This window comes from Neoarius graeffei, chromosome 20 (genome assembly GCF_027579695.1).
Source record: "Neoarius graeffei isolate fNeoGra1 chromosome 20, fNeoGra1.pri, whole genome shotgun sequence".
Lineage (NCBI taxonomy): Eukaryota > Metazoa > Chordata > Actinopteri > Siluriformes > Ariidae > Neoarius > Neoarius graeffei.
The window spans coordinates 33,999,515-34,071,603 of NC_083588.1; the positions used below are offsets into that span (position 1 = coordinate 33,999,515).

Consider the following 72,089-nt stretch of genomic DNA (forward strand, 5'->3'; position numbering starts at 1 on the left):
AGACAAACAAATGAGAGCAAGCTGAATTTAGAATTTTCCACCGATCAAAGTCAGAACGATTTTCATCATATATTAATTTCAAATTTCTGAGTGAAAAAAAAAAAAACCGTGGGAAAAAAATGCCGAGGACATGACCTCGGTGTCCTCAATGGTAGTTACGGCCCTGGTAGTGTATAATTTGTGGTTTGTGGTGATATTTGTTTATATATTTATGAGGCATTACGTCTTAGATCCATTGTAGACCAACAGTCTAGTCTTACTGGGAGGAGGGATAATGAATGAGGCATAACGTACTTCTTAATTAAAGGCAGTGAGTAAAGGGCCTTTTGACACCAGACCACGTGATAAGAGAAGTGATGCACGCGCAAAAGTATAAGTGGGCGTGGCCTGTAAAAGCACCAGTCACTCCCCTTTAAACAGGACTCTGCCTTCTGGCCTCATTCAGGTGAAGTGTTTTTAAATTAATTTCAGTTCTCGACGCATTTGCTACTATCTTCGGTGTTTTATCTGCTGTGTCAATACCTGGAGTTATAAATCAGTTACAGCAGGTAAGATTAACGTGAACTGACTTCATGTTACTCCAACTGTTTGAGGCGTCTTCGCTTGTAATACTGAATTGTGCGGTAAAATGTCACAAACAAACAACCTGATGTCTCCTGTGAATTATGTTATGGGTTTTTCGAAGTTTTCTTGTGAAGTTCGTCCTTAATAGAGACTGTAAACATAAGTCTTAGGCTATGTGCCTTAACTATAAATTATTAATAGAAAAGTTCAAACACTTAAGCGTTGAAGTCGGAATAAATTAGACAATATACAGTATATTTGTATTGTAGCTTCATGTTTAGGGTTAGTCAGATTTCAAGTATTCATCTCTCAGAAAGCTGGAGGTATTTCTGTTGAGGGTTAGATATGATCTCTCTTCTCCCCCACCACACACACACACACACACAAGTTAAATATCTCAGTGCTAATGAATAATGGAGCTGGTGTTCCAGGCTTCAGTGGGAATGCACCTTCTATCACCCAGGGGTAACTTAATGCATTTTAGAAACATAAGACTCTGAATTACATCCATTTATGAACACAGCTGTGTCCCAAATTGATGTAATGTCACAAAAATCCAATTTAATCTGTTGTATTAAGTGCTGCCATTTTCCAGCAGTGGCCTATGAGCAACCCAGCAGGAATAGAAATGGACTGAAGGTACCGTATCCCTACAAAATGAGAAAATCGGTTAGTGTTTCAAGTTCTTATGCACTGCTGAATTTGCATACATGTATAATAAACCAATTAAAGGTGAACTTCATAGTGTTTAAAATGGTTTAGACCATGTAATGTGCATAACTATACACTCACCAAACACTTTTTTTTGTTAGGAATACTATACTAATACTGGGTAGGGCTTCTCTTTGCATTATCGTGCTGGACGTAACCATTAGACAATGGGTAAATTGTGGCCATGAAAGAATATAATACTCAAATAAGATGAGGCATTCAAGTGACATTTGATTGGTATTAATGGGCCCAAAATGTGCCAAGGAAACATTCCCCACACCACTACACCACCTCCACCAGCCTGGACTGTTGCAACAAAGCAGGTTGGATCCATGCTGTTGGTGCCAAATTCAGGCCCTACTGTCTGTGTGCCTCAGTAGAAATCAAGTTTCATCAGACCAGGCTACGTTTTCCCAGTCTTCAGCTGTCCAGTTTGGTTGAGCCTTTGCCCACTACAGTCTTGCATGTGTGAACCTGACATGCTCTGCTGTTGCCGATCCACCTCAAAGTTCGACTTGTGTATTTTGAGATGGTTTTCTGTGCGCCACAGTTGGACAGAATGGCCTTTGTCATTTTGAATCCGTTCGGCCATTCTCTGTTGACTTCTCTCATTGACAAGACGCGTCCATCTGCGGGACTGCTGCTGACTGGATGGTTTTCTTTTATTGCACCATTCTGAGTAAGCTCTAGAGACTGTTGTGCATGAAAATCCCAAGAGATCAGCAGTTATAGAAATGCTCAAACCAGCCTGTCTGGTACCAACAATCATACTATGGTCAGAATCACTAAGATCATGTTTTCCTCCCCATTCTGATGGTTGATGTGAACATTACCCAAAGCCGCTGGCCTGTATCTGCATGATTTGTATGCATTGCACTGCTGCCACATAAGGTTGATTTTAGATAATTGCATGAATCAGTCGGTGTACAGGTGTTCTTAACAAAATGCTTGGTGAATGTGTCTGTGGACTTCTGACTGTTCCACGTTTTAAATTGACATCTGTGGGTGGCAGATCATTTAGTGTTGCTGCTCCTAAACTGTGGAACGCGTTACCACAATCACTTCGTGACTGTTCCACTCTCTTCCTTCAAAGCCAACTTGAAAACTTTTCTCTTTACCTCACACTATTCTTCCTAGTTTTTTTTTTTTTGTGTGGTAATTCTTTTGTAAAGCGTCCTTGGGTTTGTGAAAGGCGCTATATAAATTGAACTTAATAATAATAATAATAATAATAATAATTTATTATTATTATTATTATTATAAGTAGTTCATAGGAAAAAAGGTTCCCACTAGTACTGTAACAGGTTTTTCAGCCCCCTCTGAGAGCAGGGATTCCTTTTCAGTAAAGGTTCCATGTAAAATCCCTTTAAAAACCAAGAATCATGCATAAGCTATCCAAAGAAATCATTGAGGAAATCCCCATTTTAAAAGACCATTTCACACCAGAACAATTATTGAAGCATTTTAGATGCATGCCATGTCAGATACTTATTTTAACTCCCCTTTCAAGCCACATCAACTCCATTAAATGTGTCTAATACACTTGTAAAATGCACCACTTTTGCTTGCCCTGAGGTGTTTTTTACACACAGCTCTATTTTTTTTTCTTCACTTGTACATGTAATCAAAGTGTAATGTCAAGTGGGTTTTTATTCACATTGTTCTGTATAGCTTGTATATATTGGAATGAAATGTTTCTCCAGGACCATAGTACAATACAAGAGCATAGTACACAAGCTTAAAACATGTATGCAGAGCCATGGCCTCACTTTCATTTATAAATGCCCTGAGACCTCAAGAATGGCATAGGAATAGTTTTAAGCGTTAACAATAAATCTAATAGGGGGCGTCGTGGCTCAGGTGCCATACCATGAATGCGGGCGACCCGGGTTCGATTCCGGCCCGAGGTCATTTCCCGATCCCTTCCCGTCTCTCTCTCCCGCTCATTTCCTGTCTCTACACTGTCCTATCCAATAAAAAGGTGCAAAAAGCCCCAAAAAATATCTTTAAAAAAAAAAAAACAATAAATCTAATAGTAACTTTTTTACGATTAAAGTGATTTATATAGGTAGCTATGACCTTGACATCTGTAACGTCACAACAGGAAGTGTCTCGGTCTCCTCGCACTTCCGCTATATTAAAACGGAGCTGACTGCAACTCTCTTCCTCCATTTTGAGCTAATTTATTGCCATGCCACGTAGATGTTTTTTTGGCCTGTAGAGTAAATTTTAGTGTCGTACTGTTTTGTAGTCTTCCTCTTTTGAGTGTTGCCTCTTCAAGGACTAACAACAGAACATTTTGCACTGAAACATGTTTATCTTATCATGCTCCTTACGTGTGTAGCAGACATGCGTAGCAGATGTGCGTGCAAGATGGCGATTAGATGAGATCCAATCAGCTTTAGAGCTGATCACACTCCTGGCGTGTGATCAGGGCATGTAATTGCAATGATGTAACGCAAAAGATGTAATGTCTCCTTTTTATCTCGTAAAGAGTATATATAGTTTTGAGAACAAAGGGACGGTGTGAGGGGTGTGCTGAACCCTCATCACTTGTCAGTTTCTGCAATAAACATGCATGTTCTTAAGCAATATATAAAGGGGTATAAATAAGTACCTTAGAGGGTACTGCCCCAGTAACAAGCCATTGTATCCCTAAAGTTACAATAATGTTTTATTTTCTGAGAGTATAGACCCCTTCGCAGTAAACGTCATTCATACGTAAGCGGAAATTGCGCGCACAGCCTGGACCCAAAAAAGACTCAGAAATGCCTAGTTGTTGTGTTGTTGGGTGTCAGAATCGTAGCAGTGATGGGGTTAAAATGTTCAGAATTCCAGCAGGATCTCACCCATTCCAAAAAAATCGCCGACGTCTATGGCTACAAGCCATCAAACGTGTAGACTGGGATGAAAGCACTATCAAAAATGCGCGGGTTTGCAGCGCCCACTTCATCACAGGTAAGATCAGGCTATTTATTAAGTCTTTCTTTTTTTATTCTTTCTAGTCTTCGTTTATTGATGTAGCAAAATACTTTGGTAACGTTTCTGATTAGCTGGGTCATAGTTACACAATGTAATGAATATTGTTAGCATGTTAACTTAGCTTTGCATGCAATTTTGTTTGTAGGAGAGCTCTCGCTTGGCTCAAGCAGTCCAGATTTTGTGCCATCATTATTTGTGTATGCCGAAAATCACAATTTTAAAGCAAGGATGGAAAGGTAAAATTGTGTGCCCTCACTCTAAATGCCAACTTATGTTGACTGCTCTAACCTAGCTCCCGCCCCGTTCAGTTTCATTTCTGCTCTGCCTCTCGCTTTTTACGCAGCTCTGATTTCTCTTAGCTGCACTCTTTACACTATCATTCCTTTCATGCCATTACCTCCTGCAAATTGCTGTTTAGTGTTGGTATTTGCTGTTGTAGCTAAAGCCACATTGCCATCACATCACTGGCATAATTTGATTAAAACAAAATGAATACCGTAAAATACCAAATAATAGCCCGGGCGATTATTTGTCTCAATCACGTAAGAGACCCGGCGCGTATTAGAGACTAGGCGGCTATTTGGAACAGGCGATTAATTCCTTCTTCACAAACACCTTCCCCAAAATCTACCTCAAAACGGGGAAAAAAATCATTCTCAGATAGGCCTACTTTTAACCAGTATAACTTACAGTTTGTTTAGAGTTAGATTACAGATAGCACGGTGCCGACTTCGGGGAATTTTGAAGACGCAGAATGCATCTTCGCATGGCACAGTCAGGGTGGATAAAGGATAAATCACACACCTTTTCCTGTTAATGACTAGTTAAGCGCATGCTTTACAAAATAATCAAGAAACCACACCATTGTCTGTGAGCAGCACTGTGATTTAATTACTCTGCAAAGTTATGGTCACTTGCTATCACCCTCACCCATGCAGCCTCCACCCTTTGCGCTTCGCGATGTCTGTCAATCTGAAATTGCATGGAGGGCGCGACGCTGAAGCAACATAATTAGGGTGCGAAGTGTCAAACCAAAGGGTTTTTTCTTATGCTGAAAAATAAGTGACCTGCAGTGGCTACATACTGTCATCTTGCATTCTCACATTTCTCTCCAAGACGTCTCCCTATTTGGCCGATATGAGCCTATTCCCCGAGTGAGTTGGTACGGTGGCTCGACCCCGTAGAAAACTTAAAGTTCGGATGAAAGTTAGTTGAACAGGTTACTGACTTGTAGGCCTACATGTTGCCTGCCTGACGCGTGCTTCTGCCCAACTTGCACGACAGATTACTTGTTGAAAAGGCCCCTTGGATTAGATTGGCCGCGAGCAGACTGAAATGCATGTTAGAACGCTCTCACCTTTTTTGTAAAGCGTCTTCCAGATCCGAATGGGTAAGGGCAAGTGAAATGGTATAAGGTCTTTAATAAAACTCAGTGTGTGCTTTGACGCATGCATTCGGCAATTTAGGTCGTTTAACAGAAGCAGCAGTCCAACCTTGGAAACCCGCAGTCCTCAATGTCACCACACACGCTGGCTTTCGTTGGGTATACCCAAAGGGGTGGCTAAGACATCTGTCAAAAGTTACGGAGTTGCATTCCTCAAGAAATATTACGGTAGACCAAGATTATAACATTGAAATGGCATGTTTATTATCACGTAACAAAATGTTGTAAACAGTATTATAGAAATAATTTCATTCATTCATTCATTCATTCATTCATATTGTTTCGGTAGAAAACTATGCAATGCAAAATCGTTTAAACACCAGAAAACCAGAAAAGTGCTGGGCCTCAAGATTCTAGATAGAACGTTCGGACGCTTTTTTTTTTTTTTAGACCCCGGCGAGTATTCGGAACCGGCCTTTATTTGTCACAACACACGCGTACACCCGGCCGTTAAAGGGAACTCGGCGGTTAATTGGAACTCGGCTATTATTTGGTATTTTACGGTATGAATGTCCCATTGTTAATCAAGTTGTACATGCCCACACAACATAATCATATGCGTCTAAAGACTTGTAGGCACGAAGTTTTTCGTGGGTGTACACTGAAGTCTTGTCAATAAGGTACGAGTATATATCTGGCCATTGTGTACTAGGTAACTTACTAACATCGTCCGTCCACTCTTTAATTAAATGCGGATCCGGTAGGTGATGTCCACTTGTTAGAGTTAACTTATTTATGTAGCATTCTCGATCTTGTAACGACAATTGTTTGGCATAATCTGACAGCTCATAATGCCGGTCTATGGGCAGCGCCATTGTTTCTGGGTCCAGGCTGCGCGTGCATCCTGGCAACGGTCGGTTTGTTTACAAACATGCGAAGGGGTGTATAGGTGGAAAAGGATTTGCAAATCATTGCATTTGGTTTTATTTGTGTTTTACACAGCATCCCAGCTTTTTTGCAGTCAAGGTTGTATTTAGCCTTATTTTACTCCCCAGTAAGAAATGAAACTCTGATCAGTTTGGAGCACAGAATCAGTTGCTGCTATCAGGGAGTGCAGTGAGTGGAATATTGTTTAGAGATGGGACATGAAACCAGCCCAAGCTGTTTTCACTTGTAAGCTAGCATAAAGGAAATTGCATTAACGAAATATAAATGGGTATGAATAACTTATTAGGGATAAAATTAGCTTATGTTTAAAGTCTTTTTTTTTTTTTTCTGTAAAGGTGGTTTGCAACAATGTCTATTAAAAGCGCTATACAAATAAGCTGACTTGACAATTTGTACAGCTGATTATGAAAACATTATTTACAGAAATATTCATTTACTTATTTGCCTTATTTATAAATATTTTGGTAAGGTTGTGAGTAAATGTTCAGTTTGGCTGACAAACAAAACTTTTCCACTTGATTTACAAAAGTTTCAGAAAGGCTGATTTTTCTTTGTACTTGTGTGCATATATTGATCACCCATAAAGTGCAGTGTGTTTTCCCAGTACAGCTAGTTCAGATGTAGTATCTGAAACAAAACGCTGTAAAAGCTCAAGTGCGCAGCAATGAATGAGGCGAGAACCTGAAAAACGGAAGTGGAAATGTTTTTTTTTTTTTAAATTCAGAGTGGAGTCTGAAAGGGAGAAATGGAAATTTTATTTTTGGTTCACTTAATTTTTATATATAATAATGATGGTAAGCAAGCTCCTTTATCATTTGAGGCATTTGTTTACAGCTTATGGCTACATGCAGACACACCAGCCCATCCTCAATTTATATGGAGGCATTTATTTTGTCATAATTAGTTTTATTTATCTTAATTTATGGGTTTGTATTGATTTATGTTCTTTAAATAATGCCAATAATATAAAACTGGTTTTCACAGCCTTCTTTATATTCTTAGTCCCTGTCCTCGTGAACTTGGACAAGGATGTGTTTGACACTCTTAAAACTGTCACTCTGGAAAATAGCGTTTGCTAACTGCTGTAAACATAATTAAAAGGAAGCAATTTACTCAACAGCTTATTCCAGATATAATCGGAGTAATTCATGCAGACTTATGTCAGTCAAGTTGAGGTTTACATTAGTTTGTCTTGTGTAAATTTACACATGCTAGGGAGCAGCAGTTGGATATGAACACTTTTTTTCAAAATTTGTGGTATTTTCATGAATGTCAAATTTCGGGGGGGGGGGACTAGACCTTGTTCCTATGAAAGATTAGCTGAAAGGGGTGTCAAAATCAATGTGCTGTCAATTATACTTTGAGTACTTTGTCCCACAAGGTGAACTGCGTCTATGTACATGCAACAGATTGCAATTTGATGAATGTAGAGTCAAGTACAAAAGGTTATATATCTTTGGGTCAAAATAAGATGACCCAAAATGAATACACATTTAGTGCACTTGGGTTCACATATATCCTCTCCAGTCTGCAGTAGTGCTTGAAAGCTTGTGATCCCTTTAGGATTTTCTATATTTCTGCATAAATATGACCTAAAACATCAGATTTTCACACAAGTCCTAAAAGTAGATAGAGAATCCAGTTAAACAAATGAGACAAATATTATACTTGGTCATTTTATTGAGATGATCCAATATTACATATCTGTGAGTAGCAAAAATATGTAAACCTCTAGGATTGGCAGCTAATTTGAAGGTGAAATTAGTCAGGTGTTTTCAATGGGATGACAATCAGGTGTGAGTGGGCACCCTGTTTTATTTAAAGAGCAGGGCTCTATCAAAGTCTGTTTTCCACATGTTTGTGGAAATGTATCGTGGCACAAACAAAGGAGATTTCTGAGTACCTCAGAAAAAGTGTTGATGCTCATCAGGCTGGAAAAGGTTACAAAACCATCCCTGAAGAGTTTGGACCCCACCAATCCACAGTCAGATTGTGTACAAATGGAGGAAATTCAAGACCATTGTTACCCTCCCCAGGAGTGGTCGACCAACAAAGATCACTCCAAGAGCAAGGTGTGTAATAGTCAGTGAGGTCACAAAGGACCCCAGGGTAACTTCTAAGCAACTGAAGGCCTCTCTCACATTGGCTAATGTTCATGAGTCCACCATCAGGAGAACACTGAACAACAATGGTGTGCATGGCAGGGTTGCAAGGAAAAAGCCACTGCTCTCCAAAAAGAACATCACTGCTTATCTGCAGTTTGCTAAAGATCATGTGGACAAGCCAGAAGGCTATTGGAAAAATGTTTTGTAGATGGATGAGACCAAAATAGAACTTTTTGGTTTAAATGAGAAGTGTTATGTTTGGAGAAAGGAAAATACTGCATTCCAGCATAAGAACCTTATCCCATCTGTGAGTCTTTGTGGTGGTAGTATCATGGTTTTGGCCAGTTTTGCTGCATCTGGGCCAGGACGCCTTGCCATCACTGATGGAACAGTGAATTCTAAAGGAAAATGTCAGGACATCTGTCCATGAACTGAATCTCAAGAGAAGGTGGGTCATGCAGCAAGACAACGACCCTAAGCACACAAGTCGTTCTACCAAAGAATGGTTAAAGAAGAATAAAGTTAATGTTTTGGAATGGCCAAGTCAAAGTCCTGACCTTAATCCAATCGAAATGTTGTGGAAGGACCTGAAGCGAGCAGTTCATGTGAGGAAACCCACCAACATCCCCAAGTTGAAGCTGTTCTGTATGGAGGAATGGGCTAAAATTCCTCCAAGCCTGTGTGCAGTACTGATCAACAGTTACCGGAAATGTTTAGTTGCAGTTATTGCTGCACAAGGGGGTCACGCCAGATACTGAAAGCAAAGGTTCACATACATATCTGCGAGTGGCAAAAGTAATATTGGATTATTTTCCTCAAAAAAAATAAATGGCCAAGTGCAATATTTTTGTCTCTTTTTTGTTTAACTGGGTTCTCTTTATCTACTTTTAGGACTTGTGTGAAAGTCTTATGTTTTTTGGGTCATATTTATGCAGAAACATAGAAATTTCTAAAGGGTTCACAAACTTTCAAGCACCACTGTATATGAGCTTGGTACCAGCACCAAGTATGCACTGGCTTGTGCAACCCCAGTGGCTGGGTATTTTTACCTAACTTGCATGTCTTTTGAACTGGTAGGAGGAAACCAGAGCACCTGGTGGAAACCCCACACCATAATGTATTGCATCTGAATACTTTCCAAGCCCTCTGTATGAGAATAGTATTGACATCCCATTAAATAATGGTGTATGTGATGTCTGTTTTAATTGGGCCAAAACACACAAATGTAATGGAAAAGCCAGGTTATGGCTCTGCTCTGGAAACTTTGACCCTCTTTAGAGCAAGGGCACAGTGAAAATGGAGCATGTTCACTGTAAACACACTTGTACAACAAAAACATGACAGAAGACTTCAATATATTTGAACTGAATACAACTTAAGGAGAACAGTAATGAGAGAGCCTGGGGAAGGGGAACAGCTAGGGATAACATTATCTGAAGGACCAGTATTAAAATCACTTGCAAGGTAAGACTGGCACTGCACATTAATACTAAAACATGGATTTAATATGAATTTAATGTTGTAAAATTGCTTTTTTTTTTAAGAGTTCTGTTTTCATTTGTATGGCAGTGTTGTACAGAATGGGCTTGTACTGAAACTATAGTGTGGTCTTTTTGGTTGGCATTTTGTGTTGTCAAGCTGAACTGTGTACACAGCAGAAAAGGTGGCAACAAGGCAAATTAATTCCTGATACAGCCAAATTACTTGATCTAAAAATACATAAGGACTGGTTCACAGACGAGTAATCCAGTAGCAAGTCTCACTGAAGGTGAAGTCTGAGGTCAAATTATCTAATGTGTTTTTAGGAACAACGTAAAGATAAAATATTGTACGTTTTGTTCAGTTTATTATAATTTTAAGATAGCCGTTGTCAACAAATGAGGCATGTGTTCCATAGTGTATGGCTTTCCCTCCAGCTTTTTGTATTCTTTTTGTATAACGTTTTTAAATAACTACTTGTTTCTCTATAACTTTGCCCAGTTCTCTGTCTGTTACTGCAAGGCAATGGAAAACATGGTCAATGTTTAAACAGTACAACAAGGTCAAACGTCATCCTATGTCTGTTAACAAATATGAACGCCGCGTCCCTCCTGAAGGTCATGTCGCTGTCCTTAGGGATTGTAGAGAGTGGAGGCGCCTTGGTCCCTTTAGAAAGGCAACATTTGTTCTGTGGGACCTTAGATATACCATGTACAGTACTGTGGTGTGCTGCAATGGCTACCACATACACCTTTAGGGTATATGGGGAATTACCACTTTAGTAGTGCCTAGAGAAGTTCAAAATCCTAGGAATTGTGCAATTTACTGGATCCAGTTGATGTGATCACCAGTGGCAGAACTTCCCCCTTAAGGGCATACAAGGCTCATGACTTAGAAGGTCCTTGTGTTTAGAAGGGTTTCTTTGACTGCTAAAGTCAGTCTGGGTAACCAGATCTGCAAATGCAGGTGACCTGGCTTAGAGTGACTGTATTTGGGACAGCAGATATGTCTGGAGAGGATAAAGCCACAAGTGTTCCAATAATTAGTGGAAACAGCAGTGGGAATTACAGTTTTGCTACTTGTCATGGGGTCACAAACCTGGTCTAGTTGTGGAATTGAGTAGTGGAGTAACGACCTATACAAGTGGTGTGGTCTGTTGTGGGCCAGAGCATCTTTTCCCAGTGGGCTGTCAGGCAAGGTGGTCCACCTGTGCCTCACCAAACTTCTCCCTGATATTGGAACACAGACCTGGGTGTCCTAAAGTGCTGGCTATGTGCTTCTGAAACCTGCACCTTCCTATTAGGGGGTCTATGGAAGCGGTTCCAAAGAGTAATTCCAGCACACATTGGTAGGTTCTTCAGGTTTGGTTTGAATCCATTAGGCAGAGTGGATTGTGCCAACCACACTGGTGATGCACCCAATAAGCAGGGAGTTGCCCCATATCCTGGCCTAGGTTTGGGTACCGGTGAGCTGGGTCCCTGAAAACTCTCAAAGTACTGGCACTGTAACATAGTAAGCCCTGGTTTAACAAGTGTCATGCAAAAGAGTGCATTCAAAGTTGGTGATTGCATTGTCCATCTTTCATAGCCATTCTCAGAGTTGCTTGCATAGAGCCTCTCTTAAGTGTACAAAAACTAACCCTAATATTTCTCCAGATGTGGCTGAGATCAGAGGTTATCACCTTTGCCAAACCTTTCAGATGCAGCTGTGGATATAGCATTCTCAAGAGCCTCTAATTTGAGCCAAAAATTAAGATTAGTGGTCAGTGAGGGGGAGGCTGTCTTGAAGTGAGTTGCCAAAATCAACAGTTTATATATAGCATTTACAATGTTTGACTCCTGGCTATGATGGGAGTGCTTTTAAACTACACTTTTTTTCTACTTTCTCAACTAAAGCAAGTCAGACAGATTTAAAATGGTGTGCCTGACAGAAAATCCAATTCATTAATGGGGGGGAAAGACAGATTCACTTGCTTCTGAGAGTGGTTTCATTTGCTTCACACATGAATTTATCTAGGCAAATCATGACTTGATATGAACTGGCTTCATGTTTTACAATACATCCAAATCAGGTGAAAAATGTAGGAATTACAGCACTTTTTATATGTGGTCTCCTCCTCAGTTGGCTTGAGGTAAGGTGATTGATTTGGCCATTACGGAACCTTCCACTACTTTTGCCTTTTTAAAAAGTATTGGGTTGCTTTCAAAGTATAGTATGCTTTGGGTCATTGTCCATCTACGCTGTGAAGCACCATCTAATGAGTTTTGGAGCAGATAATGTAGCCCAATACGCTTCAGAAATTATCCTGCTGTTTTTGTCTGCAGTCACATTAATAAATACAAGGGAACAAGTTCCATTGGCAGCCATACATGCCCATGCCATAAGATGAAGTAATGTGCTTCAGATCATGAGTAGTTCCTTCCCTTCATACTCATCCCATCATTCTGGTACAAGTTGATCTTTGTCTTATCCGTCCATAGGATGATGTTCCAAAGCTATACAGGCTTTATGAATTAGTTTTGGCAAAATCTAATCTTGGCTTTATCTCCTAGAGGATGTTTGGGATCTGACCACTGGTGTGTGCCCCCCTGATGTGATTGCTTGCTTCAGTGGCAGTTCTTTTGAGCGTGTATTGAGAGTTAACAGAAACGTATTCCAAATGCCAAACTTGAAATCAACTCTAGACCTTTCATCTGTTTACTTGTAAGTACAATAATTGGGGAATAACACCTGGCCATGGAATAGCTGAGCAGCCAATTGTCCAATTACTTTTGGCCCATTTAAAAGAGGATTCAATAGTTAAGCAAATTATGTTCTACCATTTATACATTGAGCTGTTATGCTAGGGTTTTTGTCATCCTTTTTTTAGGGTTTTCTTGTTGGCAAAGTTGGCACCTATCTGAGCGAAATGGGCCTTCAGGTTGTAAATTTTCAGCTGAGTTTTGTCTGTCACCAAGTCAATGATTCATCTGGAGAGTAATTCAGACTGTTTTCTGGGCTTCCTTGCCTCGTGTTCAGTGCAGGGGATTTTGGGATCAGACGTTATACCTCTGAGATGGTCAATTTCAATGCAGTAAGCACCTACCCATATGGCTACCCATGACATTTATTTACCATTTATTTTAACTGGTTGCTTTTATGGGTGGTGCAGTGGTTGGTACGGTCACTTCACTGCCAGAAGGTTCTGGGTTCAAATTTCATGGCCAACTGAACCCCTTCTGTGTAAAGTTTACATGTTCTGTCCATGCCTGGGTGGGTTTCCTCTACCGGTAGGTGCTGTAGTTTCTTCCTCCAGTCCAAAGACATGCAGGTTCGGTCAACTGGCAACTCTGAATTGCCCATGTGTGTGAATTTTGTAGTTGCTCATGTGTTAGCCCTGCAATAGTTTGGCGACCTGTCCCAGGTATACCTGGCCTCTTGCCTAAAGTCAGCTGGGTTCCAGCTTCTAGCACTGTAGATAATGGATAGATGGATGTGTGGGTGTTGCTAGGCATATTTTCTCTAGTGACACCCATGCATCTATCCATGGGTGCCTAAAGCCCCCAAAACATGCTCTAATTCCCCCAACAAAGGTGCCTTGCCAGTGTAAATTTTGAAATATTTGGTGTAATGTTATTCAAAAATGAAACTAATTGTTCCAGTGACCTACGGAAGTTTGATTTCAGTAAATTGCTGTTTTTGAACAGTAAAAACAAACACACAAACCTCATTGTCTTTACTGTTCAAACACAATTACCGTCGATACCGGTACATCTTCACAAATGAGCATCTGTTGCAGCCAGAAGTGTTAACACATGGACTTGGCATTTTAATTTGTGCTACACATTCTATAAAGTAGCGGGGCTTTTTTTTTTTTTTTTTCTCCATAGTTCATATGGGATATGGATGAACTGCAATAGTAAGTACTTAAGTTAAAATGCCTACCTGACGTTAATTTGTGGCAAGATGTAGTCAAATATTGAAACTCAACTCTCATTTGTACTTGTTTATTAGCCTACTGCTAAAGAAAAGTTACCTTGCTAGATAACGAAGTTTTTAACATAACTGTTACCATACAAGACTCATTTGTGTTCACAAGTAACCTCTCTTTTGAAGCTGCAAATCCTTTTCTTGATTATTGATGGATATCTGAAAATTCTTCAGCACCAACAGCTCTATGAAAGGAAAGTCTGGTGAGAAAATGTTGCTGGTTTAATCAGATATTTAGAATGTAATGATTTATTACTTATGTATGGACTTTTGGATTATTTTAATTTAATTTTTTTTAATACCAGCAAGCGATTAGAGGGAAAGGGAAAGCAGGCCAAAAGGAGCAAGTCTGATGGGGGGGTGGTTTTGAGCTTCCAACTGAGACTCATCATTTGAATATTTTATGAGCAACTTAAATGATCTTGCAGATTTGTGTTGTGTTAGCTTGAAAATGACAGTTTTGTTGCACCTTAAAAGTTATGCTCTTTCTGATTGAACCAACCGAAGCTGTGTAAATTAACATTCCTAGGACCAGCAATTTGCATAAGAAAAGATCTTTGGTTACGAAACCTTTGCTCTGTGATAGTTGTAAGCTGATGGATAGCATTTATATCAGTAGATCCATGCTCAGTAGAAGTTATGAGCTCTACTGTATGGCCTGATGCACTTTAAAAGTAATGACGCTATGGCCTAAAGATTAGAGGGCTTTGGGATCAAAAGGTCACCGGTTTGATTCCCTGGACTAGCAGTAATGGCTGAAGTGCCCTTGAGCAAGGCACCAAACCCTCAACTGCTCCTTGGGCTGCCCACTGCTATGGGTATGTCAGGATTCTGTTGAGTGTCACTCTGGATAAGGGCGTCTGATAAATGCCTGTGATGTAATGACAGACATTCTGAGGTTAATTTTTATCTATAAGGGGGAAGTATGCCCTTGCATGTATTATTTCTTAGTCTGGCCAAGATTAATTTTTTAAACTGTTTCTTAGGAAGGCCATTTCTCAGTAGGGCAAAGATTCCTTCAGTTCTTCCTCTAGTAGATCCTGCCCTCATTCAGATAGATACTAGATGATAATGAGGGTGGAAAAAGGGAGGACATGTTTGGAACAGTGCTAGAGTGAGGGGTAGAATTACAATAATGTGTGTTCCCATAAAAGCTTTCTGTTAAGGTAATTACATGGAGTTGGTTATACAGAATGACCCCACCACCCCACACACGGAGTTCACAGCCTCAGGGTCTTTTAATGCTAAACTCACCCAATGGTGAGCTGATGAACTCTGACAATCACTGAAGACAGAAAGAAAAAAATGATCTATACCCTTTTTGGGTCTATTCTAAGGGAAATGGTTTTCTCTATGATGCGAGTTATGGGATAACAAAAAATTAATCCAGTGTGGCCTGCATATTTGTGCAGCTTGGCAGTATCTGCACAGCTGACATGATGGAGTGAAGGAAGTGAAGAGATGTTTGCTCAGTGATTTGCATGTCCTCATGGGCATCTTGTTCACTTTCTGTATCATTACACACACACATGGCTTAAGGGTATGAGGGCCTGAGTCAGAGCTGATGTCTGCTATATTTCGTGCGTGTGTTAGAGAGATGCCAGCTGAGGGCCTGCATATCGCCTACACCAAGTTAAACTGCTCAAGCAACTGTTCCATTACCATCTAAGAAACTCCTGTTTACACATGCACACCTTTTCTATTTGTTCAGGAAGTGTTTCCTTATTTACATTACATGCATCACATTATTCAACAGTTTTCAAGTTCATGTTTATGACTCTCTGTACCTTCATGAACAGTTCACTGTTAAGGGATGAATCTGTAATGTCATAAGTGACAGGCAACTATGATTCTCTAGAGTCTTTTCTATTCTGCCTGCTTCCATAATTTGACCCTACATGTCAGATATACACTGTACATAAATGACTAGTTTTGGATATGCCAAGACATTAACGCTGTAAAAATTTAATGCAATGTATAACCCCACACTCGTGCACACCATATGTATCCTAGTGGTATGTTTTTTTAAATGCTCTAAAATAAACTCTGCTGTGTTTCGGGATAAGTGCAAACCTGGGGGGAGAGGAGAATGTTTAAAACAGAATGGCCTGAAGTCAAAGTGGAGTGCCCGAAACGCCCCATAGCTGAATTATGTATTATACTGTGCATGTTGTGGCCTGGAAAAAGCTTTCACGTAGTCAAATTTTAAAAGGTTCTACTGTATAGTAGATCTGAAAACTACAGGCTTTCCTTGACAATATATTTCTCTCAACCAGATGTAATGCACATTAACCTTTTGTTGCCTCCAAAATGAAAGGAAAAATTTGGTTCAAGATTCTGCTCCAATTCTACTGAGACACTGACCTTTTTAAATGTATCGACGTCAACCATATCACCTGAGGTGAAGGGTCACTCCCAGCATTTAAACACGAGCCTCATTGTCGTCTCTTCACTGGACTGAACTCTGCTCACTATTAAATAATAATCACTGATTAACTCCATCAGTTCAGTACAGTTGACTAAATTTCTCATTTTTGTCATGAGATCATTTTTAAAAACCTTATCTGGTTTGTTCTGGAATGGAGGAACATCTCATCTCATCTCATCTCATTATCTCTAGCCGCTTTATCCTTCTACAGGGTCACAGGCAAGCTGGAGCCTATCCCAGCTGACTACGGGCGAAAGGCGGGGTACACCCTGGACAAGTCGCCAGGTCATCACAGGGCTGACACATAGACACAGACAACCATTCACACTCACATTCACACCTACGGTCAATTTAGAGTCACCAGTTAACCTAACCTGCATGTCTTTGGACTGTGGGGGAAACCGGAGCACCCGGAGGAAACCCACGCGGACACGGGGAGAACATGCAAACTCCGCACAGAAAGGCCCTTGCCAGCCCCGGGGCTTGAACCCAGGACCTTCTTGCTGTGAGGTGACAGCGCTAACCACTACACCACCGTGCCGCCCCATGGAGGAACATCAAATACATTTTCACAGCTAGTATCTGATCAAGCCTAATCAATTCAGCTTGTACAGTACCAGTCAAGTTTGGACACTTTCTGATTCCATTTATTTTATTTATTTTCATTAAGACACTTCCTATCTTAAAGTAATGATGGATATTGTTTCTCTTAGTTGAGTGGTTCTTGACATAATATGGATTACTATAGTTATGGAATAGGGCTATTTTGCTGTTTTTATCGGAGTCAGAAAAACTGTCATGACAGGAAATCATCTTAAGCGTGGATCAACAACATACAAAAACAACCAGACAATTGGCATACAAAAGATATGTTCCTAAAAACAAAATAAAAGTAACTAGAACAATTATCGACAGTCCATAATTATCGACACCTTTTCAGATTTACCAGTTAAAAAAAAAAAAGGCTATTTTCCAAAGGTGAATCAAGTGGAAGACCCCCTTGCCAAGTGAGGGTTCAATAATATTGATCACTTTCACCAGTGTCCACCATTATTGACACCCTGTGGAGTTAAGTGACATTTACAACTGCTATGTATTGACCTTTTGTAAATGCTATTGAAGTAGAAGTACTTTTCAAATTTTTTTTTTATTATAATTTTTCTGATTCATAACAGAATGGAATGTTTTTATAGAGGATTTGGAATCCTACTGCAATAAATAGAATTAGATCAGAATTAAATTCCTCACATATAAAAAAAAAAAAAATTACATGCTTGAAATATTCAGATCTTTCTATTCTATTCAGAAAACCTTTTTGCAGTTTGTTGTAAATATCTACCATATATTACAATATCGGTAGACATTCTATTTTGGTTTGAGGAATGACGTGACTTTTGACCTGGATTTTCATGTGGTTTACAATGTCAACTGCTTGACATTTATCGGTAAATTATAGAATGAGAAATTAATACAAACCACAAATGATTTTAAGAAAATGTGATCTACAAAAAGTGGAACAAAAAGATTTTCTGACTGGTTAAACATGCAGTTAATTTGTTTACAAACAGAATTGCTTCACTTACATAAACGCAGGCATCGATATTTTATATAAAAATATTGTACTAAATGTGTATGTGAAACAAATTTTAAATAAACTGTTTTGTTAATACCACATACAGGTTATTTATTTATTTATTTTTAAAGATCATCTGTATGTCTAATGCTGGGCATACACTGTGCGATTTTTGGCCCGATTTTGACACTATTTTCACTCGTGCGACTATTTTGGAGATCGGGCCGAGTTTTGGCTCAATCGTGCGTCTCGGGTCGTGTAGTATACATGGGGTAACAACAAGCGATTAACACCTCACGACCTCCTCCCGATCGATCGGATGAAAATCAAACCTGTTTGAAATCCTGAGCATCAGATCTGAGCATCGGATCGTATAGTGTGAGAACAGGAATCGTAAGCTGTGTGCTGTTTACCCCTGCAATTCACTCGTACAGTGTGAGCAGCAGCTGAATACCGCGATTGAAAAAATCGCAGTGTATGCCCAGCTTAACTGTGGACAAAAGGGGTCAATTGTGGAACAATGTCATGTGATATGGTAAGTAATCGGGAATCAACTCCCTCCCCCCTCCAGTGGAATTTTGAGTGAGTATTTATGCACAATTTACATATTGAAAGTCTCATACTTTTGCAGTGGCCAAAAGATCGTTAAGGTGTTGATAATTGTAGCCGCCACTCTAGTAAAACAAATAGATAAGGGGAACAGGAGAATTTTTTACTGTTTAATCTCAAATGCATTAAGAAGGCAAGAAATTACACTGAGTGCGTTTACATGCACATGGAGAAAATTGAATTTCTGCTGTTGCTCGACTGAAATCGAAGTTCTAAATATCATGGAAACACCTTAGCTAGGCTGAAATTGAACCGAACTTGATTTCTCGTAATCGAGCTACGCGACCTAGATTATGCGATTGTAGCCGAGCTACTTAGTGCATGTATACCCTGTCGAGCTACTTACTTCAGCACTGCCCCTTCTGGAAGTGACGAGTGACGAGACCACAAGCGGGAAACACAACAGCCTCGGTCGAGGGGGGGGAAAAAAAACGGCCTCAGTCGGCATGACACTTCACCTTAGCCGCCACTTTATTAGGAACACTTGTCTGGGCATGTACGCACCCATTTCCAACAGTGCCATATTAAGCCAATGCGGTGCCCCTGGGCACTATACCTCAAGTGCCCCCCACCACCACCCTGCGCGCACGCGTTCAGCAACCTCCCGCACACCCTCACAAACCTTGCCCTTTGCTGTCAAAAATGGTAGCATATACACAAACAATAGTACACACACAAACAAGGTCATTCTTCCTCATTGAAAATTTATTAAGTAGGCTACGTACATCAGCCCATCAAATTCACTGAAAACAACCAATGATATGCATGTAGGCATATTGAAATGTCTTATTCAAAAATGAGCAGCATATATTTGTATGTCTCCAATAAAAACCTTCAAAGCATCCATACTCTATTCTATCCATATTAAAATGTCTCAATTCAAAATGTATCAATTCAAACAGCATCAGCAATTTAAACAGATCCATCTATATACAATACAGCATATTCAAATGTGTATCAATTAAAATAGCATCGATCTAGGCAACATATTCAAATGTCTCAATTCGAAATATAAATTCAAATAACATCCAGTATGGCATATTCAGATGTACAATGTACAGTGGGGCAAAAAAGTATTGTCAGTCACCAATTGTGCAAGTTCTCCCACTTAAAAAGATGAGAGGCCTGTAATTTTCATCATAGGTACACTTCAACTATGAGAGACAAAATGAGAAAAAATCCAGAAAATCATATTGTCTGATTTTTAAAGAATTTATTTGCAAATTATGGTGGAAAATAAGTATTTGGTCAATAACAAAAGTTCATCTCAATACTTTGTTATATACCCTTTGTTGGCAATGACAGAGGTCAAACGTTTTCTGTAAGTCTTCACAAGGTTTTCACACACTGTTGCTGGTATTTTGGCCCATTCCTCCATGCAGATCTCCTCTAGAGCAGTGATGTTTTGGGGCTGTCGCTGGGCAACACGGACTTTCAACTCCCTCCAAAGATTTTCTATGGGGTTGAGATCTGGAGACTGGCTAGGCCACTCCAGGACATTGAAATGCTTCTTACGAAGCCACTCCTTCGTTGCCCGGGCGGTGTGTTTGGGATCATTGTCATGCTGAAAGACCCAGCCACGTTTCATCTTCAATGCCCTTGCTGATGGAAGGAGGTTTTCACTCAAAATCTCCCGATACATGGCCCCATTCATTCTTTCCTTTACATGGATCAGTCGTCCTGGTCCCTTTGCAGAAAAACAGCCCCAAAGCATGATGTTTCCACCCCCATGCTTCACAGTAGGTATGGTGTTCTTTGGATGCAACTCAGCATTCTTTCTCCTTCAAACACGACAAGTTGAGTTTTTACCAAAAAGTTCTATTTTGGTTTCATCTGACCATATGACATTCTCCCAATCCTCTTCTGGATCATCCAAATGCTCTCTAGCAAACTTCAGACGGGCCTGGACATGTACTGGCTTAAGCAGGGGGACACGTCTGGCACTGCAGGATTTGAGTCCCTGGCGGCGTAGTGTGTTACTGATGGTAGCCTTTGTTACTTTGGTCCCAGCTCTCTACAGGTCATTCACTAGGTCCCCCTGTGTGGTTCTGGGATTTTTGCTCACCGTTCTTGTGATCATTTTGACCCCACGGGGTGAGATCTTGCGTGGAGCCCCAGATCGAGGGAGATTATCAGTGGTCTTGTATGTCTTCCATTTTTTAATAATTGCTCTCACAGTTGATTTCTTCACACCAAGCTGCTTACCTATTGCAGATTCAGTCTTCCCAGCCTGGTGCAGGTCTATAATTTTGTTTCTGGTGTCCTTTGACAGCTCTTTGGTCTTGGCCATAGTGGAGTTTGGAGTGTGACTGTTTGAGGTTGTGGACAGGTGTCTTTTATACTGATAACGAGTTCAAACAGGTGCCATTAATACAGGTAACGAGTGGAGGACAGAGGAGCCTCTTAAAGAAGTTGTTGCAGGTCTGTGAGAGCCAGAAATCTTGCTTGTTTGTAGGTGACCAAATACTTATTTTACCGAGGAATTTACCAATTAATTCATTAAAAATCCTACAATGTGATTTCCTGGATTCTTCCCCCCCATTCTGTCTCTCATAGTTGAAGTGTACCTATGATGAAAATTACAGGCCTCTCTCATCTTTTTAAGTGGGAGAACTTGCACAATTGGTGGCTGACTAAATACTTTTTTGCCCCACTGTACATATGTGTATCAATTCAAAGAGTATCTGTTCTGTATGAACCTAGACATGTTCTCCCCATAGCGCAGGATCAGTTGAAATGGAGAAGTGTTCTACTGGCATCGGCTGCGCTGGGTTGACATCCAGAACACCCTCGTCTTCCTTCTCGTCACCATGGTGTGAACTGATCTCTACCTGGCTTAAAGTGGCTTCGCACATATCCTCCTCCCCGGCTTCAGCGCTGGTAGTGACAGCAATTGTCGACGTTTTTATAAAAAAAAAACAATCTAACACTGGAATATTTTTAATTGCAGCTACACGCCTGGAGTCTTATATTTTTTATTTTTTTATTTTTTTTTTAATTTTCTCTTCACACAACCACTCAATTGATGTCTGTCCATTTTTCATTTCTACCGCGGTTTTTAAAAAATTGATACATTTCACTGTAGGTGGACTGGCTCAACTGACAGGTTGAGGAAAGGGGGGTTAATGGTCACACAGGCCACTCTTGCTCAGAATTATGATTGTTGTTCTTATGAAATTAGTGTTCATAATGAATTATATATCACTATTTAACAATGTCAAGTGTATAACCATTTTCAGTGTACAAACATTCACAAAAAATATTTTTAAAGTTTGTCATGTGGTGCCCCCCCACTGGCTGTGAGTGGTTAGTGCCCCTGGGCACTGTGCCGCAGGCCCATATAGTTAATCCGGCTTTGATTTCCAATTAGTTATTAGCATGTTAGCAGGCTAACAGTTAATATGTTCACCATTACAGATCAACTTCAACTTGGTGGCCATTTTATTAGGAACACTTCTGTTCGTACATACAAACTACAAACACTCTTCTTGTGAACACGGAACTGATAACTTTGTTTATACTCTTGAATAGCTCCTCTTCATGACGACAACCGGAAGTGTACCAACACGATGGGGCGTGTAGTGCCACCTGTGGCTCGGGTGCACAATGTACCTCACACAATAGCTCGATTTCCTTGTGTGCATGTAGGATTGGATTTCTCTGGCACCTCTGCTGGGACCCTTAGCTCAATTACCGACAGCAGCTCGATTTGGATGTGCATGTAAACGCACTGACGACTAACTTGATAAGGTACACCTGTTTAATTAAAAAGCATTCCGGGTGACTATCTCATGAAGCTGGTGAAGGTAATGCCAATAGTATGCAAAGTGTCAAGGCTGGCTACTCTGAAGAATCTAAAATATGAAACTTTTTTTTTTAACCCTTGTTTGTTTACAACATAATTCTGTATATGTTATCTCATTGTTTGCTGTCTTCAGTATTGTTCTACAATGTAAAAAATGGTCAAATTACAGAAAAACCTATGAGTAGGGGTGTCCAAACTTTTAACTGGCCATTTTGTACTAGCATGTGACTATAAAACCTTAATCAAATTGTGAGGAAAATCACACTGAGCTAACAAGATTTTAGACATTTTTAAGCATACTGACTGCATTTACTGCAATGTTTGTTAAACTGATTCCTTACCTGATCTTTACAGGAAGATAGCCAGAACAAGCTTTTACCCCAAGTAAAAACATTTCCCCATTGTCTTGGCAAATATATTGTTTTCTTAGATTTGTTTTAAAATCATCTGAGATGTCGAAGTATATTATTGACTACAAAACTCAATTATAGTCACAATCTTTTTCTTCTCTCCCCTTCCCCAGAATTCAGTCACGGCAACATCTGACAGGTTTTCGCCGACTCCCACACAACACCCAGTTATAACTTTCTTTTTCCAAAACAAGCATATTCCAAAATTCTGTTCATTATTCTTACATTACTGTTGTACAGTGCTTCTGCGTGCTCACGTAAGCATGCTCCTGATAGCCACTTTCTTACAAGTGTCAGGACTGTGTAGAGAAGTTTTTACATCATTTAATCACATCAATCTTAGTCTACTAACATTTCTTGAGAGTAATGTAATTTTACACAGCAGTTATGCAATCTTTAAGTTTTGGCAGTTGCTGTACATGGCTGTATTGTAATCAAAGCTGGAGACCCATCAAGTCTGCATGACTAAGAACTCTGTTCTGCGAGTTTTGGGAGCACTCATTGTGTATGTGTGAAAAGGAAAACTTGGTCCGTGATGCCCGGAGAGAAAGCGAGAGCGACTAGCCTGAAAACCACGATGTGAAAAAAGCCCCTTAGTCCATCGTTTTTGGTGTTGACTGAGAGATTTTGTCGTGTTTAGAGTGCTATGACTGGCTTGTTTAAGCATCGGCTCCCCCTCCAGATTGTGTATGAATTTCTCAATCGCCTTTTAACAGAGACGCAGCCTACCTGCAGCAAACTCCTGGTCCATCTACATAACGAAAGCTGAAGCAGTATTCTCATTCTCTCGACCACTCCCTTTTTAATTTTTAAACATTATGGTCAAAGGAAGATCTAGGATTCACTATAGGATAAACTGATTTAAAAAATTTAATACGAGACTGAAATTTAGGCCATAAACTTCAAAGATTTTATATAGGACACTTTTCATATTGGCCAAAAGAGTGAAAAATATTTTAAAGGCTGGCTAAAAGTATTTGGTTTTCCTTTTTTGTCAGGAAACTATCAATCAATGTGTGTATTTTTATTATTTAAATAAATGGTACCCAATTGGAGTTAAATTGGGTAATGGTGGTTTAAAATGTGCTGTGGCCTTTTGGAGCCTGATGTTTAAACTTTGGATGCACTCAAAATTCCCATAAGTGCTATTCCTGATGTACACATCAGTGTTGTACGAACTATAAAAATGAGTGTATTACTGTTGTAAAATAACTGACAATAGAGGTGTTAGCACTTCTTTTAGTGACCATTGCCCATGACTGGCAATGTGAGCATTATCACTTTTGCCTGACTGTGATGGCTGGCTTCTGATTCCCAGTGGCTGTACTACTTTTTAAGAGAACCAGCATTGGGACTGCAGAAAAATCAAACTCCATATCTTTTTAGTTACTGAAAATATTAACTTGAGTATTGAGTGCTTTTTAGCAGCAACTAGCAAACCTGGCATCTGTCACCCTGAACTTTGGCATGCTATTTGGGACCGCATGATTACCATGTTCCCCAGATGTTTTGGCACTGTTGGCTTAGTGGTTAAGCTTTTGAGTGATATGAAAGGTTTGAGTTCAAGTCCCAGGATAGCCATGAAGACTTTGAGCAAGACCCTTAACCCTCAAGTACTCAGTTCAGTTGTAAGCTGGTTTGAAATGTCTTATTTTCCAAACATAATTCACACCTTTGACTGGTCTAGTGTTGCAAAAAAAAAAGTTAGCAGAAGGCATTACCACTCATCCAATGTGCAGTGACTTTGCAATGGATCATTTGACTCTGACTAACACAGTTGTGAGATGACTCTGCCTGAGTCACCATGCCTTCATTTAACATGGTAGGAGCTGCCTCCAGACATTGGGAACCACTACATATTCTTCCCTGGTCAAATCAAGCACTGCACTTCAGGAAGGTTGTTGGTGATGTAGTATTAAGATCAATACCCTTCTACAGGAAGTGTGGGGGATTTTTTTTTTTTTATTATTATTATTTTAAATAACACTATCCAAAGAGCCTCTGAGCAACCTTTTTTCTGTGACTGTTGTGCCATATTAAGTGCCTGTATTATGCCGTACAGAGCTCCATTGCCCTGAAGACTGGGTACATGTTCTCAACCTTGATTGCACTGATGACCCAAACCCTCCCACTGATATCAGAGATGCAGCAGTGGTTTAGATATGTTCATACATGGGCAAATGATTGATTTTTGAAAGAGTTCTTTCAGCAAGTATGTAATGTTTTTTTGTAGTGGGGGGGGTTAATTTATTTTTAAAAAGTGTGTTCGCAGCACACTTGTCAATCAATTCTTTTTGAGCAATAGAGTTCAGTTTGTAAAAATAAACTATCTCATCTGTTATTACAACCAATTTGGGAGCCCCCAAGGGTGTGTTAGCTCTGCTGTACTTTTCACTTTATATACAGATGACTGTCATATAGATACATCAAACCAGTTTATTTTAAAGTACTCTGATGATACAGTCCTACTGTCCCTCCTAAATAACTCAACTGCTCCTGAGCTACACCAACATGGTGTGACTAAAGTTGTTGAGTGGAGTGATGACAATGCTCTTGAGATAAATATAAAAAAAAAAAAAACTGAAGAAATTGTCTTTGGGGCCCCACCTGACTCTAAGTCCTATTGTTATTCATACTGAAGAAATTAAACGGGTAATGTCTTATAAATATTTAGGAGTATGGGTAGATCACTTAGAATACGCTTGCAAAAGAACAAAGCAAAGAATTTTTCTTCATCTTCGATCATTTGGAGCGAGCAGACTTTTTTTCTTCTGTGATCATTTTGCAGTACTGTAATATTGTTTGGTATGGCAGTCTATCCATGAGCTTAAAAACTAAATTGTCCCATCAAACTAAAATCTGCTCAAAGATTATTGGTCAACATCTTCATAACATCTATGAATCAGCTTATCATAAAAGCATGATAAGAATGGCTAACGGCATTGTTTCTAACCATAATCATGTCTTAAATAATGAATTTCAACTTTTACCCTCTAACTACAGATTCAGTGTGCCATAATTTAATAGGATAAGGTTAAAGCATTCTTTTGTACACCAGGCTATCCTGAAGTTAAACACTGAAATTAAAGCAAGGTCAAGCAGACGGTGATTGGACATTTTGTTATATGTGCTGGTATTTATTTCATGTGTTTTATATGTATTGTACCTGCCTGTTGTGAAACTGTGTGGGTATGTAGTTTGTGTATACATGTAATGTAGTTTTGTATGTATGTATTATCCTTCACAAATGGAGCTGCATTTGCAATACTTTGCTAGGACATAAGACAAATTAGAGTTATCTGTAATTAAAGTGTAATCAATCAATACACGTCTCCCTATCCTTTCATAAGTGTTTTCAGAACACTAGCTGTTCAATAGTGCCTTATTACCATTCATTTGGACTTGAGGCTGGATTCCCAGACAGTCTAGTAAAATGAATGAATTAATTTTGCACCTGCTTACTATAAAAGGTTGCATTTTGGATGAGATTAGTTTAGCTAAACTAAGGGCTATTTGAAAGTACATTTGCATGTCCACTGTTGCTGTCTGTAACCTTGATCAGGTTTGAATCCCATTTGGACTTTGCACAGGCCCTTAAAACTGAGGTAATGCTGCAATTAAAGGAAATGCAGTTTGCTCTTACCAGTGGTCTCTACACTTTGTGTCCAGCACAAGCATTAAATCAGACCACCATTCTTCATTTGTCACTGTATATGTCTGTTTTCAGCAGTTGGTGTTGCCATTTATTAATCTTTGTGTCACAATGTTATTGAGAACTGCATAGTGGTTCTCAAATTGCGCACCAGTAGGGCTGCATTAAAATGTTGGAAGCTGTATCTCCAATTTGTAATTTTTAATTTTGTGAGCTTATTAAATATGATTTGGCCAGTGTGATTTGGTGTAAAATGTGATTTAGTGGAAAAAAAGCCTTTAGCAAGTGCTTTTATAATTAAATGCGTACCAAATAATCATGGCTGTACTAGGCCATTGTAACAAGTTGGGGCCAGTGTGATCAGAACGGCTCCATGTCTCTAAAGTGCTTTGCTTATTTTTTCCTTCATGGGGTTATTTCCACAGAGGAGGGTTCTAAAATGTGATGTCGACTGGAAAGTGCCCATGTTTTTTGCAAAACTGGCGATCGGTGTGTGTCCTTTTGTTTGACTCGCACCATGTCCAAGAGTGCATTGAGGAAGAGTGTGTAGGGGAAGAGGGGGTTCCTACATTTGAAATTGATTCGCTGCTGCTGGATCAATCATGTTGATGGGCAGTACCACTAGCATTCACTGTGCCCTTGTGCCAACAGCACCTTGTGCATCTCTCCAGCATTCAATCACCTATAATGACTGACTGGAATCCTCCTGTCCCCCTTCAACTCGCTACACACAATGAATTTTTGGTGGCTGCTGTGCCGTGACAACTGGCTATAGAATGCAAATAGAAACATTTCTGTTGATAATTCTTTGACACCCCCCCCCCCCCCCCCCATATCACTATTGAGTGGAACGTGCATCACCAGGCATTTTTACGTTTTACGAGACTAAAACCGTAGTTTGTACTTCATGTTTTATGCAGCATGACACGTAATATTTTAGCCGGTTCCAATAGAAAAAAGAAACTTGAAGGCATTTTTGCTGTGAAAAATACATTATGCATGAAAGTGTGTTCCCATTCTGGCTGCTTCCATAGAGGTGGTTTTCTCCCTGTGCTTTATTCTCTTGTGCTTTTTTTTTTTTTCCTTTCTCCATGTTCTCTCCTAGTCATACTCTCTGCTTTTATGTCCAAGTGTTCTTAAATAGCCTTCCTGCTGTGTATCTTGTCAGACTGTGTTAGAAGGGGTCTCCCCCCCCGAAATCTGAACTAAAAATGCTCTTATTTCAGAGTGTTGGTGAAAATGTGAATCACCATGGCAACAGCGGTGTCAGTAAACCTAGAGTATAAAGCAAGTGCTCTTATTTCAACGTGTGTGTGAGAGAGACATCTCTGTAGCTATCAGTAAAGCATCAAAGTCTTCATTTATCAATGCTATTTCTACACCATGTAACAGCTCTTTACATCAAAGTGAATGAACTGCCCTGGTTTTTCATTGCAGGCTCAGAATGGACGAGGCAGAAAAGTATCAGCAGCGGCTGCAGGCCATCACAGTGAGTAACAAAACCGAACCCTTCAGTGTCTTCATAAGCACTCATAAAGCAGGTGCCAGGTGGGTTTTTTTTTTTTTTTTTTTAAAAGCGCTGAGAAATTATCCTGAGGCATTCATAATACAGAATATCTGGAGTGTAAAGCAAAACAAGCTAGAATTTAAAATACAATTTGTAAGATGGACATGATCAGTCATGGCATTTCGGTTGATAACAGTACCTGTAAAGTGGAGAACCTTAAAGCGTCTGTTCAACTCTACAACACAAGCTTTGCCTTTCACAAATGGAGGTTTTTAATAATCATCCAGGAGTCAGTAACCATCCAAAGATACCCAGCATTAATCTGAGGTAGCATCTGGAAATTGCAAGCTTTAATTCTTGACAATGTAGCAGTTTTCCAAGGGCAAAAGAGTAAAATTAGCCATGCTGTCTGAGTGGTAGGAACCTTGGTCACCACTTGGGGAAGTTATAGTTACATCTCAGATGATGAATGGAAATGGGATGTACCTGAGAGCAATTTAGTGTTGTATCAAAGATTGTATATGTAATTAAACTTGATTTCAGGTTTTTTGTTTTGAATAAACCTAGAAAAACCTGTGTAAAACAGTTACTTTTTTCAGATGAGAGGGAATTTAAAAAAAAATCCTTTTAAAATAATGTAACAAAATGAGGGAAATGCAAAGAGGCCTAAATGCACTTTGTACTGACTATGGATAAAGGAAAGTTACAGATGATGATGGTCTTTTCCCTTTTTACTGGGAAAACACCCATATTAAGATGTTAACATCTTTTTGTAAATGCAACCCACCCTTTATCCACTTTTAGGAGAAGAGGCGAATACAGGAAGAGGAGGAGAAAGTTAGGAGGGAGATGGAGGAAGAGTGGCTGAAAGTTGCTCAACACAAGGTCTGATCAAGTCTCCTACTGCATACATGACTAACACTCAAGATCTGCTGGGGTGTGTGTGTGTTCCAGTGTAATTCTTACATTTTTAAAGGACCGGATCCTAGTGCTAGTGAAGTAATTGTGAAATTGAAACAAAAGCAACAGTTTCTGAAGCCCCCAACATTCTGTACTTGGATTTAATTCAAAGTTAAAATGAGAACTTTTTAGAGCCACTGTTTTAATAATGTACTGTCTGTATTTATAGCATCAGTGTACCGAGTATGTTATGCTGAAGAAATGAAAAAAATCAGATAAACTGATGAGGAAGCGATCAGAATTATGGTGTTCTCACAGTGACTAAATGGTGGCTTCCTGCACTGTGCCTTCTGTTGAGCATGTGTAGATACTTCTGCTCCTCTCTTGTCTGACTGCTCCTGCTATTTATTTATTTGAGGGGGAGCAAGTCCACAGAAACAAATCAGTTAAGCTTCTTGTATGGCCTGCTTTTTGTGTCCCCTTGATAGTATGACAGCAGTCTAGAATTAGTGTCTTGTTTTCCATATTTCATAATGTTAAAACCTCGGAGTGAAATGGATTTAATTCAGATTGTAGGAGTCATAATATTGAAATGCAAGACATTGGTTGAACACTAGTTTGGGAAATTATTTACAAATGAATGCAAGTTATTTCATAAGCATTCACTTGGAAGCTGGTTGCACCAGAACTATCAGTCACATAAATGGATGAATGAAACTAGGCAATCATGGGCGTCTGTAAGTTGCATACAGAGATGGGTAGTTAATGCTTTCCTTCAAGTGTTACATCGCAACTAATGTTGCATGAGCAGCAGTTAGGAAAAAATGCAATCAGCTGGAGTCATGTGCCTTGGGGGAAGCCTTTGACCTCCTTGGCTGGTAGCTGTCTTGTGATGGGGTACAGCTGTCTAGTAGGCCATGACTAAATTATTGGGGCAGGGGGGCAAAATTCTGGATCAGTCGTGTATCAAACAGGATTTGAATATTTAAAACATTCCCACACTTTGAACTTCCCACAAAACACCAAAAACTCCATTTATTTAATGAAGGTCGTTAGTTATTTGGAGTATACCAAAAGGCGAGTTGGAGACACTCTGAAAACATGGATAAGTTTCTGATAAATGTTCGGGAGGGCGGTTCAGAAGATATGGGGGAGGTTATGGTGAATACTTTGCTATAACCCATAGCAGACACACATTACAAATGTGCAGTATAACATTCCAGTGGGGGGGCAAGAATTGCATTAAAGATATGTACGGTATGGCCATTACATTTTTTTTTTCTCAACACAACAGAAAATGTTAATTAAAAAAACTGAAGACTTACAAAGCCCTTCATTTATCTAAAATGTGTATATTGGCTCTTCAACACAGTCCACAAAAAAAGGACAACAAATTTGACTTAAAACAAAGAGAACTAATACATTATAGACTTAAGGTTACATTACTGATTAAACTGATTTGGAACATTGGAACTAGAGCAAAAGTTCCTGAGCAGTTTACTGATAAACCACAAGTCTAAGAACAGACTATTTTTGCTTTGTGCCCATTCTTTTTGCACAATTTCAGCCAGATGGTGTTTGACTAGAGACTCCCAGACACCAGAATGTCCCATAAACAGTGTTTATGTGCAGAGTTTGTAGACTGATTAATGAAATCAGCATTATGGTGTGCAGTGGACATGTGTTCTGTCTCTTTGACAGAGGAAGTCTCTGCGAGAGCAGTGGCTGAAGGAAGAGATCCCTAGCAGTGCTGAGGACCCAAAACTCCTGTCTGTGATTCCCATTCCTCAGGCAGCAGAGAAGAGTGCAGAAGAGTAAGACGGTCAAAGCCTACAGTTAACTCCAGAATTATTGGCACCCTTCATGAAAATGAGCAAAACAAAATCAATGCAATAATTTGAACATGTGCAACCACTGAATAGGTTCATTTTAACACAGTATTTTTCATATCAAATGTTTTCATGCATACTGTTGTGCTGAACACTAATTTCACATATAATATTTAGTAAAGCTTCCCCGAGAAAGAATAGCATTTCACCTCTTACTGTAATGTCCAACACTGACTCAGTAGACCTGTCAAAGGATCTTGGACCTTCCTCAGTACTGAACACTGTGATATTCCTTGGAAAGGACGCATAATCTCCCCACTTTAGGCCAAGGATTTTTAATAGGGTTCAAAACTGGGAATTTTTCTGTTCCTGCATACATTTGTGTTGACTTGTATGTATGGGGTTATCATGCTGAAAGCTCTAAGGCCAAGTCTTGATCATCTGGCAGAGGCAGTTGAGTTTTGGGTTAAAGTTCATACACTGGAACATTCCACATCCTATTGCATATCCATGTACATGTTTTGCATAATAAGGGATCTGCATAAAAGGAAAGGCAGCTGATGCCCATTGTAAAATATCCCAGGATATGTATCACATGCTTTACTTTAGAGGGTATCCGGTATGTTTCCTTGTGTGCAGACCCCTTTACTATCAAACTGTTCATGGTATTTTATTTAGGTCTTATCTGACTACAAAACAGGATTCTACTTGTAGTTTGAGGTATAGTTTTTAGACTCTGCTTCCCAAAATTCTCAGCAGAATGGTGAACTGCAAACCACATCACATGACCCATTCTGTGATCCATATCCCCATTCACAATCATTGGACATCCAAGAGGCCTTCGATCTTGCTGGTAGTGTATTCTAGTGGTGTCTGTTCGCTCTGTATTTTGTTATTCTAGCTTTGAGTCCATTTGGTTATTGATTCTGGCCTTGTCCCATCTACTTTATTTGACTGCTTGACTTGCACCTGTCTGTTTACTGATGCGTAGAGTTGTAAAAGGCAAACCCTGGACTTGCTTGTATGTACGGTATCTGACAGACTGACAACTGATGTCAGTTTCAGGTGGTACGTTTTGTTGACCCTTCTCAGGAAGGGTTTTAGTACAACTGCTTGATTATTAATAGTGGATGTTAAAATTTAACAGCCACAGGTATCAACTAAAGTGCCATCATATTCCTCAGTGAAATGTTCATATGCTCATTTGAATTAATCTCTTTTATATTTAAAAAAAAAAATATATCTATTACCTGGCAATTCAATAGTCATGTCACTTTAGTGTTGAAAGCACTTCGGCTTTTTTTTGGAGGTTGATGGACTTTTATTTTTTCCCCCCAGTATTTGTAGGTATCGTTAAGGGGTGTCAATTTTGCCACATTTTAAGAGAAAAGGCAGTAAATTAAAAATGTGAGATGGCTGTAAGTATATTGTAAATATAATATACAATTGCCCAACGTAAGGATAAACGCATTGCTGTAAAATTGTCAGAACACAAAGCTCAGAGAGACCGATGAAGAAAGAAGTGGAAAAAACTGAAAACAGGAATGAAGAATCTTCACTGATTGGGAAGAATGAGCCTTCAGTCCATTCTGCAGACAACACTGAGAAGCCTGTGCAGGTAGGTGGAAAATCTCAAAGTATCTGTTTAAACAATTACTTTCAGTCCTGTGCAACCAAATGAGCCTTGCAATGTTACACTGTTTTGCAATGTCATCTTGGTATTAAATATCTGGTATGAATTTGTGCAATAGTTCACTAGCACATCAGTACATGAAGGGAACTGCAACCTGCTAAGTGTATTATGATGCTGTAATAGTGCAAAGAAAAATGTATTTCAGCATCATATATTAATTCATGAAGGTGCATACTATATCAGCATCCACTCAAGCACATGCTTGTAATGAATATTACATGTGTGTTTAAAAAAAAAAAAAATTAATGCTTGGTGCTCAATTATTTCATAGGTGTAAGACAGGATATATAAATTAAAAATTAATCAATGTGCTGTCTCTCTGTAGGCATACCAGGGAGAGGACGACAGAAATGGTTAGTAACCTTTTATGATTCTGATGAAGCCTTTCCCCCGCAATCGGCAGAAGGGCTCCAGTTCATTGGGGGGGGTGTCTCAGCTGCTGCTGCTACTACTAATCTTTAAGGACAGGATTACAATAACGAATGAGACCCTTATTCTGACTTCAAGTATACGGTTTTTATGCAAAACTGTAAAATATAGCACAGATGGTGTGCAGTTAAATTTTTATGCTTAAGAGGCAAATTTTGAATAGAGAAGAATTAAAAATGCTTAGACCATTTGTGTTGTGTATTGGCGAGTCTGCTTGCTGACTGATGCTTGCCTGGACCACTAAGTTCATTGTTTATTTGGTTGCAGTGGAATTGTTACAGTGGGTTTTGTCATTGTTTTTCATTCAAGTGTCATACATTTTGGGAAAATATTAAAATAGACTTGTGACAATAGCTAGAAAACTAATGAAACTTCAGAAGACATTGCCTGTAATATAATTTAGCCACGAACAACATGCATACACACAGCAGCCTGGGGAGCAGTTGGGGGTTAGGTGCCTTACTCAAGGGCACTTCAACCATTCCTGCTGGTCCAGGGAGTTGAACCAGTGACGTTTTGGTCCTCAAGCCACTTCTCTAACCTTTAGGCCATGGGTTTCCCATTAAAGCAATATATCAGAGAGAGCACTGTTGTACTGAGTATCAACACGGCTGTGATTTGTAGTGGAAGTCTGAATCTCAAAAGTAGCCAAAAAATACACTTCCACGAATGGAGTTGCCTTTAAAGAACTTTTATTGCACAAAGCAATACCAGAACTGAGTGGTTCTGGAAGCACACTGAATTTTTCAGAGACATTGTCCATCCATCCATTATCCATAACTGCTTATCCTGTACAGGGTTGCGGGCAAGCTGGAGCCTATCCCAGCTGACGATGGGCAAGAGGCAGGGTACACCCTGGACAAGTCGCCAGGTCATCTCAGGGCTGACACAGACAACCAACCATTCACACTCATACCTACAGTCAGTTTAGAGCCACCAGTTAGCCTAACCTGCATGTCTTTTTGGACTGTGAGGGGAAACCAGAGCACCCAGAGGAAACCCATGGGGAGAACATGCAAACTCCACACAGAAAGGCCCCCAATGGCCACTGGGCTCGAACCAAGAACCTTCTTGCTATAAGACGACAGTGCACACCACCATGCCACCCCTGACAACATTGTCGTTATGAGCAATTTGTCCCAGTACAAGGTGCCTGCCCAGAACCACCCCAAAACAATATGGCAGCTCCTGTTAAAATCATTGTAAAAGGACCTTTCTTTGTTTGAACACAGACTTCTGATTGGCTGCCCACTACAGGCTTCCCATTGACTAAGGCACACACTGCCAAGTTTGAAATAGAACAGGCCTACTCATAATTTCTGCGAAATGACACCTCAAGCTTTTAGCGAAAGAATTAGTCCATGTTCAGTGCTTTTGCAATGATTACAAGCCGTACAGCATACTAAACGGTAATCTTGAGGTATAAAATAATCCTTCATGATTTGGTCACTGTAGCTAATCACAGCCGTGCTGATATTCAATACTTCAACCTTGAGGTTGACCGTGCAACAGTTCTGTAAACAATTTAATATAAAGTGACATTTTGGACACAATTTGGCCAAATGTTCTGTTTTTATTTATGCTCTGCTGGAGGAAATGAAGCCCAAAGAAGCCACACTCTATAACACAACGGCTAGCTGGCTAGATAGCACTCACCGACATGTACATCCCCATTAAAGGTGCTTCCTCTAAAATTTGCATCCATTCTTTTTCATCTTCATCTGACAAGTTAATTGTATTCTTGAAGTACAATTTACCATGTCCTCTGATTAATTTTGCTAACATTACTATAGTAATGGTTTCAAACTAGGAAGTGGAATTTTATGTTCAGGAAACAGACATGCGCGCAGTGAAACATCCGAGTGTCGTCATGCAAAATATCAGCATTCTTGGAACACCACTTAAGTTAGTGGACCGGAACGAACTGTTGTAGAATGACAATTTTGTAAATATATTATGGTATCTTGTGTAATACAATTTTATTAAAACAATCACTATCATCTTATCAAAATTTGGCCATACCAGATTGAAAGTGATTTATTTATTTTTTTTTTAAACTGAGTTCAAATTTTGATCTGAACAACAGCCCTCCTTTACACCCTAAGCAAATAGCTTCCCTTAGTCAAGAAGTCTTCAGCATGTGAGTAAACTACCTACAAGAATGCCATGAGTGTTGAAAGTTAATAAAGCTATTTTGAAGGATCCAAATTAACTTTGATTCAGCATTTATCACTGCAAAACTACAACCCCGATTCCAAAAAAGTTGGGACAAAGTACAAATTGTAAATAAAAACGGAATGCAATGATGTGGAAGTTTCAAAATTCCATATTTTATTCAGAATAGAACATGGATGACGTATCAAATGTTTAAACTGAGAAAATGTATCATTTAAAGAGAAAAATTAGGTGATTAATTTCATAACACCACATCTCAAAAAAGTTGGGACAAGGCCATGTTTACCACTGAGAGACATCCCCTTTTCTCTTTACAACAGTCTGTAAACGTCTGGGGACTGAGGAGACAAGTTGCTCAAGTTTAGGGATAGGAAAGTTAACCCATTCTTGTCTAATGTAGGATTCTAGTTGCTCAACTGTCTTGGGTCTTTTTTGTTGTATCTTCCATTTTATGATGCGCCAAATGTTTTCTATGGGTGAAAGATCTGGACTGCAGGCTGGCCAGTTCAGTACCCGGACCCTTCTTCTACGCAGCCATGATGCTGTAATTGATGCAGTATGTGGTTTGGCATTGTCATGGTGGAAAATGCAAGGTCTTCCCTGAAAGAGCCATTGTCTGGATGGGAGCATATGTTGCTCTAGAACCTGGATATACCTTTCAGCATTGATAGTGTCTTTCCAGATGTGTAAGCTGCCCATGCCACACGTACTAATGCAACCCCATACCATCAGAGATGCAGGCTTCTGAACTGAGCGCTGATAACTTGGGTCGTCCTTCTCCTCTTTAGTCCGAATGACACGGCGTCCCTGATTTCCATAAAGAATTTCAAATTTTGATTCGTCTGACCACGGAACAATTTTCCACTTTGCCACAGTCCATTTTAAATGAGCCTTGGCCCAGAGAAGATGTCTGCGCTTCTGGATCATGTTTAGATATGGCTTCTTCTTTGAAATAGAGTTTTAGCTGGCAACGGCGGATGGCACGGTGAATTGTGTTCACAGATAATGTTCTCTGGAAATATTCCTGAGCCCATTTTGTGATTTCCAATAGAGAAGCATGCCTGTATGTGATGCAGTGCCATCTAAGGGCCCAAAGATCACAGGCACCCAGTATGGTTTTCCGGCCTTGACCCTTATGCACAGAGATTCTTCCAGATTCTCTGAATCTTTTGATGATATGCACTGTAGATGATATGTTCAAACTCTTTGCAATTTTACACTGTCGAACTCTTTTCTGATATTGCTGCACTATTTGTCGGTGCAGAATTAGGGATTGGTGATCCTCTTCCCATCTTTACTTCTGAGAGCTGCTGCCACTCCAAGATGCTCTTTTTATACCCAGTCATGTTAATGACCTATTGCCAATTGACCTAATGAGTTGCAATTTGCCCCTCCAGCTGTTCCTTTTTTGTACCTTTTAACTTTTCCAGCCTCTTATTGCCCCGTCCCAACTTTTTTGAGATGTGTTGCTGTCATGAAATTTCAAAATGTCTCACTTTTGACATTTGATATGTTGTCTATGTTCTATTGTGAATACAATATCGGTTTGAGATTTGTAATTTATCGCATTCCGTTTTTATTTATAATTTGTACTTTGTCCCAACTTTTTTGGAATCGGGGTTGTAATATACAGTTTTGTATTCTGGAGAAATGGTTCAAATAAATCCACCTGCACCCAAATATACAGTGGTACTATGGATTTTTTTCGTTGTCACTATACTTCCTCAATAAGGATTTAATTCTCTCGTTGCAGTGCTTGGCGTGTTAGAGGTTGAAGTGGAGGGAAACCTGCTTTCCAAGGCAGCAGAGGAGAATACAGAGGAAAAGAGGGGGGTGAAAACAGAAGAGAAAGATCAGTTAGCCCTGGATGCAGTAGAACCTGTTGATCTACCCCACCATTCATTACAGCATAAGACGACACCAGATGAAGCCCATGGTTCTTTAGCTGATAGAAAAACAGAGTTAATTATGGCAGAAGATAACACTGAGGTAGAGGAGGAAGAATGGGAAATCGTGACATGTAGTCCAGAAGAAAGCCTGGACCTGGTGCTGACATCTGACTTGACACAAGCTCAAACAGGTTCACACTTGGGTCATAAAGATGATGGAGCAATTCTGAAGGTGGAGCAGGTCTTCATCGTGGATGAAGATGACGATGTGGAGATTGGTGCATCTGAGGTGCTGAACCTTGTTGTGGCTGAAAAGAAATCTGATCTTGAAGAGACATCCTGTGAATCTTGGGCAGAAAGAAGCAGAGAGGAAAGACCTCCTGAGGGTGCATTACTACAGACCCTTTGTTTTGAAAAGCTGGCACATGCAGGCACATCTGCCCCTTTGCAGGAGCTGAGCAGTGTGTCTGGTATTATTTCTGAAGAGCCTCCAGTTTGTTCAGTAGAATGTAAACAGAGTCTGCCACACCTTCCAGCACATACAACACGCATTCTTAAAGAGGTTCTGGGAGGTGATACAGAATACAAAGGGGACCAAAACATATCTGGAAGCATGATTGTAAACATGGAATGTAAGGAGGCATCAGGTGCTGAAGATGAAGTGTTTCAATATATTTCACTGGATAGAAAAAGAGAGAAATCTCCATCCTCGTTGCAGAGGGAACCGGTTGCACAAAGCCCTGAGCAAGAGTCAGAAATACAAATACTGATGCCTCCCAGTGCAATTCCAGAGTCGGTCACTTCGACAAAAAGAGAGCCTTGCCACTGTTGCACAGTCTTGTAAGCAAGCAAGCACTCACAGCTCATTTTTTTTCTTTAATTTTAATATTCACTCTGAATTATAGTATAGGAGTACAGTTTTCTTCCATGTGCACTAATTGGTTTAAAGTATTGGGAGGTGAATACTGTATCACAGGAAATATTTACATAGCCCAGATGTGTGTGCCTTAAGTTATCGTTGTTGCCCCCTATCGGACAGACTTTTGTATTGAAAAATGATAAAGGAAACAAAGGGCTGTAATCCTGCCTCGTGCCCATTGTTCTTGGAATAGGCTCCAGATCCACCATGAGCCTGACCAGGATAAAGCAGTTACTGAAGATGAATGACAAATAGGTTTGTATTGCCTCATTGTTTTTATGCCATATCCTGTCATTTTAAATGAAGTTATTAGTATAAACATGTATAAATATCGTGTTGTATAAAAATTTGTTCAGCTGAAGTGGAGTACACCAAAGCACATCTATGCCTTGTCCTAAAACACTGTTGGCAAACAAATTAGTATTATGCAACAAACATATGTGACCTGAGAATGTGCAGAGGTGTCTTGATTTATATTATTGCTTGAATGTCAAATTCTGAAAATAATAAATTATAGCACTTAATATGGTTGTCATATTTATAGTTCTTAATCTTTAATCATCTTGATTGTAGCAATGTGTAATTTTCTTTGTACTGTATAATAAAACTTTGAGCTCTACATGAAGGACTAATACAAGTCCTGTTTTTATTGCCTCACCAATGGAAAATTTATTGGATGTCATTTTTATTGATCACTGAAAGCAGAAGCCATATTAACACACAGCACATAGTGGGCTAAAAATTTAATTGTGGTAGTAGCTTAGTAGTTAAGGCCTTGGACTACTGATCGGCATATTGTCAGTTCAAACCCCAGCATTTGCCAAACTGCCACTGCTGGGCAACTGCTCAATTGTATATGTGAGAGAAAAGTAATTCTGGATAAGGGTGTCTGCCAAATGCTGTAAATGCACATGTAGGCTAAAGATGTCTAGACTAAAGTTTGCAGGTGATCACCAGCACCACCCCCAATAAGTGTGTGTGTGTAAGTAAATTAACTGAAACTTTTTGAATGAGTTTGAATGTCTTTAGCCTAGGTATATGTAAACTCAACTGTAGGTGTTTGATGTATGTGAACACCCATATTTAGATAACTTTAACAGCTTTTTATGCTGGCAAAACCCAGCACATACAATTCCAATTCCAAAAATTTGGGACATTTTTGTAAAATGTAAATTAAGTTATTTGCAAATCACAAACCCTATATTTCATTGAAAATAGTACAAAGACATCAAATGTTGAAACTGAGGGTTTTTTTTTTTTTTTTGGAAAAAGGATGCTCATTTTGAATTTGATGCCTGCAGCACTTTTCAAAAATGTTGGGACAGGGGCCATGTTTACCACGGTGTTGCAGCACCTCTATGTTTAACAAACTCTGTAAACATTTGGGAACTGAGGAGACCAACTGCTGTAGTTTTGAAAGAGAAATGTTGTCCCATTCTTGCCTGATGTATAATTTCAGTTGCTCAACAGTTTGGGGTCTCCTTTGTTGTATTTTGTGCTTCACAATATACCAAGTGTTTTAAATGGGAGACAGGTCTGGACTGCAGGCAGGCCAGTTTAGCACCTGGATACTTACAATGGAACCATGCAGTTTTAATATGTGCAGAAAACAGTTTGGCAGTGCCTTGCTGAAAGAAGGAAGGCCTTCCCTGAAAAAGGGTGGGGTTCCCCCCTTCTCTGGATGGCAGCATATCACTCTGAAATGTGTACAGTTGTGTTCAAAATAATAGCAGTGTGTTTAAAAATGTGAGTAAAGCTCAAAATCCTTATAGTTTTTATTTCCATGCATTGGGAAGACTGCACATTATATTCTACATCAAAACATGAAGAAAAATGTATCAATATTTTAATTACTTTACAGAAAATGAAGAAAAATGAACATTGGGCTGTTCAAAAAAATAGCAGTGTCTGCATTTTTCATTATAAAATCCAAATATTTACTGTATAAACTGAAAATCTTAAGGATTTAGTATTCCTGTGAATCACTAAACTAATATTTAGTTGTATAACCACGGTTTCTGAGAACTTCTGGCACCTGTGAACAGGTATTCCAGCCCAGGATGATTTGACAACATTCCACAATTCCAATGCATTTTCTTGGTTTTGCCTCAGAAACGGCATTTTTGATGTCACCCCGCAAGTTTTCTATCGGATTAAGGTCCGGGGATTGGGCTGGCCACTCCATAACTTTCATTTTGTTGGTCTTGAACCCTGATGCTGCTCGCTTACTGGTGTGTTTGGGGTCGTTGTCTTGTTGAAACACACCCATTTCAAGGGCATTTCCTCTTCAGCATAAGGCAACATGACCTCTTCAAGTATTTTGATATATGCAAACTGATCCATGATCCCTGGTATGCGATAAATGGGCCCAACACCACAGTAAGAGAAACATTCCCATATCATGATGCTTGCACCACCATGCTTCACTGTCTTCAGAGTGTACTGTGGCTTGAATTCAGTGTTTGGGAGTCGTCTGAAAAACTGTCTGTGGCTCTTGGACCCAAAAAGAACAATTTTACTTTCATCAGTCCACAAGATGTTTTTCCATTTCTCTTTAGGCCAGGCGATGTGTTCTTTGGCAAATTGTATCCTCTTCAGCACGTCTTTTTTTTTTTTAACAGTGGAACTTTGCGGGGGCTTCTTGCCGATAGATTAGCTTCACACAGGCATCTTCTAATTGTCACAGTACTCACAGGTAACTTCAGACCGTCTTTGATCACCCTGGAGCTGATCATTGGCTGAGTCTTTGCCATTCTGGCTATTCTTCGATCCATTCGAATGGTAGTCTTCTGTTTTCTTCCACATCTCTCTGGCTTTGCTGTCCATTTTAAAGCACTGGAGATCATTTTAGCTGAGCAGCCCATCATTTTCTGCACTTCTTTACAGTATATGTTTTACCTCTCCAGTCAACGTTTTAATCAAAGCACGCTGTTCTTCTGAACAATGTCTGGAGCGACCCATGTTTCTTATGTTTTCAGAGAGAAATGGATGTACAACATGTGCTGGCTTCATCCTTAAATTAGGGCCACCTGACTGACATCTGTTTTTTCACAGAATGAATGATCTCACTATTTAAACTCCACACTGCTATTATTTTGAACATGTCCCTTTCACTTAATTATTCGATTACACAGACTCAGGAGCATGCATATCATGAATGTTGGGTCTGTTGGTTTTCTATGACTCTACTACACCTACTGGTAAATTATTTGCCATGTAGTAATATAATTTCCACCAAAAACAGTGATTGATCTGGTTAGTCGTGTTGGACTGCTATTATTTTGAACACAAGTGTATATATCATTCAGCATTAATGATGCCTTCCCAGATGTACAAGCTACCTATGTCCTGTGCACTAATGCACCCTCATACTGTCACAGATGCTGGCTTTTGAACTATGTACTGATAAGCCAGATGGTCCCTCTCCTCTTTAGCCTGGAGGACATGGTATCCATGATTTCAAAAAAAGAATTTCTGCTTTTGATTTGTCAGACCTTGGGACAATTTCCCACTTCACTCCATCATAAACGAGCTCGGGCCCAGAGAAGGTGGCAGTGTTTCTGAATATTGTTTATATCTGGTTTTAACTTGCATTTGTGGATGCAGTAATGAACTGTTTTCACAGACGATGGTTTTCTGAAGTGTTCCTGAGCCCATACAGTGATTTCCACTACAGACACGTGCCTGCTTTTAATGCAGTGTCGCCTGAGGGCCTGAAAATCACAGGCATCCAATTTCAGTTTTTAGCCTTGTCTCTTGCATACAGAGATTTCTCCAGATTCTCTGAGTAGTTTAATGATGTGTACCATAGATGAGGTGATCCTCAAATTCTTTGCAATTTTACATTGAGGAATGTTATTCTTAAATTGTTGCACTGTTTGCCCATGCAGTCCTCCATAGAGCAGTGAGCCCCTCCCTATCTTTTTCTGAGAGACACCACCTCTCTGGGATGCTCTTTTTATACCCAATCATCTTACTGTCTTGTTGCTAGTTAACCAAATTAGGGTTTTGTTTTTTTTTAATAAAAGGATTCACAACTTTTTTTCAGTCTTTTGTTGTCCCTGTCCTAACTTTTTTGAAATGTGTTGCTGACATCAAATTCAAAATGAGTGCATATTTTTCAAAAAACAATTTCAGTTTCAACATTTGATATGTTGTCTCTGTACTCTTTTCAATGAAATATATAGGGTTTCCATGATTTTGCAAATCTTCACATTGTTTATAGTGTCCCAACTTTTTTTTTTTTTGGGGGGGGGGGACTGGGGTTGTAATCGGGGGTTTGAACTTCGGTGTTATTTTATTCCCCTTACAAATTTGTTGGTGAGACAATGTCAAATAACCATTAAATGGAAATGCAGTGGTGGTGTAAGGGTGAAGGCACAGGCTTAGCAAGTGGGAGATATGGGTTCAAGTCCCTGTTTAATACTTATTTAGGGAAATGTTGCTGCAGGTAAAGCATTTAAAATTAACCAACCTGTATTTTGCCATAGACCAAAGCCTCCTGTTTTTGTAAGAAACCAGTTGAGATCCTAACTTTTATGGGTAGAAATGCTCCGAGTAATGCCAGGCCATGATGTTTGATCTATTACAAAACCACACAGAAGCAGTGTCCACTTTATCAATATCTTCCAAAAAAAATTGGGGTTTGGTCAGTTGAGGTTTGAAGAGGGGCATTTCCTCGGGTTTTTTTTTTTTTTTAATTACGTAAAAGACAACCTAAGCTTCTTAAAGTATATTTTGTTGTTATATCTAACATGTACAACCCCGATTCCAAAAAAGTTGGGATAAAGTACAAATTGTAAATAAAAATGGAATGCAATGATGTGGAAGTTTCAAAATTCCATATTTTATTCAGAATAGAACATAGATGACATATCAAATGTTTAAACTGAGAAAATGTATCATTTAAAGAGAAAAATTAGGTGATTTTAAATTTCATGACAAATCTCAAAAAAGTTGGGACAAGGCCATGTTTACCACTGTGAGACATCCCCTTTTCTCTTTACAACAGTCTGTAAACGTCTGGGGACTGAGGAGACAAGTTGCTCAAGTTTAGGGATAGGAATGTTAACCCATTCTTGTCTAATGTAGGATTCTAGTTGCTCAACTGTCTTAGGTCTTTTTTGTCGTATCTTCCGTTTTATGATGCGCCAAATGTTTTCTATGGGTGAAAGATCTGGACTGCAGGCTGTCCAGTTCAGTACCCGGACCCTTCTTCTACGCAGCCATGATGCTGTAATTGATGCAGTATGTGGTTTGGCATTGTCATGTTGGAAAATGCAAGGTCTTCCCTGAAAGAGACGTCGTCTGGATGGGAGCATATGTTGCTCTAGAACCTGGATATACCTTTCAGCATTGATGGTGTCTTCCCAGATGTGTAAGCTGCCCATGCCACATGCACTAATGCAACCCCATACCATCAGAGATGCAGGCTTCTGAACTGAGCGCTGATAACAACTTGGGTCGTCCTTCTCCTCTTTAGTCCGAATGACACGGCATCCCTGATTTCCATAAAGAACTTCAAATTTTGATTTGTCTGACCACAGAACAGTTTTCCACTTTGCCACAGTCCATTTTAAATGAGCCTTGGCCCAGAGAAGACGTCTGCGCTTCTGGATCATGTTTAGATATGGCTTCTTCTTTGAACTATAGAGTTTTAGCTGGCAACGGCGGATGGCACGGTGAATTGTGTTCACAGATAATGTTCTCTGGAAATATTCCTGAGCCCATTTTGTGATTTCCAATACAGAAGCATGCCTGTATGTGATGCAGTGCCGTCTAAGGGCCCGAAGGTCACGGGCACCCAGTATGGTTTTCCGGCCTTGACCCTTACGCACAGAGATTCTTCCAGATTCTCTGAATCTTTTGATGATATTATGCACTGTAGGTGATATGTTCAAACTCTTTGCAATTTTACACTGTCGAACTCCTTTCTGATATTGCTCCACTATTTGTCGGTGCAGAATTAGGGGGATTGGTGATCCTCTTCCCATCTTTACTTCTGAGAGCCGCTGCCACTCCAAGATGCTCTTTTTATACCCAGTCATGTTAATGACCTATTGCCAATTGACCTAATGAGTTGCAATTTGGTCCTCTAGCTGTTCCTTTTTTGTACCTTTTAACTTTTCCAGCCTCTTATTGCTCCTGTCCCAACTTTTTTGAAATGTGTTGCTGTCATTTCAAATGAGCCAATATTTGGCATGAAATTTCAATGTCTCGCGTTCAACATTTGATATGTTTTCTATGTTCTGTTGTGAATACAATATCAGTTTTTGATATTTGTAAATTATTGCATTCCATTTTTATTTGCAATTTGTACTTTGTTCCAACTTTTGTGGAATCGGGGTTGTACTTTAAAAATCTTATGTTGTCTCTTACAGTTTTAAAATTAAAATGAAAAAATATTGTGCCATAATTATGGCATTAAGATTTATTGTAAAACATGACAGAACATGAAATTTTCAAAACTGTCCCGCTTTACCAGTCTTCACACAGTTTTCTGGTACATTTACACCAAGCTGTCTCATTTAGTGTAATTATATATGCATATCATGCACTGTCCAGTACTTCCAAAAGTTTATAACTGTTTTTATCCTTATTCTTTAATCAGTCTTGAATCATTTTTAAGGCCAATTTATTTCTCCCCCTCTCCTGTGGAGAAAACACACTGAACATAAGTTATGCATAGCATGTCTTTTTTGGATGATTTTTTTTTCATGTACATTGGATTATTTTTGTTCATGCTGTTTGGATTAAACATTTTATCTGCAGTACTAAAGAGGATATTCTTAAAATGTATCTTAGAAATTGTACAAATACCAAAGGAACATCAATAAATGACTTGAAATGATGCAATATTGTAAGTGTTGCTGCCAGTAATTACTCAGTATGAGAGATAATGTACAGTGAGCTGGTTATTATGTAAGTGATGTGCAGTGAGCTGGTCATTAATGTAAGGGATAATGTGCAGTGCACACAAATTTGTGAGATTTCTGGTTATGCTAGACCTGATGTCCATAGAGTTGGGCAAGAAACTTGATTTAAAAAAAAGATAACAAACCATTGCTCAACAAATGTTGAATATAAAATAATTGGAATAGCCCTATCAGTTTATAATGTTGGGACTACTTTCATTCATTTCAAAATCTGAGGTCTGCAAAGGTCAAAATTTATAACACAGTTTCTTCCTCATATGAAATGTGTGAATATCAATTTGAAAACAAGTCTGTTCTAATGATTCAATGATGAATGCTTCTATGGTATATTAAAAACTGTAAGGCTGCTTGGGAATTGAGTATTTACTGTTTAGTATTACTGAAATTTCGGTGCCCTCGAAACACAGTGCCCATATTGGAAATATATTGCCCATATCCATCAATGAATACCAAGTGTTTATTTACAGTGGATATGAAAACAGCGCAATTAATGTTATTCATTATAGTTAAATATCTCGAGCTAGACAAAGTATTTTGTAAATGTAATTATCTTTACTGAACGATCATTTAAATAGGGTTCGATTCAGTAGGATAGTTGACATTTGGGCGCCCCCTAGAGTCCGCGTTTACTTCAAGACTACAGATGTGAAAACAGAGCAATTATGGGTTAACTGAGGTGTCGTAATAAATGAAACGTTATGGCGTGCCCTTACTCGGACCGCAGCAAGATTCCATGCATCTTACTAAAAGATAGGGTCACCATTGATTTCTTATGAAGGCCTTCGGTCTGTGGTTTACTTTATATGCTTGCTGACTACAGCGCTCAAAGGCAGCATGCATGTACGTTCATCGGTTTTACCAGCAGAGTTATGCAAAACGTGAGTCCAGGTTGACTAATTTTTAATGAGTTGCCTGCAGCAAAACTTTCCCCAAATAACAAGTACCAAATGAGGAATCAACCCACATCCCTGGTTTGCTGAACCTGCATCGTTACCACCGTCTTGGGCTCAACAAAGGGCGAAATTTCTTTGTTGTTGTCTTACCCCTGCTTATACCAATTAATCAATACCAGGGTGCTTATTTACGTATTTTTCCATGATATTGTCTAAAATTTGTAAACGGAATAAAATCATACAAGTTCATACTTGGGCTTTTCTTTAGGTTACCCAAATACAGGTAGTCGTCGACTTACGACCGATCGACTTTACGACCGTCTGGTTATGACTGGCAAGTGTTTCCCAGCTGAGCTAGTTGAGCGTACAACAGTTTCTGCCCCAGCTCCAGGCACATGTGCAGTCTCTCTCGCGCGCACTCCGTCATACAGTTTCTGCCCCAGCTCCAGGCACATGCACAGTCTCTCTCGCGCGCACTCCGTCATACAGTTTCCGCCCCAGCTCCTGGTTTATGAAACGATCAAATGCTCCCGCCAGCCCGAGCGCTGCAACAGCTGATGATGACGTAGACGACCCACAGCCAAGCACCAGTGATGCCAGCGGTCCCTAAATTTTGTATTTTGCTATGTTTTACATTTGTATTTTGGTATGTTTCAAACTAAAATGTTTTCTATTTTTCACACCTGTATTTCATATTTTGTTTTGCACATATTAAACGAATTGTACTGTACGCAGTGTAGTATGCAGTGTTTGACTTAAACCAAATAATGAGCCAAGGTAATGAAATAAGAAAATGTTGATAAAATACCGTAAGACTTTAAGATGATTACAATATCATTACACATCACAATATACTTGCGTTCATAGGCCGACTTATGACCAGATCGGTTTACGACCAGTCAGTCGTAACCAAACGCAGTCGTAAGTCGAGGACTACCTGTAAATAGTGTTAGAAACATCACTACAGACTAGATGACTTAGACCAGTGGGTGTGAAATCCACAGAGTGGAGATCATCATCCTTTACGACAACGCCACGTTTTACACCATCCTTGGTGACCCTGGATGGCGTTATAAGCAGCATTCTATAAGCATATGAGAGTTTCAAACACTGCTTTTTACGCCATTTTGACAGTTCGAATGCCACATTTTACGCCTTTTTCTTAACCAACTACGTTAGAAGCGTGATGAATTGTGGCAGCTTTGACTTGCCATACTCTAGAAACCGACGCTCTGTTGTGGCACTTCATGCCTCGCAATCACTGAGCTCTATATACAATGTGGAGGGCTCATAGGCTTGTCAGAGTGAAGCCATCTGGCCGCCATATTACCACTCGCATCGCGTGTATTTGGCTTATGTGTTTAAACCAGGGGTTTTCAAAGTGTGGGAGAGTCAGCCCCCCCCCCCCCCCCCCCCCGAGAGAGCAAATAAACAACAGCGCCCCCCTACAATTTTTGTTGTTGCTATACTTAATGTTCCATTCATATTTTTTAAAAATGGTTGTTGTACACGTTTTTATTTTTTTCTTTTTCACATTTTAAACATCTGTGCTTTTTAAAACATCTTGTTTTACACATTTTAAACATCTCATAGCATCGTTAGCTAGCACCTCTTGGCAGACAACACACTGTGGCAGTGGAGCATCTTCAGATCCAGTCCATGAAAATCCAAACTTTAAATAATCGTGGTCATACTTCCTTCTTTTTCCAGCATGGGCGGAGCGGGGGGGGGTGGCTTTGGGGGCTTAAGCCCCGAATGTTTCTTCCAAAGCCCCGGATCCTTTAAGTTCTTAAAAAATAACTGGGCTGCCAACTCTCACGCAATGAGCGTGAGACACGCATTTGACTGTCTTCACATGCTCACACGCCATACCTCCGATTTCTCACGCTAGAAAAAATCTAGTTTATCTATCTGATCTCGGCTACCCAGTGCGTCGCGCCAACCACTTGCGATCGATCAATTACGCCTTACACATGGCTAAACAGGCAGAGAGGTGTTCCCTCTGTACACACTCCCCTATGGCAGGTGGCGCATCTAATGATGCTGCACTCGCCGGAAGTTGGATAATTGCCTACCGTCAATTTAGAGGAAGAGGAGGGAGAAGAAGGTATCCGAGTTGAAGACGGGTGTCTCAGACAGGTTTGTACATATGCACGCCAATGTGTGGTGTTACTGGCGTAATTATGAACTTGTATAAAGTTTCTGAATCGTTTTAGCCTGTGTGTGTTGTGGGAATATTTAATGCCATATCGAGAGCTGTGTACTAGGCATGCTAAATCATTATAGGCCTACTGCCGTGCCACAGCCTCTATCTTCCCCAACAAGCAGCACGGGAGAGCACCTCCTTAGCACACGGTTATTAAGCGCATTTTTAGTTTGTTTACTGCATGTTATCATACTTTATGACTTTATTTGAAGCCATACTGGAAATGTTGTAAAATAAAGCAAGGAAGAGCCATTAGCCACCATACCTATTGTTTATTTACAGGGTATTTATTTTTAATTATTTATGATGTATGTAATTGCTCAGTTAAAGTAAATAAAGCATGGTCACCTGTAATATCAAAGAACTTGAACTTGTGAATAATTAAAAAAGACAGAACAATATACTGAGGAGACAGGTAGAGAATATTTGTCAGATAACAGGCCCTGATGAATGCTCTATTACTAATAAGAAACATAGATAAGAAATAAATTAATAAGAAATATATTAATATAGCTTATTTAAGTATGACCACAATTTTTAAGCCCAACTTTGTGTGCACATTCCCACCTATGGCCAAGGTTCAGCTTTTTGTGTTTCAATACTGTTCAAACTTAATCATTTTAATGTTTCTTGTGGGCGGCATGGTAGTGTAGTGGTTAGTACTGTTGCCTCACAGCAAGAAGGTCTGGGTTCGAGCCCTGTGGCCGGCAAGGGCCTTTCTGTGCGGAGTTTGCATGTTCTCCCCGTGTCCGCGTGGGTTTCCTCCGGGTGCTCCGGTTTCCCCCACAGTCCAACGACATGCAGGTTAGGTTAACTGGTGACTCTAAATTGACCGTAGGTGTGAATGTGAGTGTGAATGGTTGTCTGTGTCTATGTGTCAGCCCTGTGATGACCTGGCGACTTGTCCAGGGTGTACCCCGCCTTTCGCCCGTAGTCAGCTGGGATAGGCTCCAGCTTGCCTGCGACCCTGTAGAAGGATAAAGCGGCTAGAGCTAATGAGATGAGATGTTTCTTGTAGCACATGCACATTTTGCTTACTGTTTAAGCATTTTATTTGTTCTTTTGCTGTTGATATTTTTCCCCATGCCAATCTTCTGCTGAACCCAGTGGTGGGGAAAGCCCTTAAATGCATAATGAATAGTGAGGGACAATCTTATTTTTGCAACAGTTATTAAAAACTTAACATTTAGCCTAGTTTCAATTCAGAAGGTGTTTAGGCTTAGCTGATGAAATATTTTCAAACATGAACTTGCCTTTAAATCTGAAACACAGGTCTATAGGGCTACAGGAACATTGGCAGTCATCTGTAGTTTTCTAGTGTGGGGGCTTTTAAGCCAAAACTTGGTGCTTTTGTTGGCCACAAGCTGAAGGCCTGGCAAGTCAGGGTGTGTAAGAATGTAGGTATGGCACAGCAGGCCACTCCAAAAATCCACCAGAATGCAGGAAGATCTACTAAATCCAAAATCCCCCCCCCCTTCATTGTCCATCTCCAGCTGGACGACCCACAGACAAAACACCAGAATGCAGGGGGACAAGTGAATATCAAACGGAATACAAAATTCCCACTTACTGCGTGGTGTGTGGAAAAATTTTGCCGTCGACCCCCCCCCCCCAAAAAAAAATCTCACTCCAAGGAATTTTGAAAAGTTGGCAGCCCTGAAAAATATGACAACCCTGACGTCACACTCACTCTAAATTACATTACAACTCATTAATGGGCAAATAGCCTACAACAAATTCCGCATTTCCCTAATTTTCAAAATGTTGCTAACTTAACGCGCCGCAACAAGAAATTTCATCAACAAATCATCACTGATCAGAATCTCCAGCATTTTAGCCTTGAAGTTCGACCAATCAGAATCAGAGTTTGGCGATCTGTGGCGTCGCCATAGTTTCGTAAATAAACTAACAAAAAGAAGAGCGACTCACCATGGCAAGCAAAAAGCAGTCGACACTTTTGGGTTTTTTAAAAAGTAAACCAAAAGGTAAGAATAGTTTTACTACTTGTGCTTGCAAACTGAAATAATAGGCTAGTTCTGTTATACTGCACAGAAAATCCGACACCACAGTTCGCTGAACTGACTTTGGTCTGACTGTCATTCATAATTTCAAAGTGAATGGGACGTTCGTCAGCATTGTAAAGAGCTGTGTTGTGTTTAACACTTAAACGCTAAGATATTATTTTGGCTCAGGCCATTTATGGACGTCAAGTGTTCTGCCAAATTTAAAAGTTTCAATTTTGCCATTCATGTTTACAGAAGTCAGTAGTTAAGTGATTAGTATTTCTTTCCATTAAATCGTATTGTCTTGTTCAGAATGTGCAGCTGAGAATGGAGTGTATGAATCAGAAGGGATTTATGATTTGCCATGTCTAGCAGGTCACCCCAAAATGCACTAGAACGTAGGAAATTGCATCTAAAAAATCCAAAATTTTCTGGGGGAGGCCCCCCAGACCCCCCGCTGGGCTAAGCCCCGGATGTTCATGTTGTTTGGCTCCGCCTCTGTTTTCCAGTCCCCCAGGATTCCGCGGGCCTTTTTTGTGATTGTTGTGGGCTAAAATGTCTGATGTTGCGGGGGGGGGGGGTTCCAAAAAAATTGCGATGAAAGCTGCGGTGTTTTTTAGGTTTTTGTTGCGATTACATTGCGGGAGGAAGTGAAAGTTGCGAGAAATTGTTGCGATTTTCTCTTTTTGTGATTAAAATTGAGTGATATGTTAAATATTAAGTTATTACTGAAAAACTATTGATTTAAAAAACAAAGACACTGAGAAATGGTCCTATAAACAACTTTACCAATATAAAAGATTACCAGGACCAAAAAAATGCAGAAAAATAGGCTTTACTTATCCAAATGCACCTGTTGGTTCAAAAGTTAAAGTGCATAGAACCTCACAGCACAACATGAAGTTACCTTAAAATATAATATAAATGCCTCAGCTTTCATGTAAGAAAAAAAAACTATTAATACTAGTACTGTGTGCAGGCAGTCTCTCCTGAAGACTAAATTAAACAATAATTATAAACTAATAAAATAAATGGCTCAGGCTTCATAGAAGAAAAAAACAATTTGAACAGAATCTCACAGTATGATAGCCTAGTAAACTAGACCCAACCGCCTAGCGGCCAAAAATATTTTTTGCCTAGCGAATGGGTCTAGCCTCGCACCACATAAACAAAAACACCCCGGGCATCAAATCGTGCCCGCCAATCACAACGCAAGTTTTTTGTTTGGATTCTTTGGGCGGGCTTTTGCAGGAGTGACGACAAAGCCGCGCAACGCTGGAGAAACCGCAACAGGAAAGATGGCTACGGGCTAGTGAACAGCGCCCGTTTGACTCCGCTTTGGAATCAGTTTTAGAAGAATTAGACTTGGAGTTTTCGTTGAAACATGAGCAGGAAGAGGCTGTCCGCTCATTCCTTTTCAAGTAGGACGTTTTCGCTGTTTTGCCGACCGGCTATGGCAAAAGTCTGATCTACCAGCTGGCTCCGCTCGTAGCCAAAAGGATGGGCTAGTTTGTGCAGTACGAAGAATTAATAAACAGCTTTGAATCATTACTTTTTGATTGTTTCTTATTTTCCCGTTATTTTAAATTTAAGGGAAATTATTTCATCAAACACCACTAAATAAAAACTCTCAAAAACAGTTTAAGCAAACCCTTGAAAAACACTTGGAAAAAATGTGTATGTGGTACAGACGCCAAACTTGTGGTCATTATCTCCAAACTTCTTAATATCTAGAACCTGTTTATTAATTAATACACATTTTGAAAAATTATTTAATTTCAAGGCCTCCCCCACTGCTTTCTGTCGCTCTGACTACGTCACAGTCACTGTTGCGCTGATTGGTCAGAGCGTTGGCCTATACGCACAGAGACAGTTTGAAAGACAGCGGTTTGTTCCTCCTACCCGCTTCGGAAATGTCTACGGATCGAGGCCAGACTAAATATTCACATTTAGTCTGGCTTGCCAGGCTAACAGTATGATGCTGAAGCTGCCTAAACAATGGAAAATAAAATACCATTTTGGCAAAAATGTTGGCATCCATTAATTTCTTGTATTAAGTAAAAAAAATAAAGTGCACACAGTTCTTCACTGTAAACACAACACACTTTCAGTAACAGAATTTAAGCCTATATAAACACTGACTCGCACATCATGCAATGTTGCCAGATACTGCTGACATTTTCCAGTCCAAAATATGTTCAAATCCCGCCAAAATGCACTTGAAACCGCCCAATCTGGCAACACTGCGCGCATGCTGCTTCTCTTGAACGGAAACACGGAAGTAAGGCGGAAGGTAGTTTGTCGACGTCACCTCAAGACGACGCCAACGATTGGTCAAATTTGCGGGAAAGTTGCGGTGATTGGATATAATTGCAACACTGCCCTGAATTGGTTGAATTTGCGCTGAAGTTGCAAATCGCGAAATCCTGGAGGGTCTGGTTTTTTTGCTTGGCCCAGATTCTGTCTCCTCACTCACTGTAGCTTTAGGTACTAAAAATCGATCCATTTTGTCTCTGGTAAAGGCTAGCTGAAGTTCGCTAAATGTCCGCAATAGTAACTTATTCTGGTTTATTTTTCCTCACGTTGCGGCCCCCCTGAAGAACTCTGGCGCCCCCCGGGGGGCGCCCCACACTTTGAAAAGCCCTGTGTTAAACCATTGTATCCGATCAAATTTGCCCCAAGAAAAGTATCTCCTGACTCCCCCCCATTACCTCCTCTTATTTTCTCAGCTTCACCTACATTCTTTACATATCTTTATAACGCTCTCCTTCGCTGTTAGTTTTTTTTCTCCTTTTCCTGTCCAATCTCTGATCATTTTTGAACAGCTCTTTTACGGCAATAATCATTTTTAGGGAGATTATTTCAGTTTATCTCTTATACAGTGTATCTTTCTCTTTTGTATAGTTCTTTTTTTCTATCTGTCTGTTTACCTACCTTTTTATTAATTATACCAACACAAAGGCTGTACAATACTTCCTTTCTACTTAGGACAGTTGTTGAAACAGGATTATTTTCTATATTATTTGCCATTTTCACTTCAGGGCGGCACGGTGGTGTAATGGTTAGTGCTGTCGCCTCACAGCAAGAAGGTCCGGGTTCAAGCCCCGTGGCCGGCGAGGGCCTTTCTGTGCGGAGTTTACATGTTCTCCCCGTGTCCACGTGGGTTTCCTCCGGGTGCTCCAGTTTCCCCCAAAGACATGCAGATTAGGTTAACTGGTGACTAAATTGACCATAGGTGTGAGTGTGAATGGTTGTCTGTGTCTGTGTGTCAGCCCTGTGATGACCTGGCGACTTGTCCAGGGTGTACCCCGCCTTTCGCCCGTAGTCAGCTGGGATAGGCTCCAGCTTGCCTGTGACCCTGTAGAACAGGATAAAGCAGCTAGAGATAATGAGATGAGATTTTCACTTCATTCTCTCAGTCATGTCTTAACAGTATTTATTGGTCGCATAATTCATTGACACAATATTCTTGCAGCTTGTGACCAATATGAACAATAAATACTGTAAAGACATAACTGAGAGAATGAAGTGAAAATGGCAAATAACAGAAAATAATCCTGTTTCAACAACTGTCCTAAGTAGAAAGGGAGTATTGTACAGCCTTTGTGTTGGTATAATTAATTAATAGATAGATAGATAGATGTTGCGCATGGTGGTGTAGTAGTTAGCACTGTCGCCTCACAGCAAGAAGGTCCTGGGTTCGAGTCCAGTGGCTGGCGAGGGCCTTTCTGTGTGGAGTTTGCATGTTCTCCCTGTGTCTGCGTGGGTTTCCTCTGGGTGCTCCGGTTTCCCCCACAGTCCAAAGGCATGCAGGTTTGGTTAATTGGTGGCTCTAAATTGACCGTAGGTGTGAGTGTGAATGGTTGTTTGTCTCTGTGTCAGCCCTGCGATGACCTGGTGACTTGTCCAGGGTGTACCTCGCCTCTCGCCCATAGTCAGCTGGGATAGGCTCCAGCTTGCCTGCAACCCTGTAGAACAGGATAAAGCGGCTACAGATGGTAGATGGTAGCTAGATAGATAGAAAGGAAGGAAGAAAATATATAAAACCCTGATTCCAAAAAAGTTGGGACAAAGTACAAATTGTAAATAAAAATGGAATGCAATGATGTGGAATTGTCAAAATTCCATATTTTATTCAGAATAGAACATAGATGACATATCAAATGTTTAAACTGAGAAAATGTATCATTTAAAGAGAAAAATTAGGTGATTTTAAATTTCATGACATCACCACATCTCAAAAAAGTTGGGACAAGGCCATGTTTACCACTGTGAGACATCCCCTTTTCTCTTTACAACAGTCTGTAAACGTCTGGGGACTGAGGAGACAAGTTGCTGAAGTTTAGGGATAGGAATGTTAACCCATTCTTGTCTAATGTAGGATTCTAGTTGCTCAACTGTCTTGGGTCTTTTTTTATCATATCTTCCGTTTTATGATGCGCCAAATGTTTTCTATGGGTGAAAGATCTGGACTGCAGGCTGGCCAGTTCAGTACCCGGACCCTTCTTCTACGCAGCCATGATGCTGTAATTGATGCAGTATGTGGTTAGGCATTGTCATATTGGAAAAATGCAAGGTCTTCCCTGAAAGAGACGTCGTCTGGACGGGAGCATATGTTGCTCTAGAACCTGGATATACCTTTCAGCATTGATGGTGTCTTTCCAGATGTGTAAGCTGCCCATGCCACACGCACTAATGCAACCCCATACCATCAGAGATGCAGGCTTCTGAACTGAGCAATCCTTGAAAAAATTGTCTTCAATCAATTAACTGCCTTCTTGATATCAATCAGCTGTTTTGATAACTTTCAGTCAGGATTTCGTGCCAATCATAGCACTGAAACAGCGCTGATTAAAGTTATAAATGACATACGTCTTAATACTGATGCAGGCAAAACATCGGTCCTAGTGTTACTGGACCTCAGTGCAGCTTTTGATACTGTTGATCACAACATACTTCTATATCGACTTGAACACTGGGTTGGGTTGACTGGTAAAGTTATCAATTGGTTAAAATCATATTTAAAAGATAGAAGCTTCTTTGTTACCATGGGAAATTGTACCTCAACATCAATGTCCTTGACCTGTGGTGTCCCCCAGGGGTCGATCCTTGGACCATTACTATTTAACCTTTATATGCTCCCACTTGGACAAATTATCAAGAACAACTCAATTTTGTATCACTGCTATGCAGATGACACCCAAATTTATTTTGCTCTGTCACCTAATGATTATGCCCCCCTTGAATGTCTCTACCAGTGTATCGACCAAATCAACAACTGGATGTCACAAAATTTTCTTCAGCTGAACACAGATAAAACAGAAGTAATTCTATTTGGGGGAAAAAAGATGAAAGACTCAGGATTACCACTATTCTTGACACAAAGGGGATTAAAACAAAAGATATGGTTAAAAATCTTGGTGTTTTCATTGACAGCAAGCTAAACTTTGACAGTCACATGAAAGCAATCACTAAATCGGCATTTTATCACCTAAAAACATTTCCAAACTAAGAGGACTTATGTCAAAAAATGATCTGGAAAAACTTGTACATGCCTTCATCTCTAGTCGGGTTGACTACTGCAATGGCCTTTTCACAGGCCTGCCAAAAAAGACCATCAAACGACTTCAGGTGATTCAAAATGCAGCGGCTAGGGTTCTCACACGAACAAAAAGAGCAAAGCACATTACTCCAATTCTAAGGTCCCTTCACTGGCTTCCAGTAAGCTACGGAATTGACTTTAAAGCATTGCTGCTGGTATACAAATCTCTAAATGGTACAGGGCCCAATTACCTCTCTGATATGTTGCAGCGGCCTAACCCAATCAGATCTACCAGATCGCAGCAGCAAAATTTACTGGTAAAACCTGTTGTTGAAACAAAGTGTGGTGAAGCAGCTTTTAGCTACTATGCAGCAGAGATGGGACCAAGTCACACATGTGCAAGTCTCAAGTAAGTCTCAAGTCTTTTTTGTCTTGGGCAAGTCAAGTCACAGGCTATGTCAAGTCAAGTCAAGTCCTATAATAAGTCAAGTCCAAGTCAAGTCACCTTAGGCGTATTGGCGTAATTTTAGCAGCAGAATATGAATTTAATACATTGAAAAGGCAATACATAAGTAAATGTCAGTAAACATCCCTGGCACATGTGCCCAACCTGTTAAATATTTGCATTTTAAATACTCATGTTCTGTAAAATATATCATGGAATAAAACAAAACAGTAATAATGTCACAAAGTTATTTATTGATGGCAAAATTGATTGCAAGATTGAAAGCCAACTAAGTTTCTCACATTGTCATCAGCCAACAAGAAAAATAAACAGACAAAGTGTTATAAAAACATATTACGATAGGAGTCATTTTGAAGGAGTAATGTATTTTGAACTTCTTGGCTTGCTATGATAAAGTCAGAGGTATCGATGCCAGGTCCATAGTGTAAACACTCTACCATGTATTCCTATTCACAACTTAAGCCTAGTTGATTGACCTTCCTGTTTTTTTTTCTTTTTTTTACTGCTTTAACTTGTTATAAGTATTATGTTTCATAGTTCACTCTCGCCTGCACAACAGATTCCATGATGCCTTGCATCACAAATTGCAGGTCTACACACTACTGCCTCATTCATTAATTTTTTATATTTTATTTATTTCTGATCAGTGATGGGAATAACAGCAGCCGCTACTAACACCTTTACTTGATCCAGTAACAGGCCATCTAATTAATTATTAGGGATGCACCGAAATGAAATTTTGGGGCCGGAGTCGAACACCGTGTCTAATGCCGTACACACTATGTTTACTGTAATTGTACACCCTGAAGTTTAAGAACAGCAAAGGAAGATGAAAAATTCAGGGAGCTGTCTGTCTCATTTTTCACAATAAAATAAAACTAAACAATATATAAATAAATACATATAAATAGTAAATACAAAAATTAATGAAAAAACCACCCCATTATGGTAGCCTACTCATGCAGAGAATTGGCATTCTGTTATGTGCGTAGTTAAAAGAGGGTAGGACGACACCTTGGGTTAACAGGGGCATGAGCTCCTCCAATCTCTAATCACGTCAGATGAGATAATTGTTATTAATAAGATACACGTGGAGAAACCTGAAGTGACTTCGATGTATGTTTGAGCCAGTAAAAAAAAAAAAAAAGATAGAGAAATGTGTCAGACATAATTTAGGTCTCAAAAAGAAGACCTGTTCGCCCGTGCAAAAGTGACATCATCTTACCCCATATGACAAGCTACAGAGGTGTGTGCAAAAGCGCTCTCTCGCTCTCTCCCTCTCCGAGGCTGCCTCAGCCTGTGCGGAGCGGGGACATACGACTTTGGCGCGGGAGTCTTGGTTCCCGCTATAATAGATTGTTACGAAAATAAATGTTAAATGAAATATGCATCCCGCGCATTCCTTTCCACAGGAACTTTGCTCACAACATTTCGGTCGTGGCTAACGCACTGTCCTCCTTACCACAAGTGCAACGTTTCGGGAACAATACGGAAAGGACAGTGCGCGGGATTCATCTTTCCTTGAACAATTACCCAGAGACTTTTTAAATTACCTCACTGGGAAATATCCAATGCACCTGTTCAATTACAGAGTTGTGCTCTCTAAATTGTAGTCATTCAAACCATTGTTTTGGCAGCCTGGTAGCCTGATATACTAAATGTAAATTCATGGTTTGGATGACTGCACAATTTATTTTCGTAACACTGTGTTACAGCGGGAACCAAGACTCCCGCACAGTCAGCCTATTTTGCAGAGTTTAGTATTGCTGCTAGCCTGTATTCAAACAGCAAGTGTCATGCCGGTGAATCCAAATCGTGGCGCTTTTTTCAATAGTGCATGATAGGCAGTGGGACGGAGTTTTCTTTTCTTTTTTGATCGGGTAGTGTGACGAAAAAAATGTGCAGGTTGCTGCACTGCTATTTCAAACGGCTATGATAAACTCCCTTGCCTCTATGCCCTATGGACAGTCTGGCTAATGTACACGAACACACTTACACGAATTTGTACTGCTCATGAACGTGTACATGTTCACAAGCTGACCATTAGCTTAACCCTGAAACAGAACAACAGGGTAGGAAGCTGCTTATGTTATTCAGCATCACGACTGCAAAGTGCACAATCAACTTACTACTACTGATATACAATATCATTAAACTTGACGTAACTACATTGCTTACCAGCATTCACATAAGAATTTCACAATAATAAACTGAATCCCTAGCTACATCTGCAACGGCTAAAATCCTCCTACCGCTCACTCTCGTGGCTAACATTGGCTAACGAGGAGTTTAGCTGCTATCACCAAATAACAACACATTAATAAACTTACTGGGCAGAATGGATCTTCAAATGCCGGACGAAATTGGAGGTCGTGGTCTGGCTGTCAGAAATCGTCACGTTGCAAATCTTGCACTGCGCCGTTCGTCATTTACCTTCTAGGCAGTAGCCCTTGAAGCCGAAAGTGATTACTCGGGATGGCTGACATGATGATATGATGTGAAATCTGTGAACACATCGTGGCATGGGGCGTGCCGGTATATAGCCCACGCAGAGAGCGTGCCTGATGGACAGGGCGGTGACAACGCAACGGCAGTGCAATCAAAATTACTGAAGTATGTGCATATTACATTTTATTTTCACAATAAAAACACTATGGAAATAACACTCAAGTCACTCAAGTCATCGTGTGTCAAGTCAAGTCAAGTCCCGAGTCTTAAACTTCCAAGTCCGAGTCAAGTCTCAAGTATTTTCATGTTTTGTCAAGTCAAGTCACAAGTCATGAAAACAGTGACTCGAGTCGACTCGAGTCCAAGTCCTCAAGTCCCCACCTCTGCTATGCAGTACAGCTGTGGAACCAACTCACAGAGGACATTAAAAATGCTCCTGCTGTTGGCAGCTTCAAAACTAGATTAAAGACCAAGCTGTTTTCAGATGCTTTCTGCTAACTGATAAATATCATCATCTTTACATGTTTTAAACTTAACTTTTACAGTCTTTGCATGTTTTAAACTTTACTTAACTTTTATTCTGTTTTATTCTGCTGTTTTTTACTGAACTTTTACTTCATTTTATTATTTTATTTCTACTATTGTTTAATTCTTATTATTTTTTCTCTCTTCTTCCCCCTTTATTTTATGTAATTTTATTTTCTATTGTTTACTGTTTTGCCTTTACCTCTGTAAAGCACATTGAACTGCCACTGTGTATGAAACGCGCTATATAAATAAACTTGCCTTGCCTTGCGCGCTGATAACAACTTGGGTCGTCCTTCCCCTCTTTAGTCCGAATGACACGGCGTCCCTGATTTCCATAAAGAACTTCAAATTTTGATTCGTCTGACCACAGAACAGTTTTCCACTTTGCCACAGTCCATTTTAAATGAGCCTTGGCCCAGAGAAGACGTCTGCGCTTCTGGATCATGTTTAGATATGGCTTCTTCTTTGAAATATAGAGTTTTAGCTGGCAACGGTGGATGGCACGGTGAATTGTGTTCACAGATAATGTTCTCTGGAAATATTCCTGAGCCCATTTTGTGATTTCCAATACAGAAGCATGCCTGTATGTGATGCAGTGCCGTCTAAGGGCCCGAAGATCACGGGCACCCAGTATGGTTTTCCGGCCTTGACCCTTACGCACAGAGATTCTTCCAGATTCTCTGAATCTTTTGATGATATTATGCACTGTAGATGATGATATGTTCAAACTCTTTGCAATTTTACACTGTCGAACTCCTTTCTGATATTGCTCCACTATTTGTCAGCGCAGAATTAGGGGGATCGGTGATCCTCTTCCCATCTTTACTTCTGAGAACCGCTGCCACTCCAAGATGTTCTTTTTATACCCAGTCATGTTAAAGGTCCCATGGCATGAAATTTTCACTTTCTGAGGTTTTTTAACGTTAAAATTAGTTCCTCTGACCTTCTTAAGTCACCCCAGTGGCTAGAAATGTCATAATGTGTAAACCAAACTATGCCCACCCTTTGTCAACATTTGAGAATGGCGCGTCAAAATGGCGCGTTGATAGGCTCTTCCCTTTACTACGTCAGCAAGGGAGATGATCCCCATGCCCCCCTCTGGATTCCCACCCACTGTATGGATTGCCCGCCCAGCTCAAAAGTTGCCACCATAGATACGTCACTTCAATTTTGTAGTGAGGAGACCATAGAGGACACAACAACATGGCACCACCTAAGCGAGCGAAACATGGAAATTGCGCTGTACATGGATGTGACAACACAGAAAGGAGTCTGTTTTTACTGCCGACGGGAGAGCCCCTGAAGACACAGTGGCTTAATTTTACTTACTCCAATAATACGCCGTCGAGTCTACCTAAGACGGTGTATGTTTGTTGGAAGCATTTTCCTGATGAATGTTTCCACAACTTGGGACAGTACAGGGCAGGTTTTGCACATCAACTGTCACTGAAGCCTGGGTCCGTACCAAGCATCCCTGCCGCATCAGCCACAAACACTGAACAAGTAAGTGTATAACTGTTAAGTCGTTTTGCCGTGTTTTAAAATCGGTGCGTTAGCCTTGCAATGGCTACATTAGCTGTGCAGCTAACCGCTTCCTGCAGTTAGCCAGGTACTCTGCGCTACAAAACCAAAAAGCATGCAACATGCTCTGTTAAACTGAGTTTTGTCTGGAAATTGACTGTAACTTATGAGCTTATGTTTGACTATTGCTCCGCAATGCATGTCTTCTGTTGGATAAGCGATATGTTGCTGTAGTTGCTGCTTCTATCCTCTTTGGTTATGGAGTGCATGTTCAAGCCTAGGGTATTATACGTTCGTAAACTACCACTCCGAACACTCTCACTCTCTGTTCTCTGTGTCACGTTGAGTTTACGAAAGGAGTCCGAGGGAGAACGGGGTTTTGTCTTAGCAGCGTGGCTACAGGCGCTGATAGCAGCGAGTATGTGTGTGCGCAGCTTGGTCAAGCCCCTCCCCCCATGACCCGCCCCCACCCTCTACCCTTCCCCGCCTCCATGCTTCTCATTAGTAAAACGACGCACTGGGAAAAGGGCTGAAATGGGGCTTTCTCCCAGGAGGCTATATCTACGTGCCGAGGGTTCATTTCGAGAAAGGCTGCGGATATAACATCCGGAAACCTCCACGAGCCCGTTTAAAGCATCAACAAACCACCATGCCATGGGTCCTTTAATAACCTATTGCCAATTGACCTAATGAGTTGCAATTTGGTCCTCCAGCTGTTCTTTTTTTGTACCTTTAACTTTTCCAGCGGCGGCACGGTGGTGTAGTGGTTAGCGCTGTCGCCTTACAGCAAGAAGGTCTGGGTTCGAGCCCCGTGGCCGGCGAGGGCCTTTCTGTGTGGAGCTTGCATGTTCTCCCCGTGTCCGCGTGGGTTTCCTCCGGGTGCTCCGGTTTCCCCCACAGTTCAAAAACATGCAGGTTAGGTTAACTGGTGACTCTAAATTGACCGTAGGTGTGAATGTGAGTGTGAATGGTTGTCTGTGTCTATGTGTCAGCCCTGTGATGACCTGGCGACTTGTCCAGGGTGTACCCCGCCTTTCGCCCGTAGTCAGCTGGGATAGGCTCCAGCTTGCCTGCGACCCTGTAGAACAGGATAAAGCGGCTAGAGATAATGAGATGAGTAAAAGAGCTATTCAAAAAATTATCAGAGACTGGACTGGAAAAGAAAAAAACAATAACAGTGAAGGGGAGCGCTATAAAGATATGTAAGGAATGTGGGTAAAGTTGAGAAAATAAGAAATGAAAGGGAGAGAAAAAAGGAGATACTTTTCTTGGGGCAAATTTGATTGGTTTAACACGTAAGCCAAATACAAGCGATGGGAGTGGTAAGATGGCGGCCAGATGGCTTCCCTCTCTCTACAGTGGGGAACAGGTTATGAGCTCTCCAGATTTTATATAGAGCTCAGTGCTTGCAGTGTAATAAACCACACTGGCACAGCTTAATGCCAGCTTTATTTGTTTTGGTGTAAATCACTAAAGCTGAAATATTGAGGCAGGCCCGGCGCCAGGAACAGTTTACTAAGGGGGCAATTAGAAATCGCAAGGGGGCAAATATTTTTCATATAGTGTGTAGTAGTGATGGCGGTCTGACAACGTGTTTCAAACAATTAACTGCGCCAACCACAAAACCACGGCCCCGAAGGTTGCTTTAGTCCGGGAAAATCATGTGGCATATTACCAGGGCAATTGCGCTTTATCAGCCCCCGTGCCCACCTGTTAACCCTCCCCTCCGATTTTCTCACAGACACGCGGTACAACCGGAAAGATGCCAAACATAAAACAACACACACAAACCTACAGGCAAGTCCTTTACATTTAAAATACATACAAATAGCTCCGCGGCATGAAAACAAAACGTCAATGCAAGTCTAAGGTACTTGGCTCGGCGGCCAAAATCATAATTTAAAAAAATCAACAGACCCCGCGGCTGCACCAGTAATAGCCTTCCTGACTCGCACCGAGTCAACGCTAACCACTTAATCCGCGATCCCAGTTTAGGCGTGTAGGGGACTAAACACTCTGAAGTGATGAATTTTCACCCCCGCTGCATAGGGGGTGACGTCAACGACACATATTCTTACGCTATTTGCGCACAAAGTGGACCATATATGAACACATACACCAACATAGACGGAGATAAACTTAGCCTACAAAGAAAGAAAATGGATTCACAATATTGTGATTGAATTCGTTTAATTCGGAGGGGGAAAGACTACTCCCGTAAACTGACTGTATATTACAGGATATTGCAGAGACAGTGCACTTGTAAGTGTACATGTAAAACCCCCGCCCGCACGACCCCTCCCCTTGTCCTTATCACAGGTCTGTGTGTGCGCGGCTGTGTCAGCATTTCACACATACACCCACAATAACTAGTCCCCAGTAGTTAGGATTGATACATATGTCTAAAACAGGTGATTTATCTCATCTCATTATCTCTAGCCGCTTTATCCTTCTACAGGGTCGCAGGCAAGCTGGAGCCCATCCCAGCTGACTACGGGCGAGAGGCAGGGTACACCCTGGACAAGTCGCCAGGTCATCACAGGGCTGACACATAGACACAGACAACCATTCACACTCACATTCACACCTACGGTCAATTTAGAGTCACCAGTTAACCTAACCTGCATGTCTTTGGACTGTGGGGGAAACCGGAGCACCCGGAGGAAACCCACGCGGACACGGGGAGAACATGCAAACTCCGCACAGAAAGGCCCTCGCCGGCCCCGGGGCTCGAACCCAGGACCTTCTTGCTGTGAGGCGACAGCGCTAACCACTACACCGCCGTGCCGCCCCAGGTGATTTATGTGAAATGTATTTTTGTGCAATGCGCAACCACTTAATATTTCGTATTTGAAAATGCAAATTATTAATACGTCTATAATACATTATATTTTCATAAGAAAACAATTAAGTGATCTGAGTCTCCGTTGAGGGGGCGGGGCTGTAGCCACGAGGGGGCGACGCCCCCTTTCGCCCCCCCACGGCGCCGGGCCTGTATTGAGGTGTCTTCTTTACGCCAATATTATTGAATATCTGTATTTAAAAAAAGGGCTAGTAATACCCCCAAAAGGTGAAAGTTAGTATGAGAAATCTATTAACTCAGAAGATGAAAACGAGACCAAAAGGAAAAGTTAATTACCGAAGTTGCTCTCCGCAAGCAATTACTATCCCAACACAGGAAGACAATAAAGGGAACTGGAATTGGTTTTTGTTTAAATAAGGCAATTTTATGAAGTTGATATTACATAACTCCAAGATTCAAATGGCTTTCATCAATAATGTTCTAAGTCTAAAATACAGTTCCTGGAACCTTTAGAGGACACCGTGTCAGTGAAGAAAGCGGAGGAGATCACAGGATCACAACTAATTCTAATTTGTTCAGGTGAGGCTGGTGTCAAAAGGATGTAATTGCGCAAGTCCATCAGTAGGGTGAGCTATTGCTTTATTGGCTGCATCTAGTCCAGGAGCCTGAACTTGCTGCAGGTGTGAGATGGAGTGGAGTCATGGTAATGACAAAAGATACAACAAAAGATTATACCACTGTGCCAAGTATAGATGCAAGAGAGGAAGCTGTGTGGAGAAGAGAGAGCGTTAACTCCCAGAAAAGACACCACAGAACATATGTTCCTTAGCAATTACTGTACAACACATAGTGACAATCTAAATTAACCACACCCAATGTGGAATCCATGAGCTTCTCACATCTTACACTAAGAACAGCAATCCTCAGGCAATACATTCCTGGCTTTGTTCATGAAAAATGATACGCGCTCCTCAAGACGCAGTGCAATCAAATTAAATAATTTACTGCCTGGGAGCTATATCAATAGACACTCTGAAGACCATGATGTTTCTGACATACGTATGTCATGGATAAAGCAATAGACATCCATTTGGGGTGGGTATGATAATAACATGTCATGTCTATGGCAAGGTTCAAACCCATTAACACCAGCAGCAGCATCACCATAACCTTCAGAACCTGTCACTGAGTGAAGCTCTGAAGAAAGGATTGAAGTTTGATGAAGCGCACAGCATTAACCATTATGTTTAACACGATGTAAAAATCATTACAGTGCCTTGCAAAAATATTCATACCCCTTGAACTTTTTCACATTTTTCCCCCTTACAACCACGAACTTAAGTTTTTTATTGAGATTTTATGTGATAGACCAACACAGAGTAGCACATAATTGTGAAGTGAAACGAAAATGATAAATGGTCTTCAACATTTTAAGCAAATAAAAATCTGAAAAATGTGGTGTGCATTAGTATTCAGCCCCCTGTACTCTGATACCTCTAAATACAATCCAGTACAATCAATTGCCTTCAGAAGTCATCTAATTAGTTAAGAGTCCTACTGTGTGTAATTTACTCTCAGCATAAATACACTTCTGTGAAGGCCTCAGTGGTTTGTTAGAGAACACTGAAGAACAAACAGCATCATGAAGACCAAAGAACTCACCAGACAGGTCAGGGATAAAGTTCTGGAGAAGTTTAAATTAGGGTTAGGTTATAAAAAAAAAAAATCCCAAGCTCTGAACATCTCAAGAAGCACTGTTCAATCCATCATTCAAAAATGGAAAAATATGGCACAACTGCAAACCTAACAAGACATGGCCGTCCACCTAAACTGACAGAGCAAGCAAGGAGAGCACTGGTCAGAGAAGCAGCCAAGAGGCCCATGATCACTCTGGAGGAGCTGCAGAAATCCACAGCTCAGGTGGAAGAATCTGTGCACAGGACAACTATAAGTCGTACACTCCGCAAATCTGGCCTTTTTGGAAGAGTGGCAAGAAGAAAGCCATTGTTGGAAAACAGGCATAAGAAGCCATGTAGGGGACACAGCAAACATGTGGAAAAAGGTGCTTTGGTCAGATGAGACCAAAGTTGAACTTTTTGGCCTAAATGCAAAGCGCTGTGTGTGGCGGAAAACAACACTGCTCATCACCCTGCACGCACCATCCCCACTGTGAAACATGGTGGTGGCAGCATCATGCTATGGGGATGCTTTTCTTCAGCAGGGACAGGGAAGCTGGTCAGAGTTGATGGGAAGATGGATGGAGCTAAATACAGGGCAATCCTGGAAGAAAACCTGTTGGAGGCTGCAGAAGACTTGAGACTGGGAAGGAGATTCACCTTCCAGCAAGACAATGACCCTAAACATACAGCCAGAGCTACAATGGAATGGTTTAGATCAAAGAATATTCATGTGTTAGAATGGCCCAGTCAAAGTCCAGACCTAAACCCCATAGAGCATCTGTGGCAAGACTTGAAAATTGCTGTTCACAGACGCTCTCCATCCAATCTGGCTGAGCTTGAGCTATTTTGCAAAGAAGAATGGGCAAAAATTTCAGTGTCTAGATGTGCAAAGCTGGTAGAGACATACCACAAAAGACTTGCAGCTGTAATTGCAGCAAAAGGTGGCTCTACGAAGTATTGATGCAGGGGGTGCTGAATACTAATGCACATCACATTTTTTTCAGATTTTTATTTGTTTAAAATTTTGAAGACCATTTATCATTTTTGTTTCACTTCACAATTATGTGCTACTCTATGTTGGTCTATCACATAAAATCTCAAAAAACTTTTAAGTTCGTGGTTGTAAGGTGGAACAATGTGAAAAAGTTCAAGGGGTATGAATACTTTTGCAAGGCACTGTAACCTTTTGGACCCCCTGAAAGCCCCAAAATCCAAGTTTGGAGGATCCCTAAAAATAAACTTTAACATGTTATGGAGTGGGCAGTACGGTGGTGTAGTGGTTAGCACTGTCAACTCACGGCAAGAAGGTCCTGGGTTCGAGCCCAGCAGCCGGCAAGGGCCTTTCTGTCTGGAGTTTGCATGTTGTCTGCGTGGGTTTCCTCTGGGTGCTCCGGTTTCCTCCACAGTCCAAAGACATGCAGGTTAGGCTAATTGGTGGCTCTAAATTGACCGTAGATGTGAGTGTGAATGGTTGTTTTTGTCTGTGTCAGCCCTGCGATGACCTGGTGACTTGTCCAAGGTGTACCCCGCCTCTTGCCCATAGTCAACTGGGATAGGCTGCAGCTTGCCTGCGACCCTGTAGGACAGGATAAAGCGGCTAGAGATAATGGATGGATGGATGTTATGGAGTTATGGTATCTATTAGTCTTATTGAGTTTGTGTGAAAAATGTTGAAATGTGAATTCAGTAAAATGTTATGGTGTTTTATTTTAGTCTGCTTTCCATTCGAAATGGCAAGCTTCTGCTTTTAGTGATTTTTTTTCACAGCAGTATCGTTCTGTCACAGGGTGGTACTGTAGTGAATTAGTGAGCTATTTTGCAATTTTGACGCTCCATGCTGCGTTGGCTCACCTTCCAGAATGGAAACATTAAAACAAAGCTCTCTGTCATAAAATATAGGGGTTGTGTTAAAAAAAAATAAAAAAAATAAAAAATCAAACATAACAATGAAAATCTCATCTCATCTCATTATCTCTAGCCGCTTTATCCTGTTCTACAGGGTCGCAGGCAAGCTGGAGCCTATCCCAGCTGACTACGGGCGAAAGGCGGGGTACACCCTGGACAAGTCGCCAGGTCATCACAGGGCTGACACATAGACACAGACAACCATTCACACTCACATTCACACCTACGGTCAATTTAGAGTCACCAGTTAACCTAACCTGCATGTCTTTGGACTGTGGGGGAAACCGGAGCACCCGGAGGAAACCCACACGGACACGGGGAGAACATGCAAACTCCACACAGAAAGGCCCTCGCCGGCCCCGGGGCTCGAACCCAGGACCTTCTTGCTGTGAGGCGACAGCGCTAACCACTACACCACCGTGCCGCCCTCACAATGAAAATCCTCCAGGGGAAATAATTTCAGCAGAACTGTTTCTGTCTCTTTTCAACCAGAAGTATTCTCTCTGTTGAAGTTAAGACAGGGAGAAAAAAAAAACAGAGCATGGCATGTAACTAAGAAACTGTGTCAGGAAATATACTAACTATTACAAACTTCTGACACTCCAAACTTCTTCCAGAAATGTTAAATAAATGGCTTCTAACAGAAACCTTCACCACATCCTGATTACTTTTTTTAACAGTTTATTTGTAGCCTTAGATTATTTGGAGCATCTGCCATACAAGTCCTTTTGTATGAGCTGTTACTATAGAAAGGATAGAGTATTAGATCTAGCATATTAATATATAAGCATTCATCTATATTACAGCAGGAATTACTGTCAGAGCCATGTTGTTTTCGAAAATTAACACACACCTGATTTTGGCGATGCTGTGGTATGAGTCACTACATTACTGTCCATCATGTAGAAATCCATCCATGACAATGAAATTACAGGAAAATATTAAAGGAGATTTTTTAAAGGCGTAATTTATTCTTTTTGAAAATGTATGAGCAGTTTCAAGTATAATAGTTAAAATACAGCTGTGTTAGTAATGATATGTACATTAGAATTGCATTATGTTCACATTTTTAATACTTAAACTTTTTTCATACTTAAAACTTATTTCCAATTCATAGGAAATATTTATAAGCCATCATAATGTGTGCCAACCACGTACATCATATCGCACAACGGAGCTTATAATTTTCCAAATATATTCTTCACAAAACCTACACTGTACACATTCTTTGCATTTTCCCCAGAGAAGCAGTTCATCATCATCTTCAAGGAAATTATTTTCTCTTAAAGCGAGACTGCTTTTCGAGTTCATAAAATTGGTGAAATTTAGTTCTCTCTGAAATTTGGTCATTGTGATATATGTTTATTTATGTAATATCTCACAAAATATTAGGCCATTTTGTGGCTGGGAAGTTATTTAATTTGAGGGGATTCCCGAGCAAATTAATGTGCATGAAATCACTCACTTTGCGCAGTCAAGCAGACAAAGGAAGTCCGTATGCGCATGCGCAGATTTACCTTTGACTGTGCACTGACAGTTGCATAATTTTGTCACTAAATGAACAGCTGATCACACCGAGGTGCTCGGTGACTGCCGATATTTATTAGTTTGGTCCTGCGTTTCTTTTCCTTCGCAACATAACGTCTTTTCTTCTCACTTTTCGTTAATGTAGTCGGCCTTTCACGTTTCATTCGCACACTCACGTCCTCCATTTTTCTCTCCTGTTTCAAATTTGTATCCCTAAAATGCCTTGCATGAACGGGGAAAGCCTATCACGTGATGCATGATGTAGTATCTTGAATTGGGTCATGGTGAAGCAGGAAAAAATAGCAGAGAATTTAGGGTCACATAGCCCTAAATTTATTAATTGTTCTATTTTTAAAAATCTAATAAAATTGGAAGTCTGTGATTCAAATTCAGTAGCTTTCGGTCCACTAAACAAAAATAATTGGGTGTCAGGGAAAATACTTTTTATGACCTACACTTAAAATCTGAAAGGCGGTCTACCTTTAACATACTGATGTTAGAAGATCAGTGAGAATGTCTGACATAGTAATCAAAAAGGACCTGCTTATGTAATCTTGTCAAATGGTGAAGCTGAGTCATACATGTCACATCTGTAGAGAGGGAACATTTTCATGTTTGATCAGCTCTTTCTCTTACGCACATCTAGCAGTTTAAAATTAGCAGCTCTCCTTCGTCAGGCCAGAGAAATGAGTCATCTTTGTGCCACCCCCTCCACCCCCCATTATGGGGTAATGATTTGATAACCTTCATGCGGACATGTAGAAGTGCAGGACAATGATTTTAACAACCCAAAAACTGCCAGCATATTTCAACAAGAGAGTGATGTAGATATACTGCAGATGTGTTTGATACGTTCATGAAGCAATTACTTCAAAAGGCAAAGGAGAGCCTTAAATAGATGAATGTCCAATAACTCCTTTTAATTTGGTTTTGCTAAAATTCTTAATTAATCAAAATTTCCTCCTTTGGTTGTAATAACAGACTGGTATTTGTTGAAATCTTCAGCAGGTATATTGCTGGAATGGCATAACATTTTTTTAAATTGGGATGTGCTTTTCTCAATGATTGGTCAAATTCATTTCATAGGAGCTCAAATAATGAGAGATTTATTGAATAGGATAAAGCTATTATTGAACATGAGTGGAAAAAATAAATCTGTGCATACTGGCTTAGCACAGCAATATTCCTGGCCCGTGTGAGAAATTCAGCATTTGCTCATTTACTTCGGCTTCCATTTTGTTTGTTTGTTTGTTTGTTTGTTTGTTTGTTTTTAAGACCAGCCATGTTTTTTCCTACTTAAGTAAAAAGGGGGGGATGCACACATTAGGTTATTAATCATAATAAAATTTAAGTTACTCCTGGGTGGCACAAAACACGCATCTTGCACTATTTTGTGTTTTTATTTCCTATGCTCATCACAATAAGTTGGGAATAATCTCCTTTGTAAAAAAGCTGAGTGGAAAAGTAGTTTTCTGTTTAAAATAAGTTGACTTCATTGTTAACAGAAAATCTGACTGGCATAGTGCTTTAAGTGCAAAATAGTGACAAGATATGATCTTAGTATTATGACATTCTCTCCAGGTTCAGAATGAATAGGAAAATGGGAGAACTTTATAATACTAAAGTTACAAAGAAGTTGCAGATACTATTGGGGTTAATAACTGCAGTCTTGAGCTTCCTAAGGAGGACAACTTGTGAATGCTTTCAGATTGCTTTACAAATCTTCCCATATATTGGAATGTAGGATGATAAACAGCCATTGTCCTACTTGGCCCCCGTACAGTAGGTTCCTCCTGGGCCACTGGGTGAAAGGTAAACAGGGAACCAACTGCCTAGCTTATTCAACACAACATGCACTGTACTATCAGTGCAGGTACAGCTAGTGTAAACAATATATTATTTGGATCAGCAGGTCCTTACACCTGCTCAGAAACTGACTTAAAAACAAGTAATTGCTGACACTATACTTTGCATACAATCAATAGTTATAAAATATTATCCTTTGCCTCTGGTTACCGTGCATAACCATATGCACTAAGGTTACTCAAAAGCACCTGCCCAATGAATCTCTCCACATGGAGAATGTAAATACATGGCGAAGCTCCACATGTTAACAAACATCAAGCCAAATAACCAGGCAACCAGTCCTCCCATGACCTCAGGATAGTGTCCTCATTGCACCTCCGCCATGTACTGTATATGAACACAGTTCAGCAACCATGTTAGGTTTTGATCTGTCTGGACCGAAGGAGGTTGAATTGACATTATACAGGTATGTAGAGCTCTGCCACCTAAGAGATTCTGCCTCACGGCTCGATCCGGGAGCAAACAGTCACTGACACAGATACAGCTGTTCAGAGATGTTTCTCAGTTTATTGTAGGACAAACATGAGCATATATTCACATTCAAGAGTGTGTTGTAGCTATATGATTGGATGATGATAATTTAAGAAGCTGAGTTATCTGTATGTAACAGTAAGATAAATGAGTGACGAAGCATTACAGCATTGGATTAGACTACACTCCTTTAGGAAAGAAGAGAGACATTATGTACCATTACATCACCTGTCAGGGTTAAAAGAAGAAAGACATTACTGGCCAACATAACCTTTAAGCAGAGAGCACAATGTGCGAGCAAAGATAAATCTCAAGGATTTCACTAAACAAAACAAGTAGCAATCAGAACAGCCTGTACCAGTTCCAGGCATGCCAAACATAGATTTCTATCAAACATGAATTCCCAAATACCTCTTTGAGAAATCATTCTCAAAGGTCAAACCCAAGTATCTGTCCAGAGCTAAATTACCTTGTTATGCTCTCACATGTCACTCTAAGCCAAATATATTCCAGCCTTTCTAAATTTTATTTTCAAAGAATATTTTATATGTTGGATGCATTTCAACTATAAATGTTTGTGACTGCAGCTATATTCTACAGAACCTCTTCTCATGCAGAGACTCAGTTACACAAAGGGAGCAGAGGAAAGCAGGATGGGTAATGTGAGGTGAGGTCAGACTCTCAGAGCTGGGAGTAATCTGGGACAAAGACTACTACTGGCTAATCAGAGTGTGACTTGGCTGAAAGCTCCAGCATCTTGACTGGCTAAATCAGGCTGAGGAGTCCCTTTGGATTACATTCTTTAAGTTCATGTTCTGGGACAGCTTCACTCTCCTCTCATTATGGATGTGTGTGTGCTCAAGGACAGAAACATACATGATGACATCAATTAGCTAATGGAAAATGCATTAGTGGCTGAAATGAGAACTTCACAGATACAAAATGGCATACAGACCGATGAAGCTGTTTAGCTGTTCAATTAAGAACTAGTTTTTCCTAGAATACACAATCACTTCCACATGCCAACATATGGCACTCTATTGGCTCTTATCTAGACAGTGAGAGACGGGTACAGCATGTTCCAGCACTTGTGAATGGCTGGTTTTGTTCTCAGTGTCAGATATGCCAGTTAGTCCTGGATTTGTTCTGGTCCAGAATTTTGCCAGACAATGGACACAAAGACACCACCACTTCACTAAGCTGCTGTTATCAAACCACATGAAATAGCCCTGTAGTGCAGGCCACAGGAAGATTGGGGCTATTACTGTCTGAACCTGTAAATGCCAAACAAAAATATACTCAAAAATATTCTGCAACAGTGCACAGCTTAGAATAC

The 72,089-nt window shown here is 40.3% G+C and overlaps 1 protein-coding gene across 2 annotated transcripts; it reads left to right on the forward strand.

The window, feature by feature from the left end:
* The first annotated feature begins 408 nt into the window (after positions 1 to 408).
* On the forward strand, positions 409 to 38,471 carry LOC132869247 (paralemmin-1-like). Of its 2 annotated transcripts, XM_060902586.1 has the most exons (8): positions 494 to 548; positions 1,160 to 1,233; positions 28,057 to 28,108; positions 28,931 to 29,011; positions 30,728 to 30,840; positions 32,344 to 32,473; positions 32,874 to 32,901; positions 36,906 to 38,471. In XM_060902586.1, exons 3-8 carry the CDS (start codon positions 28,064 to 28,066, stop codon positions 37,883 to 37,885), a joined length of 1,377 nt encoding a protein of 458 aa, XP_060758569.1. In that variant the 5' UTR covers positions 494 to 548; positions 1,160 to 1,233; positions 28,057 to 28,063; the 3' UTR covers positions 37,886 to 38,471. The 2 variants fall into 2 exon arrangements, with proteins under 2 accessions (XP_060758568.1, XP_060758569.1); XM_060902585.1 differs by lacking the exons at positions 494 to 548; positions 1,160 to 1,233 and adding an exon at positions 409 to 445.
* The last annotated feature ends 33,618 nt before the right edge of the window (positions 38,472 to 72,089 follow it).

What these genes read in the sequence shown, in the direction of transcription:
- LOC132869247 (XM_060902585.1), top strand. Translation starts at nt 28,064, where the DNA reads ATGGACGAGGCAGAAAAGTATCAGCAGCGGCTGCAGGCCATCACA. An exon ending in TGAAAGTTGCTCAACACAAG is followed by an intron (nt 29,012 to 30,727) that starts GTCTGATCAAGT and finishes TCTCTTTGACAG; the next exon opens with AGGAAGTCTCTGCGAGAGCA. An exon ending in ACACTGAGAAGCCTGTGCAG is followed by an intron (nt 32,474 to 32,873) that starts GTAGGTGGAAAA and finishes GTCTCTCTGTAG; the next exon opens with GCATACCAGGGAGAGGACGA.